Source organism: Centropristis striata, chromosome 23 (genome assembly GCF_030273125.1).
Source record: "Centropristis striata isolate RG_2023a ecotype Rhode Island chromosome 23, C.striata_1.0, whole genome shotgun sequence".
NCBI classification, from domain to species: Eukaryota; Metazoa; Chordata; class Actinopteri; order Perciformes; family Serranidae; genus Centropristis; species Centropristis striata.
The window spans coordinates 13,452,391-13,514,515 of NC_081539.1; the positions used below are offsets into that span (position 1 = coordinate 13,452,391).

Here is a 62,125-nt window from a genome sequence, read left to right on the forward strand (position 1 = left end):
GCAGCTGACTCCATGGAACCATGTAAGTAATGGATTCTTGATTCATAACACTGGCTCTGTGTGTCTCACAAAACCCAACCCCACGTCCCAGTCGTGTGAGATGGAAACAGGTAATGCTGGCCAATGGGGCACTGGTGAAGCCTAGTGGGCTAATCCTTCACCAGGTGGATGAATTGGATTACAGAAACACAGGCAACTACACAAGTTGTCTGCAGCCTATGCTCCATATAGGAGTATAAAAGGCACAGAGATTACTGTTCCGTGTAATTCCTTCTTGTGTGTCGGGACAAAAGAATATTGTGAAAAAAAAAGAAAAAAAAAGGAATGAACATTTAAGAAGTTAAAGGGACACTCAGTGAAGAATGGGCGAATGAGTGGACTTATACTAAGCTAAAATAATCAACTTTGTGGTGACAAATTGACTGCACTTATATTCAGTGTCTAGTATACAAAAGAGTATACTAAAAGGTGCATTGTTTGGAACTAACGTGTCATGCAAACCACCTGGCTGAAGTGTATTACCCAAAGTGAGTGTGTGTGTGTGTATGTGTGTGTACATCTGATCATAGCGTGTGTGGAATGATCAGATGAATCCTCAGGTGCTGCATTGCTGGAGCCCCTGGATGATGGTGGGTTCCTTCCAGAGTGTGTGCTGATATCTCCAGCGATGGTCACTGTGAGGAAAGGAACAGTGCATGTGCCATTGGTCAATAAAGGCGAGGCAGATGTCCTTTTACACCCTTGCCTTGCACAGGGATTTTGAGTCAAGCTCAGGTCATAAGGTCTGCCAGAGGGGTTCACCACTGTACCGGAATTTTGAACTGGGAGGGACCAAAATTAAAATAACATTATACATAATAAATAAATAAAAAACATACAATCTATTCACCTAAAAGGGCTTTTATTTTACATTTAGACCACTTAAGGTAAGAGCAAATGTTTTTTTATGATTGTCAGACTACCTACTACTCAACATTACAAAACGATTATATGCCACATCTGGGGAATTCAACAGGCAACAGCTGAGGATAGCCTACTTACATTGTTTGTTTTTGGAAAAAACGCTGTGATTGTTTTTTGTTTCTTCATTTTTTATCAGTCATAGTCGGTCTGACTCTGATCACTGAAACAGTAAGGTACCCAGCAGCACATATACTAACATGAAATGCTTTGTGCCCTTTCAGCAGCCAGATTTTGTAGTGTGCATCAGCCCTTGCAGACAATAGACTGCCTGAACCTGTCTGACCTGCTGCTTGCTATTTTGGATTTAAAGTTCTTTGCCCGCCCAGTGTCTGAAAAACACACAAAAAATATGTTACATAGAATTAATGTACAAGCAGTAATAAAAAAAATGCCCTCAGTACATGAGGGTGTGACACAACAGTCAAAGGCTGAGATTGACAATTAACTCCCTCAAAAGGATTTTGCTTATTGATTTGTCTAGCTGGGCTGTTGGATGTCAGAAAAGGAATAGTAAAAAAACAACTGTCCTCTCCCTTTGAAGCAAGATGGAGACATTTATGGTGTATGCAAGCCATTAAAAGAACAGACTGGAACACTAAAATCTAAATTTAAATTTATACCAAAATTTGAGCCGGCTCACTGAGCTTCTCTGAGAAGTCAGAAATAAATCAAGCATAACATTTAACCACTAAAACTATTTTTTCTGTTATGGAATTTAAGTAAATAACTATAATTTAAATTTAAATTTGATATCTTAATCAAGAAATAATAATGTGTTTCAATATTTTTTACAGTTTTTTGTAAAACCGTAAATTAAAAAATTCATGGATAACAATAATTATATTTTTTTCAATTTATTTTTGAAAATTTTCAACAAACGATAATGCCCTACAAAACCGAACTGCAGTATATACACAAAGAGTAAAACTGAGAAAAACTGCTTTAAAGCATTTTAATGTTTGAAAAAGCATATTATAGGATGTTCAAAATTTAGGGGAAAAAAAGGTTGTACTATAGTTTTTGTCAAAAATTGTAATTTTTTTTAAAAATGCCTTAAAGGACTTAAAAATGATGTATTATAGTCTGTTGATACATATTGGAGCATAATAAATGCAGAAATTACATTAAAAAACATATTACGGGATGTCCAAAATTTGGAGGAAAAAAAAAAAGTCATACTATAGTATGTAGTTTTTTGTCAGAAATGGTCAAATTTTAAAATGCCTAAAAGTGTTTAAAATGGCCCAATTATAGTCTGTTGTTACATATTAGAGCACAATATGACGAGAAATCACAGAAAAACACCATATTATAGGATGTCCAAAATGTAGGAAAAAGTCATAGTATAGTATGTTGTTTTTGTCAAAAATTGTTAATTTTTAAAAATGACTTGTTTAGTGTAAACTTGTAAAGTGTAAAGTAAAGTAAAATTATGTATTATAATCTGATGATACACAGTAGAGCGTAATTTATGCAGAAATGACATTAAAACCATATTATAGGATGTCCAAAATTAGGAGGGGAATACATACTATATAGTATGTTGATTTTTGACAAAAATTGTCAATTTTTTTAAATGTTTAAAAAGGCCCAATTATAGACTGTTGTAGAAGAGGTTACAATTAGCCAAAGAACACATCAACTGGCCTAAAGAGAAATGGAGGAACATTTTGTGGACTGATGAGAGTAAAATTGTTCTTTTTGGGTCCAAGGGCCGCAGACTACCCCCAAGCTCTGGATTCAAGCCACAGTACACAGTGAAGACAGTGAAGCATGGTGGTGCAGCATCATGATATGGGCATGTTTCTCCTACTATGGTGTTGGGCCTATTTATCACATACCAGGGATCATGGATCAGTTTGCATATGTCAAAATACTTCAAGAGGTCATGTTGCCTTATGCTGAAGAGGACATGCCCTTGAAATGGGTGTTTCAACAAGACAATGACTCCAAACACACTAGTAAACCAGCAAAATCTTGGTTCCAAACCAACAACATTGATGTTATGGAGTGGCTAGCCCAATCCCCGGACCTTAATCCAATTGAGAACTTGTGGGGTGACATCGAAAATGCTGTTTCTGAAGTTGGTTGACTCCATGCCACACAGATGTGAAGCAGTTATAGAAAACTGTGGTCATACAAATAAATATTAGTTTAGTGATTCACAGGATTGCTAAATCCTAGAAACAAAAAGTTTGTACAAAATAGTTTTGAGTTTGTAAAGTCAACGGCAGGCTATTATTTTGAACACTGCTGTACATATTATCACAGAAATCACAGAAAACAAAAAATAAGTCATAGTATAGTATGTTGATTTTTGTCAAAAATGGTCAAATTTAGATGTTTTCTCAACAACAAAAAGTCACACTATACTTTGGCGTTTTTTGTTCATCCTATAATATGTTTTTCTGTCATTTTTGAACATACAGGTGCATCTCAATAAATTAGAATATCATGGAAAAGTCAATTTCAAGTAGTTCAAGTCAAATAGCCCCAACCAAGTATTGAGTGCATATAGATAGACATACTTTTCAGAGGCCAACATTTCCATATTAGACATCTTCTTTTAGTTTTCATTTGTCTTTTATTACTTTTTTCTTTTTGAGACACTGAATTTTAGGTCTGTGTAATGGATCTATATATAATGCGTTATTTCCACTTATTAAATTGAATTACTGACAAACTTTTCTATATTCGAATTCACTGAGATGCACCTGTACTATGCAATAACCATGATCACTGTACTATTCTAAGAGTTTTTAGGCATTTCTGGACAAGCAACACTATGACCGTTATTTAACTTTTTCATCGTACTCTACCATCTAATCTTGGACATACAATAGTTTTGTTTGTTTTTTAACTAAATTTTTATCCCACGATTTTTGTAACCCATTTTTTATTTCATCACATCTAATTTATTGAGATGCACCTGTATGTCCAAAAATGACAGAAAAACATATTATAGGATGAACAAAAAACGCCAAAGTATAGTGTGACTTTTTGTTGTTGAGAAAACTAAAATCAACATACTGTGACTTATTTTTTGTTTTCTGCAAATTTTGGACATTTATACTATGGTGTTCTTATGTAATTTCAGGACAAATTGTCCTACGACATGATCCTGGGCGGAGATTCCCCGGTGGGACGTAGCGCCCATTGATTGTTTTGTTTTTAAATAGCATACTATCATTTTGTTAATTTTCTATGGTAGTTTCACAGTTGAGGTTAGAGTTATTTTATTGCCCGTGAACCACGTTGCAGTTTAACCAAACTGTGTGCATTTGAATGTATGATTAAAACTGAAACATTTGTTCTGTGATCTGTCTCCGCTTAAGACTTTTAGTTTGGCTTGCTTTATCAGGATAAAATTTTGGCAGTCGCAGTGCAAGTTAGATCAACTTTTTTTATCTGATTGAGTCCTCAGTTGTCTTGTCATTTAAAAAAATCTGATAAAGTTACTCCTTTTAAGATAAATGGTTTTAAGGTGGGCGCTCCCATCATCACTTGGGTCGATGAGTATCTGACGAGCAGGCCGCAGTTTGTGAGATCCGACCAACCGATTCATTATCATTACCATGTTTTTTTAATCTTTTTATCTATGTTATTTACTTCATACTGCAAACAAAATCTACCTCTGGGTACAAATAGAGTCCTCATACACACACACAAAAGAGGCACATATCACACATCATTCAACTTAAGACAGTGGGAGTTAAGAAATGGCAAGTTGAATAAAAAAAAAAAAAAATTATTAAAAGTTCTCAGAGGTCCAGACTATACTTAGATATTGATGTGAACTAAAATACGAATAGCAAAAAAAAAAAGAAGACAGAAAAATAAACAAAATAAAACACCAAAATAAAATAAAACTTGTTTTGGCTGTAAAAAACGTAGATAAAGGTTAAAATATATATATAGAAATAATAAATACATACATAAAAGCAACAATAAATAAACACCTGTGCAAAGCACAGCAGGGACAAAACTGTTTTTGTGTCTTTTTGTTCTACACCTAGGGATTGTAAACCTACGCCCAGAGGGGAGGAGCTGAAATTCTGTGTGCAATGGATGGGAACTGTCATTTAAAATTGAACCAGTAATGCACTGTAATTGTTTTGTGTACAAGGTCTCCACGTTGAGCTGTGGCTCACCAATCAGTCTGCTAGACCACTTTACTATTTGGTTGACTGAGTTTTTATTTTTCAATGAGAGGTTGCCGTCGGGGTGTGTGCGTTACAGGGGCCAGTCTATACCACCCCTATGAATTTCATTGCCTTAAGTGTTATAGTGTGGTCACGGCAGGGCCGGTTATTCCTACAGGCCACCAAGGCGGCTGCCTAGGGCGCCAAATTGGCAGGGGGCGCCACAAGCATACATCTTTGTTTTAACAACATTCATTAACGAAACATTTTTTAAAAAGCATGGGCAATTTAAATTTCATTTTTGTGTTTATTTTTATTGCATTTGTATGTCTACATTTTATTTATTTTCAGTCTTTGCCATTCTTAATTTGATGAAGATCTGTGTTTTTTTTATTTATTCGTATTTTCAATTCAGTTGTTGTTGGTAAAGTTCCAAAGTTTCGAAAAATAAAAAATGTTCTGAGACCATTACCTTGCTTGTAGTTCATGTATCGAATATTAGTGTACAGCATAATACATATAACATAGTGTACCTATATCAGAATGAATACATGGAATGGATGTGGTTCGGGGGGGGCGCAAAATCTCAATATCGCCTAGGGCAGCCAATGGGCTAGAACCGGCCCTGGGTCACGGTACCAAATATGAAATTAGACTGCCACCACAGTGCCACCTCGGCCCGATCAATAAAACCTTAAAGGGTTATCCTCAGGAGGACATTGACAATAATTGTACCAAGTGTTAGAGAAATTGCATGAGGAAACCCTGAAAATTGAATAATCTGATTCCAAGAACAAAAAATCCTCACCAATTATTTCTGCGCAATCGTTGATGGGGAATGATGAGCAGCAGACGTCCAAGTTCTCAGTTTAACAAAAGTTTATTACAATACGTCAAGAAATGTGAAGTTACAGAGCTCTGGGTTCACTTTTTAACTGTCCCTGATACACACAGACTGGTTACAGGTCATGAAGTCTGAACCAGGTCTCTTCCCCTGGAAAAAAAAACCCAGTTCCAAAACTAACAATGTTTATTATATAATGAAGGTAGATTTCTTCCAGGAAGTGCCGCCTTCTTCATCCGCTGATTCGCCAGTCTTAATCAATACAGGGACACGTCAAGCCACCAGGCAACAATCTTGCTGCCTGGAACAAGGCCGTGCCCTGACCTGCTAGCAAACTTGATATGACAAACATTCTGTCTTGTTATGTTCTACAGAGATATAACAGGAGCCAAAAGATTCTTCAATGTCCACTTGTTATTTTAAAGTCTAAAAAATATAAAACAGACGATGATATTATTTGTGATTATAGAATCTTAATCAGTTTAAGCAAATGGAAATTATGTAATTAAAGTAATCACAGTTTCTAAATCAACATTAACACACAAACATAATCATTGTATCAAAATCATATCGCCTGATTAATATAAATGCATAGATAGATATTATCAAGGTTTAGTGAATTACGCATGCATAGTGACCTTTGATGACCGTGGAGACAAACAGCAAATACAAAAAGAGAGACACAGTAATCATTTCATTTTAAACAACGTAGAATATTCAAATTATTCTAACACAAGTTTTGTATAATAATGCACAAACTATCCCTTTAATCCTCATACAGTGTCTGAAGGAGGACTCTTAACTGATATGTATAAGTTAGAAGAGGCAGGTAGCAATGGTGGAAAGTAACTATGTACATTTACTCAAGTACTGGACTTAAAGTACAATTTTGAGGTACTTTTATGTACATTTTATGTAACTTTATACTTCTACTCCACTACATTTTGAGGCAAATATTGTACTTTTTACCCCTCTACATTTAGCTGACAGCTTTAATTACTTTTCAGGTCAAGATTTAAAATGAAAAACATGATACATTTAAAATGATTACCCATTTTTATCAATTAAACCACTTAAAAGTTTATTAGGTAGTTAAAATGAGCGGAGTGGAGTCATTTCACAGTGTGGTTTTAGTACTTTTTACTGAAGTAAATGATCTGAATACTTCTTCCACCACTGTCCTTTTTTACTTCTTTACTTTTTAATTTTTTATTTAATTTTTATTTTTAATAATTTTTTTTAAATAATTTTTTTATTTTATTGTATTTATTTTTTCATTTTATTTTTTTCCCTGCGCTTCTGCGCATGCGCGGCCCCGGTGCGCTACTGCGCATGTGCGGCCTCGGTGCGCTACTGCGCATGCGCGGCCCCGGTGCGCTACTGCGCATGTGCGGCCCCGTGGCGCTACTGCGCATGTGCGGCCCCGTGGCGCTACTGCGCATGTGCGGCCCCGTAGCGCTACTGCGCATGTGCGGCCCCGTTGCGCTACTGCGCATGTGCAGCCTCGATGTGCTACTGCGCATGCGCGGGCCCGGTTCGCTTCTGCGCATGTGCGAAAGCCGCGCATGCGCAGTAGCACATCGAGGCTGCACATGCGCAGTAGCGCAACGGGGCCGCACATGCGCAGTAGCGCCGCGGGGCCGCACATGCGCAGTAGCGCACCGGGGCCGCGCATGCGCAGAAGCGCAGGGAAAAAAAATAAAATGAAAAAATAAATACAATTAAAACAAAAAAAATATTTAAAAAAAAATTATTAAAAATAAAAATTAATTAAAAAATTAAAATATAAAAATATAAAAATATAAAAAAATAAAGAAAAAGCTGTCAGCTAAATGTAGAGGAGTAAAAAGTACAATATAAGTCTCAAAATGTAGTGGAGTAGAAGTATAAAGTTACATAAAATGTACATAGAAGGACATCAAAATTTCAAGTCCAGTACTTGAGTAAATGTACATAGTTACTTTCCACCATTGTTACCTGCCTCTTCTGACTTATACATATCAGTTAAGAGTCCTCCTTCAGACACTGTATGAGGATTAAAGGGATAGTTTGTGCATTATTATACAAAACTTGGTACAATTATTGTCAATGCCCTCCTGAGGATAACCCTTTAAGGTTTTATTGATCGGCCCCTAGGTGGAACTGTGGTGGCAGTCTAATTTCATATTTGGTACCGTGGCCACACTATAACACTTAAGGCAATGAAATTGGGGTGGTATAGAATGGCCCCTGTAAAAAAAAAAACACACCCCAACGGCAGCATGCCCCGACACGTGTATACTGCGAGGGCCCGTTCAGTACTGCTTGCAGTCCTAGTTACTATTATGATATATATATATTATATATACTGTTGCTGACATTACTATTATTACTATATACTGTTATTATAATTATTATTATTACTATTGTTATTATTACTATTATATTATACCGGCCTTATTTATTATTATTACTATTATATACATTTTATTTATTATTATTTTAATATTTTATTACATATTATATACTATATACTGTACTATTATTACAATTGTATACCGTCAAGTCACCATAGCATTGTTGCCATCATGCCACCATGTCCTTGTTCTATTCTGTTTTTTTTCTATTGTTGCATTTATTTATGCTACCTCAGTATCTTATTCTATTGTATTTTATTGTATTTGAATACCGGACTGCTGTGACAACCGAATTTCCCTTCGGGGATGAATAAAGTAATCTATCTATAAATGCATTATAATGGTATCTGGCCCATTTGTCGGTGCAGTTTGTGTTCACTTGCCCTTTTATAGAAAGAATTCAGCTGGAGCTTGTCAGCACACGTTGAATGAATGTAATCAGGAGGGAACGTTGACTTGTAAGGACATGACAAGCAGCAAAGGAATGAAAAATGGTGCACAACCATTTTTTGTTATGTCAAAGGAAAAATAAAGACAGAATAATTCACTTATTTCAGTTGTCATTTATGGAAGGGAAAACAGTCAGCAAAGTACAACTTGATAGAGGGCTTTATTTAAAAAGTTTATATTATAAAATGTAAAAATTCAGCTGAAACCGATCACATGATTTGCAAAGACTTATCCCTTAGAGTTTCCACGGTGCTGCCACTTCACATCTTTATATGACAAGAAAAAAAACATTTAACAAACCATTAGAATTTTCTCTTCTCATTAGAGATGTGTACACTTGGCAATACTGGAAGTTTATAACAAACAAGAGTGGATAGTTATTGCTTTGGTTTGTTTAACTGGGGTTATACTGGAGAGTTGAGACATGCAGCACGGTGATCTAGCTGACGGAAGAGGCGAAGAGGGTGGAAAGGGATCTGCTGGTATTGGCTCTTTAATCGTCCTTATCCTTGGCACCGTGCTTTAGGATGCGCGTGAACTCCACATAGTTGAAGTTGCTCTTCTTGTCAATGGGGGCCTCCCTGAAGAGCTCGTCTACCTCCTCATCTGTAAACCGGTCACCCATTGTTGTGAGCAGCTCTCTGAGGTAGTCTTCCTGGATGAAACCTTGAGGGGGAGAAAACAATCAAGTCAGATAAGAAGGCTAAGACAGCCTAAATAAACATCAGAATTATCTCCTGAGATTTCATTTTACTTGCAGTAAAAGCATTACCATCTATGAGAAACCGCTTGTCTTAACAAGTCTGATTTTTTTGGGCAAGGAAACCATTTGTAAGACATCTTTCAAACATAGCTGCAAAACAGTGTTTTATACAAGGTGAAGATAATTATGAAAAACAAAAATAAAGTTACCTTATTTTAAAGGCTCCTTTAATTTTTATGTAATCAGCAAAAGCTTCACAGTCAAAGTTGGATTTAAGCATTTTTCAAGTTCCTTTTTAAAATTTTCCAGCATCTTAAAGCATATTTTTGTAAAGTAAATATATTGTCTACACTGTAGTGATTATTTCACATTAAATCTTGTGCTATATGAGTGTATGCTTTGTTGTTTTTTTCCTTCATTTGTAATCCTTCTGTAGTATGCTGTGACAAAGTTTTATATTTTGAAATGTGTCACATGTTTACAAGTAGACTTGGAATTACATAAAATCTAAATTTCAAGAAGTTTCATGCATTTTTCAAACACTAAAAACAGTTCAGGTGTTTAAGGACTTTGCATCCATCAAAGTGAAGAAAAGCACAAATTTTGGAATTTACCTGTCCCCTCCTCATCGAAGCAAGCGAATGCATTTCTGATCACATCCTCAGGGTCTGTGCCATTGAGCTTCTCCCCAAACATGGTGAGGAACATGGTGAAGTTAATGGGTCCAGGAGCTTCCATCATCATGGCCTCCAGGTACTCATCAGTTGGATTTTTCCCTATTAAAAAAAGACATGTATAGTGCAATTAGTCTTAAAGGGTTTCACATACAGAGGTGGCTTAAGTACAAGTGACATTAACAACTAATGATTAAAATATCTGCTTGTAGAACTAGTTTTCAAATAGCCAACCGTATAGGTGCACACCCACATACGTCAAGCAGAAGTGCTTCCAAGCTTCTTACAGGCATCTCAGATCAGCTTGAAGTAAAAACAGACTAAAAAAATCTCCTACTCACCCAGTGAGGCCAGCATGTCGTGAAGGTCCTCTTTGTCCACAAACCCATCACGGTTCTGGTCAATCATGTTGAAAGCCTCCTTGAACTCCTGAATCTGAGACTGGTCAAACATGGCGAAGACATTGGAAGTTGCGCGCTGAGGGCGCTTCTTCGTGGTCTTTCCCTTTGCTCTTTTGCTAGACATGTTGACTGTTTTTCTTTTAACCTGTGGACATAAATGTATATATACGTTGTTGGATTACACATTCTGCACAATATGTCACTGGCAACAGCAGCCATTTTAGCCAAGATAAGATAGGAAAAAAGATGACACAGGGAGACAATCTAATCAAAAGGTAATGTGGATCATGCAGTTACTCAAAATAAGATTTCATCATCCCTGCCCACAACTCTGTAGCAGGGTATTTTAATTCTCTGGCAGTGAATCCCCAGTGTGATGTCCCTCACGGAGCTATAAATGGAAATGTTCCTCATCTTTCTAGGTTGATCAGATCACTGCCTTCACAGAGGCCAGGAAAATTACTGATGTGAGGACAGATGCCCTTATCAGGCAATGTCCTGAGTGAAGACTCCAGCTGTTCTACATTCACATCTTTATTTCGACATACGCATCATTTTTAGCCACTGAATGTTAATGAAAAATTTACTGTGTAGAGCGACCTTGTTTTCAGGCATATGGTGACATGGTAACATTAAAAAACATTTATAATAGTATATACAGTGCCCATTAAAAGTTCCAAAAGTAAATTCTCACATCTGTAAACGGCAAATAATTTGTAATGTCATTAACAAAGGACTTTGTTGGAGTTTAATTTGGTGTCGACCGAATTATCGACTGCTTTATCAATAACGATGACATTGCTATATATTTAGTACTTATTATAAATCTTAGTTTTAGATTAGTGGTATAGGTTTGGAGTAAAAATATAAAAATCTGGCTTGAAAGCCCCAATTAATAGTCTTAAAATGCCGTCAAAATATTGACGGAAGTAGTCCCAGTAAAAAAAAAAAAAAAAAAAAAAGAAAGAAAAAGGCTATTTTAATCAGTTTGTGTTGTGGACACTTTACCAACTAATTCTTACTTTGACTACAATAAACCTGTTTGTATGTTCAATTGTTTTAGGATCTGACCTAACCACAACTTCTAGCGCATTATTATGTACGTAACGTTGAGTTACACAGTCTTAATGGTTTGCGGCCTAGCTTCACCCACAATAAATAATTAGTGTGCGAACAGCTGTGAGTGTTAGCAACGAACAGAAGTTTCTCGGATTCCCGGGAAGCTTTTTTAAATCGATTGAACTACCAAATGACTATACAAGTAACACAAACCCCTCTCTGTGCCCTTAAGTTCGTAATCGAGCCCTTAGCTGCGCAGCTAACAGTTAGCCGTGTTTTCAGTGCAATGAACCCAACACGCAAAACGGCCCGATAGCATGTTTGTTAGAAATACGGCTTTAACATTACCACCAGCGGCGTGGCATCATGATAACAAAGTACTTAGAATGTAACTATCTTTCATATACAGAAACATTTCATTAAAACACAGTCTTACCTGACAACAACCCGAATCTTGCCAGCTAGCCCGACGCTGCTCTTTTCTCAACCACCGCCCTTCACTTCCTGATAACGATGTTGGGTTCCGTGCAGAACATTTGGACCAAACCAACTAAAGAAAATAGGGGGCGACTCATCAAGTGTTAAACCATTATGTTCTCTAGAAAAACAGTTTGTACGTTGTTTCTATACGAATACTAGAATTATGTATATCTCACTCATCTTAATTCAAAATGGGTCCTAACGTTTCATTTTTAGTGGTAATAAAATGTATAATGTATCTTTGCACCCCCCGGTGGGGTAAATGTAACTTCCAAAAACGCTCCCTTGCCTGCGTTGACATTCCTGGATATGCCCTTTTAAGGGAAGAAAGAATACCTCGTCCTTTGTGCAATTAAGGCAAAGAGAAAACTTGAATGATCCCCGTGGGAAAAAAAGGGGCGTTACCCTTAATAAGACACACATATCAGGAAATTAGTTTTATTTATTTGTTTTTGTTTTCTGTTATTGGATAAATTAATGCAAATAATGAGCGTCACTTCACTTTTTTCCCCATTGGAATGATACTGTTGATTCGACTCAAATACTTTTATAATCATATGCATGCATTGTATGCTTTTTTGTAGCATGCAGCAGTTGTCATAGCCTGTTTATGTTGTTTGCATTGTATTTATGGCTGTAAAATAAATATGTGTATGCTGTTTTCTGGGCCAGGTTTTGAGTTTGACCTCAATGGGACTTTTATCCATTTTATTTAGTCCATGCTTTAAAAATTCAAAATTACTTTGTTTATCATAGAGAACCTGCGGAAATCTATGATAATTTCCTTAACCAGATAAGGAAAGTGAAAGAACCAAAAAATAAAAGGCATATCCTATCCATTCATCCATTTCCATCCATTTATCCAGGGCTGGGTCGTGAGGGCAGCAGGTTTAGTAAAGTATTCTAGTCCCCAGTCACAACTTACACCTCCTCCTGGGGGACCCTGAGACATTCCCAGGCCAAATGAGACACATAGGCCCCTCCAGCATGTTCTGGGTCGCCTCTAATGGAAGGCGCCCCAGAGGCACTCTTATCAGATACCCAAACCACATCAGCTGGCTCCTTTCAACGCAAAGGAGAAGCAGCTATACTCAAAGCTCCCTCTGGAAGTTTGAGCTGCTGACCCTATATCTAAGGCTGAGCCCAGTCACCCTACACCCTACGCAATTTTATTCTTTTGGTCACTCAGTCGGAAACAAGACCGTGAGACACTTGAACTCCTTAGCTCTGTGGAGTAACTCACTCCCCACACAGAGGGGGCAGTGTACCATTTTCCTGCAGAGAACCATGGACTCGGACTTGGAGGTGCTGATATCATATACTAAAACCAAAACAATGAAGGGAAAAATGTTGATAGGATGGATAATAATAGATACTGACTGCCCAGCATGGGTCACACAACAGTTGGTACCCCCAGTCACTAGTGGAAAAAGAGGCTTAATGTTGCGGGGCTTCAAAAGCAAGATGCTGAACTGTTGACTCACAGGTTAAAACAAGCCACGTAGGTCTTTCTTTGTCCAGTTGTCATATCACTTTCAGAGTTGATAACAAAATGGTTGAACATGTGCCATGAGTCACTCATAGTTATGCTATATGTTGTATTCAAACAAGCCACCAGTCTAGAGCTGTATAGAGAATTATGACCAGTGTTAATGATGGTTAAAATAGGAGTTCAATGACTGCAAAAAATATTTAAATAATAGGCTACAGATCTCGATAATGGCTGTCTGGTATTTCAAATAAGTGGACACAAACTAAATACAGTGCATTTTTGTGTCTTACTTGTAATCACAGAAGCTGATTTAAATAAAAGTGTCCGTGACAGAACAGAAAAAAAAGTTTTTATCACTTAATTTGTGTGAAGTTGATTTCAAGCTATTCAAGTGAAATCAGGAAACAGTTTTCTTCCTCTTTGTATTCATCATGGAACGCTCTGCTGAATAATATTTACACTAAATAACTAAGTTTTGACAAGAGTTTAATTCAAGAGCTAATATCTAGATATTTTCTTGATAATGATTTTGGTTATTATCAAAAAAAACCATGCTATTGATATTTTTGTTGTTATCATTATATTTGTACGAACAAATGTACCTTTAGTTATACCAGACATTAAAATGAACAAGAAATTGAAGAAAACAAAGGGCTAATATTTTTTCCACCACTAGAGTGTGCTAGCATCACATAAAACCTAACCTCTGCTCTGCTCAGTGATATTGTAGCATGTATCTTGAAGTCATTAACAGTTTTTCTCAGCATGTTACCCAATGCTGTGTGAGAGCTCATTTAATTTGTTTATGTCTAGAACTGTTATCTTAGACATGTAAGTAGCTTCGATGTGTGGGAGCCATACTAAGCAGAGCATAAAAATACCCCTAATAGATCCCATGAGACTTCCATACAGTTGGAATTTTCTGGACAGCTGAACCCAGTGACATGGTGCTTACATGGATGTGATTCATTACAATCCTTCTCACTTGAAAAAAAAAACCCACTATTAGATATATGGTCTCAAAATGACCAGAGAGTTGAATTTACACCTTTAAGTGTCAAGAAAAGTGAATATTTTAGGCAGTAGTACAGCTGCAGGGCGAATTTATTGTATTGCATAAACCATTTCAGAGTTATAAGTTATATAAAATGAAGTTCTGACAATAGTTAAGCACACATTTATGTGACGTATGATGCTTTTTAAATACCATAGTGTACACTAGGATGAAGTCATTAATTGTCTGTGTCATCACGTTCCTGAGAAGATATTCACTTGACTGACTGGAGAGTTTCAAGGAGAAGATTCTTCTATACGAGCTGTGAGTGGCAGTAGTTTGGTAATTGGAGGTTAATATCAGTGGATTAGAGTAAAGCCCAGGATGTTTGTGATAAAATCTTCAGAGAGACTGTATGCTATTCTTTGATGTTCAGTCATATTCACTAATCCTGGAGGTTACTTCACATTTAGGTGTCCGACAGGGTAATAATCCACAGACTTTACGATATAAATACATCTAATTAACTGTCATGCACACAGTATACTGTAACATGCCCGGTGTCATTTTCACTTGCTACGGAAGATAATATTATCAACACAGGCGAGAAAAACAAATCAATTTAGAAAACCATTTATTGAAAGTACAACTATACAATGTATTTGTTTTAATGATCATTAATGCAAAAAAAAGAAGAGAACATTGATTCCACTTTCATGTCTGTATGCTAAATAGGAAGTCACAATAAGCAGATGTTAGCTTAGCTTAGCATAAAGACTGGAAGCAAGGAAGATAAACTTACCAGACTCTCCAAAGGTAACACTTTTTATTTTATTTTTCTTAAATTAGTGGTGTTGTTTAGTAGATTTTGGTCAGAGATTGGGTAGCTGTTCCACCCTGTTTCCATTCTTTATGCCTTGCTAAGCAAAGCTAACTAGCTTCCACCTAAATGCATGTTTACTCTATAAACATAACAGGCTAGCAGCCAGTAAGCTTAGCTTAGCATAAATACTGGAAAGCCAAGAAAAAGTATGGTACCCCTTCCATAAAATGCCAAATTATCTTAATTATGCTTTGGTTTCTGTACGGATTGAACAAATTTTATTGGCAGATTTTGTTACCTTAAAATGGAGCTGGGCTAGCTGTTTCCCCACGTTTCCGGTCTTTGTGCTAAGCTAAGCTAACCATCTCTTGATTGTAGCTTCAAATTGTACAGCCTCGTGTCAATCTTCTCATTTAAAGTCCACCATGAAAATGAATAAGCATATTAATATTCCTTTAGGTAAAATGTAGTTTAATTACAGCACTAAAGGTTTAAGAGTCATCTGGACCTTTCAGCAACTGATTGTAACACACTGTTCATATCACTGCTGCTTTTCTGATGATGAATTAACTGCATCTTAGTTAATTATAGTGTTTCACAGAAGGCATGTTGTCAAATGAGTTGGTGGCTGGTGACATGTTTTATTATACTTGTAGAATATGTCCAATATTCATTAGACAGCACATAGTGTCATGACCTTGCTAAATGTATTGTATTGTTCTCCTCAGTGTTGATCTCTTCAGATTGCTGCTGTAAGATTGTAGGTATGTTGCCATGCTGACTGCGGTACATTGGAGGGTGAGGGCAATGTTGGGGACGAATTTCAACACAAAAATCCTCAGAGGTGTTTACTGATGTGATATTTTTGCCATGGAAACCTGCTAGGTGTTGGAAAATGTCTAAACATCTGTGGCAACCAAATTAAATCTGCCTGCCAAACTTTATTTAAACAGTAAAATCATGTTTATGAGTCACACTGGCATCAGCGGTGTGTTTTTATCAACAGCCCTTGAGTCTTTGATGTATTTGTGGGATATTTGTATACTTTCACAGCTGAAAGTCAGACTGAAAGAGAGAGTGACAAAGAGACAGTAAATGGCATTTATTGCATGTGAAGCAAATAACAATAGTAGGCTGTGGCTAAAGTTAGAAACCATCACAGCTGAGACCGCTGTGGTAAAAAGTTAAGACAAAAGCTGCTGGAGATTAACCAGTGATGGCATACTGTGGGTTTAAAGCCAGCAAGCCCAAACCTCCAACAAGGCCAAATGTCCAATCTAAAAAATGTGTATCCACTCCGTGATTTGGATCCACTCCAAAGTTTAACAGGTTCTTCCTTGGCCCACGCTACATCCTTCCATGAAAATGGGGTCAGCAGTGTTTCCGTAATCCTGCTGACAAAGAAACAAAAGGAAAACAAAACATAACCTCCTAGGCACAGATAATTATAGGTATTGAATTAAATATAAGGTTGTAAAATTAAAATGGCCACTAAGATTCGGGAAGAGTTAGACTGTGAGATGCTTTTGTACTGTGACAATTGTCTTTAAAATAAAGCTTTGTCATTAATAACTGATCAACTAACTTTTTTTCTTCTGTAGAGTGTGACAAAATAACAATTGAACAAGTAAAAGTATAAAGAGAATGAAAAAATGTCCATATACTCAAAACATAGAACATACCATCCATAAAGACACTTACAATTGTATAAATTTTTTACACGTAAAAGCTGGATTAAGGAAGCAAAATTCATATTAAAAGACTGAAGAACTTGGAGAAAATGTATGGGTAAAAATACAAAAATAAGCCTGTGTTTACCTGCATATCAGGCAGTAATGCTCATCGCCAGAGACGTGCACCCATAAATGTGTTGCCCTGCGGGAGTTGACTTGTCCCCCACGTTCTGCTCTCAGCTATATTTATCTCCACCCTCACCATAAAAGGCTGTGACTGCTGCTGGGACACTCTGGCAGGGGCCAATATTATTTTTGTTGTGTAGACCACAGCCCTGTACGCACCTACCTGTAGGTTTGCTGGGATATCAAGCTTTAAGTGTGGAGTTGGACCATCTTTTCCATTAAAACTTGGAGTTTGAGGCTTTGTGTCCAGGGTAAGTGGCAACAGTTGTAAAGGACAAGGATGTGATGAACCAAGTTGTTGCATATGTCTATTCAAGCATGCTGAGAGACTGCCTGAGTGCCTGAATCCTATATCATGTCTGGCGAGCTGATGTTGCAGGTTTGAATTTACAGGTTTCATGATGGTTGGTCAGAATATTTTTGAACAGACTTTTTTTCTGCATCATGGGAATTACATAATTTCTTGATAATATTATTAAAAGTAAAGTTGATTTTTTCCATCTTGAAATCTAGATTAATTGTCCATGTTCATCTATAAAGAACATGTTGAAGTAAATGAAAGCATGGCCATCGTGTAAATGCTGCCAATGACTGATTCAACAAGTCTACAATTAGGTGATTGTCATGATGAATCTACAGTATATTATAATCATGAATACACCTGCTCTTGAACATTAACAAACCACACAGACAAACAGATAGGCAGCAAGAAACTTAGAGACTCTGGGCTCGAACCAGCAGCGGCCTGCAGCATGTCTGGATCTATACCGTTCTACCAGAAGCACCACCGCCACTATGACCGCGGCTACAGAAGCAAGGAGATGAGGTCCAAACTGAGCCAGTACCAGTCCAGCAGCAGGTATTCTGCTGGCAGCAGCACCTCCGCCACCAGCTGCAGTAGCAGGGGGTAAGGAGGAGGAAGAGGATATACCTTCATCAATCCACCTCTTTGTCACAGGGAAGCTTAACACCATCATCCAAACCTAACTGATTACCTCCATCACCCTTGTTGGATCACTTCCCTGTCACAGCTTTTGGATCATCTTTCCTGCTTTGCTGCCATATTGACACCAAAGTAACCACCCTTCCCTTCTCTGAGTTCTCTTTGATCAACCTTCACACACACCTGAGGACTCCTTTTAGTGGTTAAAAACAGCTCTGAATCCTGCACGAAGCTCCTGCATGTCCTCTGCTTGCTTTTGTGCATGCTGACAATCTCTTACCTGTAACACGCCTATTCATAAATAACTAAAATGACTATAGGAAATAACTTTCACAGCGAACCTTTTGTTAGATAAGCTGTAAGGAAATGCAGTGTTATGTAATGGCTGAGTTATGGTATATGGCATAGACTTAAATAGAATCTTGACCTGCACATACCATGTAGGAGGGAAAGTAACAAGTGACAGTCTGTCACTCTGTCACTCTATCTTTAAAACCTGGTTTCTTTAATATGTATTATCATTTTTTAGAAACCTAGTTGCTTTTCTTTATTTCTAACACGGACACACGGAGGGTTGTTGTTCATTAGTGGTTGTTTTTGCTGCAAAGATGTGTGCGTCCACTGTTGAATGAATTGGTCATCTGATATAAAGAATATTAATAGGACAAATTGTGGTTTTGTTGGTGTATTTCCTTCTTACTGCTCATATTTACGTTTATTGTTGGGGAGCAACCTCTAGGGGTCAAAGTAATTATGATGAGAGTAAGGTAAGATGGTATAAAGAGCAACAAAGTCCGCAGGGGGTGGTCACTTTGGTTGATGGATGGGTCAAACAAACAAAGGACGTTCACAAAGAAATAACTCTGTCGCATGCATAGTTATATCATTACTTAGGTATGGAAGTGACATAATGTATAATGTACTTTTTTAACCAGGCCCCCAGAAACAGTCCTGGACCTTTGAGACAACTTGACATTGTATTTTTACAGCATCCTCCTCTCAGTAAGAACACTCAAAGTAAAGCTAATACGCTTACTCTATGGGCCCACAGAAGCTGAAGGTTCAGGAAATTTTGGGGAGTTAGGATTCTTCTTTTGAATTTCTTTGACTGAGCAACTTTCATACGAATGAATGAGGCCCCACCTCCAATGCTGTATCCATTTCTCTTTATACATCCATGACTTTTTACCTTCCACAGCAGGTGAAATCACACAATATCACAAGATAGTAAGGCTTCAAGTGATGCATTTTTGTCCGAACAGAAAAATGTGTGATAAATTAGCTTGCTGTGAGGAGTTACTGGCAGGTATAGGCATAGTTTGGGTGATGTTCAAAGCAACAATGGCAACAATGACAGTGATTGACAGATGGTTCATCCATTCATATTCCAAGTATATTCCAAAGTGCCCGCCCTTTTCCAAACAGTTTCCAAAGACGGCCTCTCATAATTTTCTGTGTAACAAACTATAGGGACCAAGTTGATCTCCTGCTACCGGAAGGGGCACTCATTTAGGAACCGCCCCTTGTGGGTCATATTAGAGGGTAGGAACAAGTTACCTACGTGGTTGAAAGGGATGGGCGGCTTCTGGAGTTAAATGTTTGAGTAACATTAATGAAGAAGCTTGCAAGGAAAGAGTAGGAATAACAAAACACTCAGTTTGTGGTGATCCTAGCTTTTACAGATCTTTAAATACACTGGCCTGGAGAGTGTGAACAGGTCAGAGGGCTTAGGTTTTACTAACACCATCTGATCTTTGCCTTTACACTCATGTAGCTGAGCAGCCAAACAGCCACCAAATCTGGGCTGACGAGAGGACGGTTATGATGTGATGATGATTTAACAGTCTATGTGGTAGCAATAATGTTGTTAAGGCAAAGATGAACATTGGATTTGTTATATGAAATCATCGCTATTGGGTTTCAGTAGCGAAACCGAAGCTCTCCATGTTATAATCCATTTTGATCCTGAGAGTGTAAATGTTCAGAGCTGAAGGGACAGTGACCCAGATAGATACAGGAAAAATGAGGGCAGTTGCCCTGTCACCCTTCGTGCCCCCACCTCCTTATCAGGTTCCTGTTATCTCATACCCTGAGCTCCCACCCCCAACTCTCAGAGTGCTGCAGATAGTGTCGCCAAAGACAAACTCTGTGGGCCCGACCTAAAATCAAAATATTTCCTCTTCCATTGCTTCACTTTGAGATAATTGTAGTACGATGGAATCTAATGTTTAAGGATTTGCAATTGATAAGTGAGTAGTTAGGGCAATAATATCTGGTGTACATTAAGATTTGTGGCTGTGGTATGTGTTACCATCATATTAGATTGCAGTGAAAGTGTTGGATGGTCTTAAAGGAACAGCTGACCACTAAATCAAAAATACATATTTGTCCTTTTCCCTGTAGTTTAAAAAAAATAAATTAATCTGGCTTGTTTTGGCGTGAGTTACCAAGTGTTGGAGATTAAATGTCTACATGTCATGTAGAAATGTCTTTGATGCCTTTTCTCGAAAATAGTATAGATGACCACTGAGCTTGTAGTGCCAAAAAATACATTAGAAAAATTCAATAGCAACATCTCTTTCCAGAATCATGACCGAGTTACTCAGGATAATCCACAGACCTTGTTGTGGGCAGTTTATTGTGGGAACTATTTCCACCCACCAACCTTGTCACCCTTTAGAATAATAGTTCTGATAGGTGTCTCGTCCAACAGTAGACGAATGCTGCCTTCTGTGCAGTGATGCGGTTGGCGAGTGAAGTTGGTTGGATAAAATGGTTTCCAATGAAACTGCTCAAAAGTCTGTTAAAATTAAATAATAACCGGTTCATGCTTTCTAGAAAGAGACATTGCTGGGTTTTTTTTTACATTTGAGCACCACAAGCCATTTAGTGCCATTATATTTAAGGTAGACGTCTCTTCAGTCAATACCTCCAATACTCAACTCTAAATAATCCAGACTGTTAAATAAAAAAACAGTTAAGAGGGAAAATATGTATTTTTGATTTTGGTGGTGAATTACAAGTACATCACCTGTGTTGATATTGTATTGGATGGCCTGTGTAGATTGTGGAAAAGTTATTATTGTGGTATAAATGCCAATTAATCCACACTTAACCACCTAGACTACTTTCCCACTGAACCTTCATCTACATCTCATCTACCCTGATCTTGGCTTCACCCCCACATGTTGATGTTATTAGTTGCACTGTCTGGCTGGTTGCCAGGCTGATGGTGTGCTACTGTATTATGTCCCAGACTTAACGTGTCTTCACATTCTGGGCTGGAGGCGAGCAGACTGAGCCCTGTACCCAAGAGAGCCAAGCCTACTTACTTAGCTGTGGATAAAGAGAACCAAATCATTGGCTACGTAGTGCCGATCTTCAGGGGCAGGTAATAAACTCTAATAAATTCCAAGAATGTTTTTGCAGCAAAAGTTATTTCAGTTTTAATGATGTGCCTTACTCCCCACATCCACCCCTGGCTCCGCTCTCGACAAACTCCTAGTGAAGAGTTTGCCACAGGATTTTCAGATACAGAGCAAAGAAGGGTGAGGGACACTTCTGCATACATGGCCCGCAGGGATTTGTTCACCAGTGGCCTGGAGATGGAGAGGTCAGAGCTGATCTCCAGGAGGGAGGCCATGCGCGACACAGCCGACCGCATCTCTCTGAGCAAAAGGGTCAGTGGGGGAAATCTTCACTGTTTTGAGGTCACACAGGAAGCCAAAGATGCACTAGCTAATTACAATAGACCACCCTCTTTCGATAACATAACAAAACAGTGAGAAAAACAATTATTATCTGCATATAAAATGACAGAGCATAATTATTCGCAGTAAGGAACACCAAGTGCCTGTGGTTAAGTGGTTGTTATTGCTACTTCTTTCACAAGGAAGTTATTAATGTCTCTGGGTGATTATGTGAAGTACTACCCGACCATTCACTGAGCATCATAAAAGCCCCCTCACTGTATTTATCTGTCTCCACTCTGCCAGATAGTCTTACTACCGGGCGACAGATTCCTCAGGAGATCGTGTTTCTGGAGACACAGGGAGCCAGTGTCCCAGTTGTGTTGTCATTTAATGTGTTGAGTTACTGGAGGCACAACGAGACAGGGCCTCAAGAAGCCCAGCTATTCATAGGACATAAAGAACAACACACACTCAAACACGTGTCTCGTATAAAAGTACTTAGCCTACATCTTGCATGTGTAAAATTAATAAAAATATGTTGGGATCTTGCACAGTTTGTGTATGAAAATGCTTTGTGTTTGCTTCAATCATGCATTGTGAATTCATGTTAAAATTAAGGGGATTTTTTTCTTGGAAATTGTCCTGTTTTTTCCTTAAGCCCTGTCCTGTTTGTAGATCCATGAACACGGGGAACACTTTAAGCGTATGAACGAAGACAGCCTGATGCACGCCCCGGAGTTTGTGATTAAACCACGCTCCCACACCGTGTGGGAGAAGCAGTGTGTGCGGCTGCACTGCACTGTCAGTGGCTGGCCCGACCCACGGGTCATCTGGTAGGTCACACTTATAACCACAAATCTGCCCTTCCTGTCCTCTCAGAATCCTGCTTTTCCTTTTCCTTTTCCTCTTGATTCTGTTTGATCCTTTTCAAGTTCTTACTTTCTCTTCCCTCTGCTCTGTCTTCTGTTGTGTTTTCTGATTTCCACCACAAGGTACAAAAACAATGTGCCCATTGACCCTCTTGCCAATGCTGGCAAGTATAAACTTGACAGCAGATACAGCGTGCACTCCCTGGAGATTAACAGGTAGGTCCACTGTTCTAAAAAAAAAAAGCCACTGAAACATCTTGTGCAATAGTTCAACATTCATAACATGCTGCATTGTCACTGCTGCATTGAATTTTATGAATCATGAGTAAAACATTGCAGAAAGTCCTGGAATTTGCATACAACATAGTTTGGGTGGATATATTTTTCTTACAACATGCTACTAGCTAGCTAGTAGTTTTATCTTTTTTACAGGCATTTTGCCAAATAAATTGCAGTTCTTTGGCTCTTTTAATTGAGTTTAATGTAGACAATAATATCGTTTGCCTTGATAACAGAAAGTAGTGTCAGTGAGGCCGCCCATTGTGTTTCTGGAGGGATACATTTAAATTTTGATGTAGGGTAACTGCTTTCTGCCATTTTTAGCATGTAGCTTAGCCAGCCACTTGGGTATCATTGCCGAGGTAAGCTAGTTAAAATTTTTATTTTAAGCACAGTCTTCCAAAATATGTCTATGTTTTACAAGAAAACAAAAGAGAGAGCCTTTAATATAAAATAAAATACCCAAAATGACTTTTAACACATGCATGGTTAATTTTTCTTAACAACAATAGGGGATTTCCTTGTTTCGTTCTTAAAGAAAAAAAACCTGTTAGCACCATACTTAAGCTTGGTTGTACCCAGTGGTGGAAAAGGTCCTTTACTTCAGTAAAAATACTAAAGACCACACTGCAAAATTACTCCACTATAAGTAAAAGTCCTGCATTAAAAAAATTAGTTAATAAAAGTACAAAATGTATCAAAAGTACAAATAGTCTTTATGAAGAATGGCCCCACTCAGATTGTAATATATATTGAAAATATATTATAAAAATATTTGTATTGATTAATTTACATAAGCAGTGTTTTATTTAAATTGTAAAGATAAAAGCTAATTTTACCTACTTAATATACTGTTATAAGATAGATTTAATTAGGTGTTAAATCTCGACCTGAAAAATAACTAAAGCTGTCAGTTAAATGTAGTGGAGCAAAATGTACAAAATTTGTCTCTAAAATTTAAACTTAAGTACAAGAACCTCAAGATTGTACTAAGTTCAGTACTTGAGTAAATTTACTTTGTTACACTCCACCATTGGTTGTACCCATTTGGAAGAAAAAAAGCTTCAGTCTTTATGTGTGTCATGTTAATGTTGATTTTATGCCATTGTTGCTGCCTAACTTGTCCAATCAGACTGACAGTGTTGGATTGTGAGCCAGAGGAAAGCCACACAATTTTCCAGGCTGCCTCTGATAACAAAGAGCATGTCTAAACATAGCTAAGACCTTCTGACCGTTTCAACAAGCAGCCAAGACTCACAAGGAGCAACATATGAGATTATCTCTCTCACATTTTGGTGAAACACGTCGGCTGTAGATACTTTCATCTACAGCGACCCACAACACCTGGTGCACATGACATCACCAGTGGTGTCTATTTATTGCCAGAGTATTCCTGGCCAGGAGTTATGGAACGCTTTACAGTCGGGGCTCACATAGTTGGTATTATTTACATGGTTGAGAGGGCTGAGGTTGAGGTGGGGGAAGGGCTCTGTACTCATGAGTCCTTAAGAGAGAGAATGTGCATATCATGGACATTGATCACCTGATGCTCTCCTCTTTCAGATGTGATTTTGATGACACGGCGCAGTATCGCGTCTCTGCCATGAACTCCCAGGGAGAGCTGTCTGCATTTGCCTCCGTGGTTGTAAAGAGTAAGTTTCACCAAGTCTTAAAACCATCAACACAAAGAAGAAAAATTAAAAACTGTTTTCACATGATCATAAAATGATTTTAAATCACAAGAACAAAAGCTGTAATTATAGCTCCCCATTAATCAAAAACAGTGTGTAAAGTTTCCAAATGTAGCTGTAGCTGTCCCGCCATATTGGGTCTCAAGAGTAGGAACCAGATGTAACTTAAAGATGCTGTACTTGAGATTCACGACAAAATTCAGTCTGAGCGGTTTGATCGAAATTTAGAATTAAGATTGGCTGGGTTCTTTCCGGGTACTCCGGCTTCCTCCCACAGTCCAGAAACATGCTATTAGGTTTGATTGGTGACTCTAAATTGTCCATAGGTGTGTATGACAGCACGATTTTCTGTCTGTATGTGTCAGCCTGATAGTGATAGTCTGGTGACCTGGCCAGGGTGTGCCCCACCTCTCGCATGTTGATAAACGGTTAGAGATAATGAATGAATAAATGCACCTGGCTCTCTGACATGACAAGCTAACTTAGAGTTGGTTGAGTGGCAGCTAGAAGATCTAGCCATGCTAACGGTGCTAACAACACATAAAGGACAGAAACAGCTACAGGCTGATAATGCCATATTGCCAACATCAGAATCTGAATAGTTTTTATTGTCATTGCACAGAAGTACAGCAAAATAAAATTAAAAAACATGGGGCTAGAATGTGTATTGACAGTGCAGTCAGAGCTAATAATGGTACAAGGTGTTAGTTCACACTCATTAGGTCCAACCTGGCTGATAACGGCAGGTAGTCTAACAGAGTTAAGCTCACACTTACCGACCCACATTGGTGGAACAGCGTTGTCATGAAACCTCTGTCATTTACAACTGAGATATAAAGACTGTTCAGTGTAGAGCCGCGGTCATGAGCTAGCCGGTGACATGAACACAAAGCGATTGATGTTAACGGACACATGCACACGCAGCCAGACTGGCTACAAAACAAAGTTACAGAGAAGCTCAGATTGCAACAAATTCTCTTAATTTCTGCTCAGGACGCCATTTCTCCGTTATAAACCATGGCAGATATTTGTATCCTGTTATATTAAAAACTTTAAATTGCAAGTGTCATAACGAATGGAGACTCACTACTTGAAAGGTAGCACCTGTAAAGTCATATGTGATTTCTCATATGATTTTGACATCTTATATCTTGTATAGTACTCTTTGTGTGTGTGTGTGTGTGTGTGTGTGTGCTGTATTTATTAATAACGGCTGCTCTTTTCTGTAGGGTTCAAAGGTGAAGTTGATGAGTTCCTGCCATCGGCCAGACGTAAGTGTGAATTCACTGTGTATTTGTTTTTATTTTTGACTGTATTGTGGGATTAAAGCTGCATTTATTCATTCATGGCCAGAAGAACAAGCTGAAAGACACGGCCTGGACACATTTTGTCTTGTTAAGTTGTTATGGCTAAAGTTTTAGCAAAGGTGCATTTTTACACCTGATGAATAGAAGTTGTGCATTTACTCTTATAACTCGCTTTGATCTCCACCAACTCTTGAGAAATTTGTGTCTTAGATGCTTGCTAGATGTGCATTCTCTTCACCAGCTAGTTGCCAACTTTATCAGTCTGCTGTTGTGCATGCCTCCTACAGCCGCTTTATTGGAGACTATTTGCTGAAAACATCTGCACTCTGCTGCTGGAGGAAGAGTTATGTTCCTACCAAACAAGGCACTGCCTTTTTTGCTGGAAAAAAATTGTTGTTTTCAAATTATTGTAAGGCAACCACCTGTCCCTTCAGTCCATCTGATTGGACAATGGGGGAAAAATGCGAAAGACATTGGGCACTATTCTCTCCAAGTTGAAAGTGTTCAGGGCGCTGAAAAAGCTGAAAAATGTGAGGTGCTCAGCAACGCAAAAGCAGCCAGCAAAAATCTTCACTGTTGTTGAAAACAGTCACAAAAAGCCACCTCTAATTCCAGGAAGTGGCTGAAGATGGTCAAGGTAAAAAATGTGTTATAATAAAAATAATAGTAGAAGTAAAAAAAAAAGGGGGTGGGGGGGTGGGAAGATTTCACACTACATGTGGTCGTTTGATTGAACATTGATATAATGCCGATTTAACTGTAACACGCAGGCCGAAAACGAGATTAATGCAGAGAGGTGACAGAGCCTTTGGCGTGTGGCCCCCAAACTCTGGAATGAGCTCTCCCTATAGATCAACCTGGCCCCTACACTGCCTGTTTTTAAATCTCTTTTAAAAACTCATCAGTTCTCCCTGGCCTTCGAAGTCTCTGTCTGATAGAGGATTGGTCCAAATTCTTGTGTCTTTGATCTGTCTTAAGTATCTGTATTCTGTATTTCAATGCTTATTGTTGTGCAGTGATTTGGTCAACGCTGTTGTTTTTAAATGCGGTTTATAAATACATTTGCATTTGCATTGTATTGTATTGTAACATGATGCTTTTATTGGTCATTCTAAAATAATAGAATAGATAGAATTAACATTACTCATACTGGGTACCTTATGGTTAACTGCTAAAAATGACTGACCTGCAGTGATGGGTGGGATGTGGTGGGTTGGGGGCTGTGAAGGCAGGTGGGTGCTTCTGCACTAACAATTTCTCTGTTTCCTTGATGCTGTGGTGATGCAGGGGCCAGTACTGAAGGTAACAGGGAGTTTGGTTTGAAAACGTTTTGGTGAACTTGATGTTTTCACTGATTACGTGTCCATGCATGACCACTGTTGTCTGTGTTGTGTGTTATTTAGAGTTCATAATATTCGGCTGAAGTAGCTCCTGTTGAAAAATCTACAGATTTTTTGGCATTTCTTTTTTTCGGTTTGAAAACAGTATTGCAAGTGTGCCACCTTGTAAGTTTATGTGCTCATTAGGGAGAAGCTGTGAGAATATGCATTAAATGAGAGTACATGACATTTGATAGTGTCTACATTTAGTGAATATAGCTGTGTTAAAGTACAATGTATCAGTAAAAAATGTTTTAATGATCAAAATAATCATATTTTGAACTAGAGTCACTGATTATTGCGTGTTTTTTAATTTTTCAGGATTTTCACGTGTCTGCACTGTTTAATGCATGAAAACAAGTTGCCATATTTCCCCTTATTTCTTTTTTTGAGCACTGTAATATGATTTTAGAGTCACTTTTGGTCTTATTTGTTGTTCTTCTGTGTGTTCTCTTTTCCCACGTTCTTCTGCCTGGCTGAAAAGTTTTGATCCGGCTTACTGTTTTTTTTTCTGTGGGTGTGTTAATGCTCTGTCTTTTTCACAGTGCAGTGTTTTGTTCTTCCACAAAAGTCTTTCCACTCTTAGTGAATCTGCAACAGTCCGAGCTCTGACTCTGCCGTCTCATGCTTTGTCTGTAGATGGCCCAGTGTCTGAGTACGGCATCACATTCAAGACTCACATTGTCGATAAATTTGGTGTGTCGTTTGGAAGAGAGGGTGAGACCATGAGTCTGGGATGTACGGTCATCATCTACCCAACCCTGAACCGCTACCAGCCAGAGGTCCAGTGGTACAGAGGCGGTAAGCAGATGACTCCATGCTGTGGATTATTGAGGATTAAGTTGCTCCAGACCTAATGCCTGTATGAATATCACTGGGGTGAAATTTCAACAGTGTAGCAATACCACAGTGTAGAGATACTAGTCCTGAACACAAAATTTGACTTGAGTACAACAGCACTGGCATCAAAATAAACTTATACAGTCATGAAAAAAAAAAATAAGACCATTGTTTTCTTCAATTTCTTGTTCATTTTAATGTCTGGTACAACTAAAGGTACATTTGTTTGGACATATTTGGATATAATGATACCATCAGAAATAGTTCATAAGAGTTTAATTTAAGAGCTGATTTCTAGCCATTTTCCATGGTTTTCTTGATAATAATCAAAATCATTGTTATTATTGTCCAAACAAATGTACCTTTAGTTGTACCAGGCATTGAAATGAACAAGAAATTGAAGAAAACCAGGGTGGTCTAATATTTCTTTCCATGACTATAGTACCAAAATAAAAGTACTCTTTATGAAGAATAATATATTCTGTTATTAGAGGTAGGATATTTCAATTCAATTCATGCATTAATGTATATCACTTTAGTACTATAGCTGGTAAAGGTGGCTAATTTTAATTATTTATATATTTAGTGGTTTGCTTGTGAATTATTTCTGTTTTGGAAATACATCACTGGCAAAATTACCATTTCAATATCAATAACATACCTTTAATTCTTGAAAAAAAATCTATATTTTCTTGGATGCCTCCATGGTGATCCAAGAACTGAGGAAATCTTTGATGACTTGAAGTAAACTGGTGCCAAAGCATGCAAGAAAAACAAAGGTTTCTTCAAGAATTCAAGGTAACAAGCGGTTACTAAATTATATACAAGTGGTCATTGAGCAGGCTCATTGATATTGCCTTTAAGCAATTATAATACATGGCAATTTTTATTGATTAGAATTTATATGATTCATCTGAAACTGCAAAGTAACTAAAGCTATTAAATGAATGTAGGGCAGTACAAATTACAATATTTGCCTCCAAACAGGAGTGAAGTAGAAGTATAAAATAGTGGTAACTAAGTAATGCAAGTACTCAAACAAAGTGCTTCAAAATAGTACTTCAGTACAGTACTTGAGTAAATATACTCCTCTAAATTTAGAATTAAAATGAATAATGTATCTGATCTGAATGTATCACATGCTTTGTTTAGGTTAGCAATACTGCATTACTAAAACATAGGTAATTGTCATATTTATTATTTTGTGTAAATGAAGATTTTCTGTGCTTTCTGCTTGGTATATAATTATAATTTTAATTGGATGTTACTCAGCCACCCTCCATCTCTTTCTTCCCAGATGTTCTGCTGTCTCCTTCTAAATGGTACCAGATGCACTGGAGTGGGGATCGAGCCACGCTGACCCTCACACACCTCAACAAAGAGGACGAGGGGCTCTACACCCTGCGTGTCACCACCAAGTCTGGATATGAAACCTACTCAGCCTACGTCTTCGTCAGAGGTCTGTGCACCTTCTCAAACTTTTTCCTCAAATGTTAGATAACTATTCTAGTTTCAACCTCCCTACATTTCACACACATCCAATCACTCACTTTGTTTAACTGAGTACATTTTATGCTTTACATATATTCGAACAGCTCAGTATGCCCCAAGGTTAGCTGTTACTTAGCTAAATAACATGTCCAGATCTTGCTCCAGTGTTGCCTTTGAGCCTGACAGTCAAAGCTTGGAACTTTAACTCATGCTGATCACTATTTAAAACATAAAAATGCCATGTTTCCATTCATATGTGTATGCAAATTTTGAAGAATTACGTTAGAAAAGTTGTACTAAAAAGGCAAAATTTACTAATACTTCCTTAAATTGCATATAAAAGCTGATGTGCTAAAAATATGGAAAGCCTTTATGGAAATATGATATATATAATATATGGAAAGCCTTTGCCAAAAAAGTTCTAGCGTAGCAAACACATAACTCACATGACTCATTCTGCTGTCTACTTCCTCCCAGATATTATATTAACTTTATAGTATACTGTCTGGCATGAAGGAGCAATTAAAACTTGACCAGTTGAACCACATTCCTGCAAACTTCTCTCCATTTTACCTCGTGCATGGCATGGATGGCCAAAGCTAGCTGTTTTGTTTCTGGTTTACTACTTCTGCTTCTTTTTCTACTGTTTACTGGCAGATTAAAGCCATATATAGCCTATAGAGCCAACTTCTGACAAAATTATTCTGTAGTCTAGTTTATTCTCTCCAAACCACTAGATGGAAATGCACCTTAATTCATTTTTTTTGCAACATTTTAAAGGTTTCTTCCCAATGAAAACACAGCTAAAGCTTGTTCTAAAAGCTCCTGAAGACTTTAATTCTATAAAATGTTATGCATCTGAGATGTTTCCCCGCAGATATTATCACCATCATTCCAGTCAACACAAGCTAAATGTAACCTGAGTCCCCCACCGCTTTGTTTTGGTCGAGTATGTCATCAAATCAAGGTCAAAGTCACAACAGCACGTCCTCTGGCACCTGATGACAACACCACATCTAATAGTAAAAGTGTTCGAGTGAGCGGTTTTAAATAGGATATCTCTAATAGAGACACAGCCGTGTGGCAACTCTCTGGCATCTGTTTGGAGACAGTGGAAAGTTGTGGTCAGTGAAGCTTAACTCTGCTGCCTTCAGAGACAATCTGACCTTTATAGGTGCAGCTTCTTCACATGTTGAGTAGGAACATGCGACCGAATAGATTGTGTTGTTGACTTTGCTGCAGCTCAGTGTCGCCCAGTCAAGATAGTCAGGCAGCTTAGAACCAGATTTGAGAAGAATGGGGACAAGTTGGACAAAAACACCACATTTTTTCTACATGCTCTCCCATAGGTTTCAACTTCATCAAGATGGCAGATCGGAGATGGCAGCCATATAAAGTATATGAGAACCAATATATCTTCCAAGCCACTTAGAAGGTCAATCTTTGTGTCAAAATACACACTTTCTGGGAATCATTCAAGGAATCATTTAAAGCTATTGAGAATATCACCAGATGATTATCTGATCAAATAGATATATTCATTTTGGCCATGAATTTATGTAATTTCCATCTTAGTTCCTAAGCAGTTGAACATATATATAACTAAATGAACATATCTATTTGATCAAATAATCATCTAGTGATATTCTCAATAGCTTTAATGGATTCCTTGACCCAGAAAATGTATATTTTGACACCAAGATTGACCTTCTAAGTGGCTTGGAAGATATATTGGCTCTCATAGATTTTATATGGCTGCCATCTCCGATCCGCAATCTTGATGAAGTGGCTCCCATCAAAAATTGAAATTTCTGGATATGGAGAGCATGTGGAAAAAAATGTGGTGCTTTTGTCCAACGTGTCCCCTTTATTTTGCTAAGCTACCTGAGGAGGCCAGGTACAGTCACTAGAACAAAACACTAAATGAGTCAGACTGCAGACGGGCTATTCTCAGAGAGCTCAGCTGTGGAATGAGTCTGGCTGTGAGCGCAGATAAATACTGTAAATATCTGCTTCAAGGAGAAACAATAGGCTGCCCAGTTTCCTTACTGCTCTTTGAGACCCTCCACTCGATCTGTCAGTATGGTGTTATAATTGGCCAGCTGTGATAAGCTGCTGTATTATGTAATCTTTAGTATTATTTGAGAGTGAGTCAGACTTATTTAGTGCCAGCCATAACTCCAATAACACCAAGACACCATAACTCCTGAGATAATTATGTTTCCCTCAAGTTGGCTACAATTATGCACATTTTACAGTATGATCCTAAGATCTGAAGCTGGCATTTCTCTCCTTCTCTGACAAAGACACTGTGAGACATACTGATAGATTTACCAGGAGCGGATTTCGTAGTGACCATAAAAAGAAGAGAAACCACACTGATATGTTTTTTCCGTCTATTGAACTTCACTTTGTTTCAGAACCACACCTACACACACTTAACACCAACTAGGAACTTTTTGGCCCTAAACTAAAGAGAAGAAGTTTCATAGGCTTAGTCAAATGAAACTGCAGCCTGTTTTGGTGCCTAAACCTAAAGAACAGGAGAGTAAAATTTAACTAAAAAGTGACTGGCCATTTCTGTCCAAAGAAGGCATGGCAGGCCTCTACTTGCCCATGCTTATGGGATGATAAGCGCAGCGCTGATAAACACCCATTACATGGTGTGAAGATCGGTTATATTTCCAGATCGGGTCAAAAATCCTTCATCAATTCTAGAATTCCTTCCTTTTAACTGGCTAATGTACTACTCACTGCCAAACTTTGTCTGGGAAAATGTAAATGAAGTCTTTTCCAGCCTATGGGCTGTAAATTGCTTCAACTGACTTCAGTTGTTATTTTAGAGCCAGTTATAAACTCCTTGTAGCTCTTTGAATATTAAGCAGTAAATGAAGAGCAGCTAAATAAATCACTACTTATTTGAATCTTTCCTCGTCAACACACATAGTATAGTTCTGTAGCTTCGATACATGCTCTCACTTAATGATGCAACCTTCAGTTGGCCTGGCTTCACCCTCAGTGTTTCTTTAAGAGTCACCTCTCTTATCCCCTTTCACTCTGGCGCGGGCTGCAGCTAATTCTGTCCTCCTGCCGCTGATTGCTCTCGGCTTGTGTTTGACTTGAGGACCACAGACATTCCTGGCTTCAGGCCCTGCAGCCACAGAGCTCAGAACAGGGCACAGCTCCCTTAAAACACCCAGCTACAGTCCAATCAACTCATTATAAATAAATCTATAAGTGAAAGGTAAATAAATGTGCAAAACAAGGCAAAAGAAGGTGTGCATACCAAGGTTATTATAGTTAACGAAAACTAACGAAATAAGAGAAATGAAAAAACATTTTGGTTAAAAATGAAGTAAAAATAAAAACGAGATTTTTTATAAAAACGATAACTAACTGATACTGTATTGTGTGGTAACAAAAACTAAAACGAACTAAAATTATAGTGAAAATGAAAATTTTAGCTTCGACCAAATAGTAGCTGGTTTGTGAACATGCAAGAACACATTGGTGAATCAGTTTATTGAAACTGGGATGTCTACACGACTATGTGAATTGATTGCCTTCAAAAAGTTCAGCACTACACTTTAACCAAAAACTTAAAACACCCAGAGTGGGGAGAGTTAATAACCTTATTGATGCTAAAATGGATAAGGGAAAGCAAATAAAGGCAAAATGTATTGTGACCTTTTTGAATCTTGTGCCCAACAAATACCCCAATACAAAAAAACCCTAAAACTAATAAAAACTAAACTAAAACTAAGCATTTTTCACACAAAAAAAACTAAACTAAAACTAGCAAACTCAACTCACTCTAAAAACGAATTAAACTAACTGAATTTAACTGAATTTGAAAACAAAAACTCACAATGAAGTTCAAAAGAACTTCTACTTTTAGTGAACAAGTTCACTAAAAGTAATCAAAATCCAAAATTATTATAACCATGGTCCATCACCACACCCCTTCCTGCAGCCTCTGTTTCTCTGAAGTCAATCTCCTGTCCCCTCCCATCAGGACCAAGCACTGAATCTGGGACAACAGACCTTTTTCAATAGCCGCCCCCTCCCTCGGGAACTCTCTCCATAAAAATATTACGCAGATTACGCAGATCCATCCACCTTCCAAAAACTTGTCAAAACTTACCTCTTCAGAACTGCTTTTAATCTATGATCAATGCTGTTGATTGTTTTTATTTGTAACTGCAATTTCACTGTGTTTTAACTGTAAAGCGTCTTTGGGTACCATGTAAAGCGCTCTGTAAATTAAATGTATTATTATTTATTATATTATTATCGGTTGCGTACTCACAGTGCTGATGGTGCTGTTTGTTGCTGTTTGTGCCAGATGCTGATGCTGAGGTTGAAGGAGCTCCTGGCGCCCCTCTTGATGTTCGCTGCCTGGATGCCAACAAGGATTACATCATCGTCACCTGGAAGCAGCCAGCTGTTGACGGTGGCGACTCCATCCTGGGTTACTTTGTGGACAGGTCAGTCAATGTTAAAATTAAACTGCAGCACTAAATCCTCTGCACATATTCTTGTCCCACATGTAATTTCTTAGAATACTTTAGTAGAAACCTAAGTGTAATAACTGACAACAACACTGTAACATGTGTCCAGGTGTGAGGTTGGAACCAGCCACTGGGTCCAGTGCAACGACACTCCGGTGAAGTTTGCCCGTTTCCCCGTCACCGGCCTGGTGGAGGGTCGCTCCTACATGTTCCGTGTGCGAGCCGTCAACAAGAGCGGCATGAGCCGCCCGTCCAGAGTCTCTGAGCCGGTGGCGGCCATGGACCCAGCCGACCGCGCCCGCATGAGAGGTACTGCAGCCTTCACAGCACGTCTGCTCAAACCTGCTCATATATCAGCAGACAACAGCTCAATAAAGTGAAGACATTTTATTTACAGATTTTTCTTAATTGTTCAGAAATGTTATTCAAAAGTGTTTTGTTCTTGTGATGGGTCATTTAAAAAAATGTTTTAAAGGTTTTTTCAAGTTTAAAACAAGATAAAATCTGCTTAGAAAATCAGTTCATGATTTGAAAATGGACCAACTGAAAAATTGCTGAAAAATATATAAATGTAAAGTAAAAAAAAGAAATCCTGATGAAAATCAGTTTATTAACTTTTCCTCTACTTGCTGTCAGGTACCTCTGCTCCCTGGACCGGCCAAATCATCGTCACAGAGGAGGAGCCTGCAGGTAAAATATAATTTCTAACAAGACTTTTTCCTGCTGCACAGCTTTTGTGATCAGGAACCTCATTCTTTGTCTTTTGACCATCAGAGGGCGTTGTTCCCGGCAGACCTCTGGAGCTGCAGGTGACGGAGGCCACCAAGAACTACGTGGTGCTGAGCTGGAAGCCGCCCGGAGAGAAAGGCCTGGAAGGGGTCATGTACTACGTGGAGAAGGTAAATCATTTAACATCTTACATTTAGTTCAGTTTATGTTGGCTGTTTCCAACCTAAATACACAGAAAATAATAAATAAGCAATAATAAGTCCTTACTTTTGATGCAGTAACAAACCAAAGCTAGTTTATCTATAATACTGTATATACCACAAAGGTCCCAAACAAAAATTCATATTCATTAATTTACTCAATTTACCTCAGTTTTAATTGTTAATTATCTTATTTTTATTCATTTATTTATTCTAAAAAACATAAATTATCATTAGTTCTTCGGTCCTTGAACGAATAATGTGTGGCGAACAAATTTCATTCAGCAAAATCAACTAAATGTAAACTTAAAATAGTGTTATTTCATCAAAGTCACTTTATTCTACATGTCTCAATTGAAATGTTACTAAAAATAAATTGTTTAGAAGAATCAGGTCCTGTAAAAACATTACATTCTGGGAAGCTATGAATGATTCTGCAGAGATCAACAGTCATGTGACAAAAATTCAAAGTACAAGAGAGGTTGTATGAATGTGAAAAGTTTGATATGTATGGTGAGTTCACGGGTACGTAATATAAAAGAACATGTTACCTGTAAGATGAAGCCTGGACACTCACACCTTGTGTCCCTGCTCCTCAGTGTGTCTCTGGCACAGACAGCTGGCAGCGCGTGAACACAGAGATCCCAGTCAAGTCTCCTCGCTTTGCACTGTTTGATCTCGCCGAGGGGAAATCCTACAGCTTCCGTGTCCGCTGCTGCAACTCTGCTGGTGTTGGCGAGCCGTCTGACCCGACGGAGGCCACCACTGTTGGAGACAAGCTCGGTCAGAAAACAGACAAACAAACATAAAGGCATGCACCGTTACTGCATCAATGTCACATTCTCACTTTATGACCCAAAAACAATGATTCTGGTCCACAGATATCCCATCTGCCCCGAGCAAAGTCGTCCCAACCAGGAACACAGACACTTCAGTCGTCGTGTCTTGGGAGAAGTCCAGTGACGCCAAAGAGCTGGTGGGATACTACATCGAGGCGAGCATCGTGGACAGCAACGTGTGGGAGCCGTGCAACAACAAGCCTGTAAATGCTACCAGGTAAAAATCACTCCTTCTTCACTTTAAGAAGTTTATATTAGAGCCAAACTGGTATGGGATATTTGAGACTGATGCTGATTTTAGAGGGAGAATTTTAATTGATAAGCCAATATACACGGCACATAAAGTTGGAATAACATATTTTTAACGTCTTTTAAACAGATTTTACATGTTAATGTAAAATTTCTCAACAATGTTAACATTTATGGCTGAAAATAACATTTAATATATTAACATTATTTGTTTTTTTACCTAGAGAGTTATCTTCTCAAAGATTAAGTTGTTTTAAATCATATTTAACATTATTATACATTGTGCAATCAATGACTTACGTTGTCAGCCAATTCTATAAATGATAGCTGAGAAAATAAAGAATAAATAGGAATAAATTAAATAGCTAAATAAACATAATTACTGTTTGGTTTCAGTTAATTGCTGACTATGCAAAAATAAATAAAATCAAGCAACGTTTTGCTGCATTATATATTGTGTAATAACATTTTCATAACAGCACATATTTGCTTATAATATCTGTCAGCGGATATGTATATCCATCAGATTCTTGTTTATATAGTACAGTTGTTTCATATTGAAGCATTTCATCTGCAGGTTCATCTGCCACGGTCTGATAACAGAAGAGATGTACGTGTTCAGGGTGAGGGCAGTGAACGCAGCAGGGCTCAGCCAGTTCTCCCCGCAGTCTGAGCCTGTGAAGGTGAAGGCAGCTATAGGTGAGTAAAACTGAGGCTTCACATCTAAACACAAGAAGCTAACGCAGGCAGAGGATACTGAGAATTATAGATTATTCTACTGTTTCAATAGTCAGATGTGTGATTTAAAGGAAAACTCCACTGTTAAATTTAAAATAAAAATAAAAAAAATAATAGTGTTGAAAAATCATCTGGTGTTGTAGTTGCATTTCTGATTTCATTTTGCTGTTAAAGTATATTTTTTAATTTACATGGATTAGCACAGAATATTCTGAAAAGATATATAATGTTAGGACATTCCTATGACATTCAGTCTCCTAAAAAGCATTTACGTTGTCTGTGTAAAGGTAGTTTTACTGGAAATAAAATTTTAAAAAAGTTGAAGGATTTTCTTCTAGACTATTTTAGAACAACTTTTAAAAATCCGAATTGAAGCATATACTATGCATTCTTTATAATCCCTTGAACATTAGATTATTCAGAATGCAAGGCAGTGCACACAAATATATGTTCAAAAAATACAATCTGTTTTACGAGAATAAAGTCAAAAATATTTAATTAATTACAAGAATAAAGTCGTAAATAATTGGTAGGCTGTTCACGGCCCTCATTTTAACAACTCTCCTCTAATTTATTAAATATTTACGACTTTATTCTCATAATTAATTACATTTTTTCAACTTTATTTTCATAATTTATTAAATATTTACAACTTTATTCTCGTGTTTAATTAAATATTTTCGACTTTTTTCTGAAAATTAATTAAATATTTTCGACTTTTTGCACATATAAAAGACACCAATGTTCACAAGGCATTCTGGGAAATGTAGGAAACCAGAGCATGAAACCTGAGATAGAGTCAGGTGATACATGGCACTCCCTAAAAACTTCACCTGGATGGTTTTGCAGGACATAGCAGTGTGCGCTTCAGTTTTTGGGGACAAAAAGAGGTCATGTAACCACAAGATGATTCCTGAAATGTCCTGAACACCAAAGAATGAAAATTGATTTAAACATTGGCTGTAAGGGTGGACTCTTCCTTTAAAGTATGTTTTAAAAAATAAAATAAAAGTTATGAAAGACGTGCAAAATTGTTTTTTTTTACCATCATGTTGTCTTTTGAGACATGTCCAGTTTTTTGTATCATCTACACTCCCACACGTTCTCCACCATGGTTCCACCTGTCACCCTGTCACGTTATTGTGCACTTTTATGTGCCCCACCTTCCCACCACATGCACCCTCCCTCTTCCTCCTCCTGCTCCTCTTCCTCCTCCTCCTCCTCCCTGCACAGCCTGAGGCGGGGTCAGGGTCAGGACTTGTAGACTTCCTCTATTTTGGGTCAGTGTGATCCAATTCAGTGGTTGTTACAAACCAGCCCAGTGTCACACACCACCAGCACTACCCCCCATTCCCCCACCTTTCCTGGGCACGAAGCGTGTCGGCAACCCCACACGGTGCTGAAGGTACCGACACACACCTCTCCCACCGTGACGGTACCCTTAAACTGCACCGAGGTTCTCGTCTAACGTCTCTCCGAGCAGCTAACCTGCAGTGGAATTGTTCTGTTCGATAGTTAATTGAATTTTAAAGACTAGACTCTTAATATAATAATTTATTATTTATATAGTCCCATGACATTGCATGTACTACTAAAAATATAATAATTCAAATTTTAATTAAATCTATTTAAATCTATTGATTTAAATCACAATATAGCAAAAGTCTGCAAAAACACACTCTGAGTGGGTCCATTCTGTATAACGAGTACTTTCATTTTTGATACTTTAAGTACATTTTGATGCTGATACTTTGGTACTCTTACTTCATTAAGGTTTTGAATACAGACTTTTTCTTGTAGTGGGGTAATTCTGCAGTGTGTTATTAGTGCTTTTACTTCTGTAAGGGATCTGAATACTTCTTCCACCACTAACATAACCAAACTTTATTTTTGTCTTTACACCAGAAAAAAAGCTATTTACACATATAAAAAAATAAATATAAAATCACTAGTTTAGATAACATCATTTTGTAAAACAATAACTCACAAAATTGCGATATGATTCCACTGAAAGTCAATAAATAATATTGAATTGAGACACATAGGCTACAGTGTAAAAACAGAACAATTCGCTGCTGTGATAATTGTTTTACTGATCTCATGCACGCGTTCCTTAAAGTCTCTCTGCATTATAACCAAAATAACTTTCAGCATTTGGATGGCACTCATTCACTGGTCAGCTTTGTTCTGAGCAGCATGCTCTGTTTTCCCTCATGAAACACACTCACTTTGTACGCAAATAGTAAAGAATGCCAATGTGTTTCTCTGCAGGTAGACGTATTGATAATGTTTTGAGAAAAACTGTAACTTTTAGACAAGGATTGAATGGGTCATACTACTACTTTACTTCTAATAAACTTAATTTAATTTATTTCAATACGTTTTTTTTTACAACAATAGCTACAGTTCAGAGTTCTTTCAGCACCAACAAGTAACTTTTATTTAGTGTTGATTCTGGCACCCCCTGTGGACAAAAGTTCCAAGTGATCCCGGCTCTGTACCGCCTTCGGAGGTAGTAACAATGGTGTTAAATTGGCGGGACTGTTCGAAGCAGGATCAATGTGAAGCGGCGGAGCCGGCAAGATGTAAATACATGATGTTAGTTATTTGTGCGTCCAACACTCGAGAAATAAGAAAGGAAGTGGAGCGTATCATCAGAAACACGGACAATCTTCTCAATAATGATCACTTTTGCTTATGTAGCTCATATAGAGGCATCAGTACAAAACTGAGACTGTTTTATAACCAGTTATTAAAAACTCCTTGTGGCTGCTTTAATATTGAGGAAAAACAGTTGGGACAGCTAAAAATAAAACCACTTACGCTACTTATATGAATTAGATCATTTCATCTCAACGCACCAATCATTTCGTCTTTTTTCTGTTGGAAAATTAGGAAGTGGTGGAATCCATTGGCATTGTTACTAAAGTATCGTGTTTTTTCATAGCGGGTTGGTGCAAAGCCTGCACAGCCACACTCATTGCCTGTCCTACTTCACACGCCTGCATGCTCTCATAATCCCAGATGAAGTCTCCTCACACGGATGTCACTTGTTGGCCATCTTGTCTTCATTTCCACTCCCAGTCAGATGAAGACATTTAGTGTATTTGATAGACTGATGTACTGTTTCTGTTTCTGCTTGTCTTCTCTGGATGTTGTGTGACTGAGAGAACGGATCTTATGCCTGTTTTTCTTCTTTTTTTAAAAAGCCTCTTTTGCTCTTCTCTGCTAACTCCTGTAGGGGGCGGCATCCCTCATGGTGTGTTGCCGGAGATGGGGCCGGGGGGTAACGCGGGCCGACTAACCGAGCACAGGCCACGCTGGACGGGCACGCATGAAACTGTCCAGTCCCTCCCTGACACTATGCAAAAGCGCAGTAAAGCTCAGGCTGACACTGAAGCCAGGCAGGGGGCCGGGGCGGCGAACTCGACCCTCGCACAGCCCGAGCCTGTGGAGGCTAAACGCAAAGGGGGCAAGAGAGGCAGCGTGTCCTGGGCCCCTGACCTGGCAAAAGACCTGGTCTCAGAGTCCGTGTCAGACTCAGTTTCTGACTCACTAACTGACATAGCCACAGCTGCACACTTAGACCCGGTCACTGCTGTAGAGACAGTCAATAAGCCTGAGGCCCAACAGGCACGTAAGTTCTCTCTAGATGCTTCTGCTAATCGGGAGACAGCGAGGCCCAGGAGAGAGTCGGCAGGTGAGCACCGGTCACAGATGGAAATCTTTTTGTCAACTCCAACAAAAAACAACAACAAAAAATACATTTTCCCCCATTTAGGGTCTATATAAAAACTCTTCCCTGACTTTATTAAGTAGTAAAAGAAAATCCCTTGTAAAAAACGAGATTTTTAAGGGGGGTTGTAAGAGGTTCTTATTTATAGACAATATTAATCAATCAATATCAGTTTAAGCATGGGCTGTGTCTAGAAAATTTTAACAGATTTACTTTCCCATCAGAGAGTCCGGTTTCAGTTAATATCGGGGGACTGGAGCTGTTAGCTATGCTCTTTTCAAAAAACCCAGACTCCATTGACAAAGACAATAATTTTACCTTGCAGGACATTGCAGTTGTTGGCCTGCTGCTGCCTCAGTTACTTTATTTTATTTTATTTAGTTTGTTTGTGTTAGGGGTGACTTTGGTGTTTTGAAGCATTAGTTCGGATTCACCAAAGTCATACAGTCATACAACATGTCCTACTAGGTAAAATTGCTGTTTTTGTCAATGGAGTCTGGTGGCTTTGGCGAGAGCATCACCCCTTCCTTAAAATGATACCATACAATTAAACTCCTCTATATAAGTGCCTCATACAATCCCACTTTTTAAAAAAGTCAGAACTATCCCTTTAAATAATTTGTGCAAGGTTCTACTTTTACATTCACATGTTTTTGACATTTAATGACCAGTTAACAGTTGGTGAATTGTTCTTCTGGTATTCTTCTCTTTAAGGTAAGTCACTGTAAAACACCACCAAACTTTAACTCAACACAATCACGCTTGTCAATAGTTTTATCTGGCCATCACTTTCCCACAACCTCCTCACTGGGTGGCTCGAACTCAAGTCACCTGGCTCCTCAGGACCTGCCATCACATTCAGTACCCAGAGTTCTTTAACACACACACACACACACACACACACACCACCAACAAGTATGTCATGGCAGGAGCCGGCTAATCACACCCTGCACCTAATAAAGTGGGTCATCCAAACCAACACAAGAGCAGGACTCTTGTGACCTGAGACCTTTTTGGTGGCGCAGCGTGTTCTCCTTCAGACACTTTGACCAACTTCTCACCCCTAAATAGGGGGAGAGTATCAAGTTCACGTGACTATTTGTGTACAACAGGTCAATTTATTATCACCCTGTTACATGATCCTGCTGTTGGAGGGACCTTTTCCTCACAGTTACTTCGTCAACCAAGTCCCAGGAATCACTGTGTCCTTTGTTGTGTCATTTATTACCACACATTTCTACACAATACATAACTATTTTTAAATTATCTTAAACTTAACAAAACTGATCTGCTTTCTTGTGGAGAGTTAGATGAGAGGACACTATTCTTGTGTTTGACCCTGAAAGGGGTCATCCCTATGTTCTACAGTTCTATAGAGAACATAATTCCCAAAGAACCCTGGGAAATATGATCTTGGGAATTTGGAAACATAGGAATCTCTGAACATAGGACCCTGGGAAGATAGGATTCTGGAAAATAGGACCTTGGGACCATTGGAACAAGGAAATAGGACCCTGGGGACATAGGACATTGGGGAAATTGTACTTTGGGAACATAGGACCTTGAGAACTTGAATCCCTGGAACGTAGGACCCTGGGAACATAGGACCATGGGAAAACTGGACTTTGGGAACATAGGACCCTGGGAAATAAGACCTTGAGAACATGGGTCCCTGAAAAGTAGGACCTTGAGAAAATGGGTCCCTGGGAAATAGGATCTTGAGAACTTGGGAACTTGGGAACATAGGAATGTCTGAACATAGGACCCTGGGAAGATAGATTCTGGAAAATAAGACCTTGGGAAATACAACCTTGGGGCCATTGGAACTGGCAAATAGGACCCTGGGAATATAGGACATTGGGAAAATTGGACTTTGGGAACATGAGAACTTGTGAACGTAGGGCCGTGGAAATTGGACTTTGGGAACAGAGGACCCTGGGAAAGAGGACCTTGGGAACATGGATATGCATAGATATGTTGATATGCTAAGCTAGGCTGGTTGTAGCTTCACATTTAGCTCACACATCTGAGAGTGACATCAATCTTTTCATCTAACTCTCAGCAGGAAAGTGGCAAACATATTCCTAAAATCTCAAACTGTTCCTTAAAGCAAATAATAAAACAAAAGCCTGATATAATAGGTTACAGGTGTCAATTGTGTTGTGGGTTTGATGATTCTATTACAGCAGGTATTCGCCTCACATTGTCTTTAAACCTCTCCACAATCACATGGAGACTTCAGTGATGTTTCGGCCATGGAAGAAAGTTAATTGAAATGCAGCCAATATCTGCTGTAGATGGAAAAGTCTTGAGTAATGGAAGGCTGAAGCTCAACAGCATCAACAAAGCTTCAGTTAAGCATTTTTACAAGCTCAAAGATTATAAATGAATTAGAGCAGCTGTCCGGATGTGTAAAAATAATTTGGGGAATTAAAAGTATCACCTCATTGTAGAGCCTCAGCTTCCCATTACATCATCCTTTTCCCTGCTGAGGAATTAGGGTGTTAATTTGAGTTTTCTGTCATCTCAGCCTCCCCTACTCCACCCTATGGCATCAGTGTCCTGGAGTGTGTGCGCGACTCCATGGTGCTGGGCTGGAAACAGCCAACCTTCATCGGCGGAGCTGACATCACCGGATACTTCGTGGATTACCGTGAGGTCATTGATGGCGTGCCGGGGAAGTGGCACGAGGCCAACATCAAGGCTATCAGCGAGAGGGCCTACAGGGTGAGTTATTGAAGTCAACAAGTTAAATACAGGGTTCAAATTTAAGGTTTTGGGCTGTTTTTTTCCCCCCACAACATGGCTTCTTTTAGAATATTGGAATGACATTTAGGTGTATATTTTACTATATTTTGTAGATTTCTCCTAAATTCACTAAAAGTCTATTGCAGCTTGTAGTACCATGAACGTAATCTAAACCTCGTCATTACAGGCATTGTTAGAAAGCTCCCACTCTCCTGCACAATATTATGTGTCTTACATGTTTTGTATTGTTTTGGCTATGAATTAGATTCAATATTTTGTCTTCAAATAGTAATTTCAATTGAGAATGTATGAAATATTTGAGACTATTTTCTCTAAATTATTTTTTTTTTCATAAATCTCAACCTCAGCTACACTTACAGACACCAAACTTACCAGTTTTATCTCTAACTATATTCTGAAGGTTTGTACCGAGGGGTGTGTCTATATTCATACCCTGATTAATAGCGTTTTAATAGAGCATTTTGTTTCCTAAAAACATGAAGAAAATAGATGTATTATTTTTTATGGCTTTTGACAGTATTTTCTCATTTCTGACATCATAAAAGGAGATATCCCAATTTCTTTCTGTAAAAACCTTAGAATCTAATGAATCAACTAAATAAAATAATAACATTTTCCTTATCTAATGTTCAGATTTATGTCCTGGAAATATATAAGTCCACATTTCATTTGCATATCTGAACATAACATTTCAGAAAATTTGTAATGCAGAAAATTTTTGTCTCATTGTAAATAGCATACTGGAGAAGTTTCATGGAGATATCTATAAGTAAAAAAAATTACCCTATTCACCTGTAGTGTCTCCCCTTAAGTAAGGGTTTGTCTTCATGTCCCTTCATCTCCAGGTGTCTGACCTGAAGGAGAACATGAAGTACCAGTTCCAGGTGCGGGCAGCCAACATGGCAGGTGTCGGCATCCCATCGCTGCCCAGTGACACCTTCCTGTGCGAGGAGTGGACCATCGCAGTGCCAGGTCGGTTAAACCTCCTATTAAACTGAATGAGGGGACGATTTAATGAACAGCATACTCCTTTTAGAACATTAAAGAACAACCTGTTGCTACAAAAATATCTTCATTTCCTCACCTTCCTAAAAATATGTGGAGCTGTCATCTATGCTCTTTTCAAAGCCACCAGACTCAATTGACAAAAACAATAGTATTACCTTGGTAGTTGCTGGTCTACTGCTACCTCAATTGTTTAGTGTGTTTGTGTTATTGGGTGACTTTGGTGTTTTGAAGAATTAGTCCGGTTTAATTTAAGTCATGCAATAACACAAATAAACTATCAGATTGAGGCAATGATAGACCAGCAACTTCCATGTCCTACTAGGTAAAATTGCTGTTTGTGTCAATGGAGTCTGGTGGCTTTGACGAGAGCATCACCCCTTCCTCAAAGGATACCATACAATTAAACTCCTCTGCTGTAGGTGATATACTGACTATGGATAAGTACCTCGTACAATCCCACAAAAAAAAGTGCTGAAAAAAAAGTGTGTTTAGCTTGTTTGTGTTATTGGGTGACTTTGGTGTTTTGAAGAATTAGTTCGGATTCACTAAAGTCATACAATAACACTAACAAAGTAGCTGGTTGAGGCAGCAGTAGACCAACAATTCCCATAAAATTACTGTCAATAGAGCCTAGTTTTTCTTCACTTGTGTGTATTTCTTACTGTCTGTTCTGGCCCACAGGACCTCCTCATGACCTGCAGATAAGAGAAGTGCGGAGCGACTCTCTGGTGATGCTTTGGAAAGCACCTGTGTACCAGGGCCGCGATCCGGTCAACGGCTTCTACATCGACATCAAGGAAGCGGACGCACCGTTGGAGGCGTGGAGAGGAGTCAACACTAAGGCTACGGAGAAGACGTACTTCAAGGTCACCATCGTCCTGCTGAGTAGTTCTCTTCATTTACATGTGTGACAGAAGCTTCAGTGTAATCTGATCATTTTATGTCATTTTGCAGATTGAGAATCTGAAGGAAGGAGAGTCGTATGTGTTCCGTGTGCGTGCTCAGAATAAAGCCGGTGTCGGAAAAACCTCAGATGAGACAGAGCCGGTCCCAGCTGTCACCAAACCAGGTAGGACAAAGACAGAGCTGGACCCAAAGATTAAGGGATATAAGACATTTCTAAAGGGGCCCCTAGAAAAGTTTTTTTTGAATTGAACATGAAACAATCACAAAATAAAAATTAAACTTAGAAAAACTTCCAAAAACTGATGACATTTCATGCCATTTTCCCAACAAGTGACAAAACAAAAGCTCAGAGACAAGTAAAATAGGCCATAAGGTGAACTATGAAAAAGTGGCTAAAATGTGATTTTTGTTCCCACATTTGGGCACTACTTTTTAATGCATTTTTGCAAAAACAACACCATTTGGACTTTGGGTTAGAAGTTCTTCCGCAAAATATCTTGCAGTATTTTTTTGTAAAAAGCCATAAATGATTTAAAGTGAATTTTAAAAAAAAAATAAAAATTGCTTTTGAATTTATTTATTTATTTATGGATAACTAAAAATGTTAAGGATAGCTTACAGAAAAAAAAAGTCATGCTTTAAGCAGGGTAACATCGCTGAACTGCAAATGGCAAAAAAGGATCTAAAAGTAGAAATTCTCAAAGCAAAACGAGACTATAAAAATAAACTGGAGACCAAGATGGCAACAAACAACCTGGGATCAGCCTGGGACAGTATGAAAACCATAGCAGGCCTCCAGAATCTTAAGAGCAGCTGCCCAATAGGCGCGTTTCCATTAGGTACTTTTTCCTCTAGTGAGCCTATGGGTGTGGCTTGGGCGAGAGGATCTGCCCAAGATCCGTCCAACTTCACCGGTTAGCGGCTCAGGTAGCGGTTCAGAAAGTACCTGTCATATGACGTGAGTAGAATTCGACACAACCACAACATAACAGCGCCATTTTTAAAGGAAATAAGCAGAGCAGACTGAGACGAGATAATCGAGAATAAGAAACCAAAGAAGAGAGGATGATGGACAAAGGAAAAAGAAAGACCGTTGACTGTTAGGACTTGCCATGTTGGTCTGTTGTCAGCGTTCACTGACGTCACAGTCCAAATTGTCGCTGAATAATCACGAAAGTGGCCGAAACAGAGGCCGAGGGGAAGTAACTAGTGGGCTTAGCCAAAACACTCAGCCGCTTTCCAAAAAGTACTCAGTAGAAACACGACAAATTACTTTATATGTAAAAGAGGCCAAACTGGCGGTGACAAGCTTGTTATTTCAAGCTGTAACTCTTTGGGTTTCAGGCACTAAGGAGATCGTGGTGGATGTCGATGATGACGGCATCATCTCCCTGAACTTCGAATGCGGTGACATGACCCCCGACTCCAAATTTGTGTGGTCCAAGAACTACGAGGACATCACAGACTCATCCCGGCTGACAGTAGAGGGCAAGGGAAACAAGTGAGAGGACTTTTTGAGACTTTTTGATCGCTGGCCATCCCTCAGTAATATTACTTATTATTACCATGTTTCCCCTGTAGATCCAAAGCTGTTTTCAACTCTCCCGGAGAGGAGGACATTGGCATTTACTCGTGTCTCGTCACCCACACTGATGGCGCTTCATCCAGCTACACTCTGGATGAAGCAGGTGGTTACAAACTCACTTGTTTCAAGAAGTTAATAAAATAAAATAATTCTAGTTTTCTCCTCTATTTATGGCTCTTTTTCTCGTATCTTTGTCAGAGTTGAAGAGGCTGCTGGAGGTCAGCCATGACCACAAATTCCCCAGTGAGTTTATCAACACGTAATCACAGCTAATTTTTTAAAAGTATGTCATGGATTGGACTGTTTCTCTGAGCTGGCTCTCACTCTTTCCTTGAACCAGTTATTCCCCTGAAGTCAGAGTTGGCTGTGGAGCTGCTGGAGAAGGGAAGAGTTCGCTTCTGGCTGCAGGCGGAAAAGATTTCAGCTAACGGCAAAGTCGATTACGTCTTCAACGATAACTCTCTCTCTCACGGGGAGGTCAGGAAGCAGTTTGCATTTGTAATATATCTGGGAGTTATATGTTTGTGTTTTGTCTCTGTGGGTGAGTTGGCTTTTTGTTTTGCAGAAATACAAGATGAACTTCGATAAGAACACCGGTGTGATCGAGATGATCATGGAGTCTCTGACTCGGGCCGATGAGGGCACCTTCACCTTCCAGCTGCAGGACGGGAAAGCTACCAACCAGTCCAGCTTGGTGCTGATCGGAGACGGTACGCTCAGTTACATAACAACAAATACAGAAGATGATCTTATTCACAAACTATATTAACCCATTGAGGCCTAAAACGCCTGTAAAACCTCTGGGCGATTTTAAAATAAGCCCCTAAAACCTGAAGTTTTTCTGGAAATTCAACAAGTGTCAACACTTCTACTAAATAATAGATTTTTCAGCCTCTGTAGCAGATAGAAATGAAATTCAAAAAGTATTTGAGAGCTTATAGTGGGGCGGATTAGCTCAATATTTTACAACAATCGTTCACTTTGTGATAAAAGCATGAAATTTGGTAGATGTGTTGGTGAATATGTTTCAAACAAATCTGGATATTGGGCCACCTCAAAAGCGCCCCCTAGTGGCCGTGGCAGGCATTTGTTATACGAATAAATCAATGATGAATAAAAACTGCCCTTTTAATAATACCAACTGGTGATGAATTGTATATTTTTGGAAAGCCTGATTAGTTACCTTTACAACGAGGTACAGCTTGTAAGGATCGTGCATTCATGGAATGAGCAACGGGGCTAAACGTGTGGGTAGCACCCCCCAAAAATGTGCATCCCCTGTGGGGCGGATTAGCTCAATAAATCACAAGAATTGTTTATTTTGTGATAGAAGCACACAATTTGGTGGATGTGTTGGTGGATTTGTTTCAAACCAATCTGTATATTAGGCCATCCCAAATTCCAAGATGGCGGCCATTTTTCAAGATGGAGTTTTCAAGTAACTGTGCGTTGCTTATTGTCAAGTGACATTTTTATGCTTGTATCGGCCATCTTGAAAAATGGCCGCTATCTTGGAATTTCAAGTAACTGTGCGTTGCTTATTGTCAAGTGACAATTTTTATGCTTGTATCACCAAATAAACCATTATATAATTGAATTGCGCCACTTAGGTGTCGGCCATCTTGAAAAATGGCCGCCATCTTACAATTTCAAATGTCTCGGACAATTTTTTTGTTAAGTGACCCATGGAGACTGCTCATGCCAATTTTTATGCTTGTGTCACCAAATAAACCATTATATCATTCAATTGCTCCACTAAAGTGTCGGCCATCTTGAAAAATGGCCGCCATCTTGGAATTTCAAGTAACTGTGGGTGGGTTATTGTCAAGTGACCAACAGAGACTGCTCATGCCAATTTGTATGCTTGTATCACACAAATAAACCATTATATCACTTAACCGCTCCACTTGGGTGTCGGCCATCTTGAAAAATGGCCGCCATCTTAAAATTTTAAATGTCTCAGACAATTTTCTTGTCAAGTGACCCATGGAGAGTGTTCATGCCAATTTTCACGCTTGTATCATAAACTGAAAGATTATATCACTTAGCCGCTCCACTAACAGAAGAATACAAGCCAAAGAGGAGGCCGTAGCCTGTGAATGGGAATATCAAGACCTAATAAAATGTTATACAAAGTTAATGTTCTTTTCTATTAGACTGTAATAAAGCTTTTGTCACTTTAACATGTCTCTAAATTATATTTGTGGTGCTGAAAACATGAAACAGCAGCTGTAGGGTAGGCAAAGCATTCCACGCCAGTAACCACCGGCGGCCATTTTTAAAAATGGCCGCCACAGCCATCAGAATTTTTTTTTGCGATGGCCCAATATCCAGATTCATTAAACATGTATTCAGCAATGAGTGTACCAAATTTGATGCTTTTATCACAAAATGAACGATTGTTCAGCTAATCCGCCCCACTATTATACAAATACTACAAAACGACGTATCCGCTTTCCAGGCTTCAATGGGCCAAACTTCACTGACAGTTTTGTTTAGTATAGATACAATGTCAGAGGCTAAAACCTCTGGAGTGAATGGATATTTACATTTAACTACAAAATATAAGCTTCTTTTCAGTGGAGTGAAACGTTTAACATTTAATGTAACATTATTTAAAAGGCCTGAATTTTACACAGTCGCCCATAAAGTCTGAATCATTTTTCAGAAACAATCCTCTGTTAATTGTGGTTTCATTTTCATTGTGATATGTTTGGAAGAGATTGATTAATAAAGTTTTGATATGATATACACTTTATCTGTCAAGAATAAATCACACTATAACAATCATTTCATGGAAAGAGGTATAAAAATATATATTTTATTCCAACTTTATGGGCCACCGTGTAGTATACATTTTTCTTTATTATAACCAGTTGTTGAGTTTATTTAGTTACATTGATAAAACAAGACAGGACACTGTAAGACAGATTATTTTTCTATATATATATATATATATATATATATATATATACGTACATATACATTTTAACATTTTTATATATAGACACATCTGAACAGACAAGTCTTATTTGTTAACATAATACAACTACCTGATTTAAAGTTTATTTTAATAGTTTATTTTTGTCTTTTTTTTGTTTGTCGAAATTAATTTTTCGAGCACAGTTTAATAGTTTCACTTGTTCTACCCTTTAGATGATTTATTTCTAAATTTATTTTATATAATCTTTCAATTGTGTGCTTGTATTTTTCTTTTCTTGAGTTTTCTTTTTATATTTGTCATTTTTTGTCCCCAAATGGGGACATCTGGCAATACTGATTCGAAACTAAATCAACAGCAACCAAACAAACATATTGAATGTTATTTTCAGCCATACATGTTCGTTCATAACATTTAAACATGTAAAATCTTTTTAATTTTCAGTGTTCAAGGAGCTGCAGAAGGAATCAGAGTTCCAGATGAAAGAATGGGTCAGAAAGCAAGGTACAGGACACTGTGGACCTAAATACTCATGAATTCATATTAACGTTATCAGTTGATCTGCTGATGATTGTCTTGAATAAACCATTAGTTTTGTTGCCTATAACATATCACAAAACAACAACAAATGAGAAGTTGGAAGCAGCAAATGTTTGGTATTATAGCTTGAAATGGACTCAAATTATTTACTAATTTCAAAAGTAGTTGCAGATAAATTTCCTGTCGATCAAATAGTCAAATAATCAGCTAACTATTTTGTGTCCTAGGTCCTCACTTTATCGAGTATTTGGGTTACGAGGTGACTCCAGAGTGCTGCGTGATACTGAAATGCAAGGTGAGACTGAACTTTAAAGCCTTTTAATGCTGCTCTCTTTTTAAAAAGTGAGTGTTTTCATTCATGGTTTTACATCCGTCTGTCTTGGTGCAATCAGGTTGGCAACATGAAGAAGGAAACCTCGGCGCTGTGGTTCAAAGACGGACACCAGATCAAAGCAGACGAGAATCTGGGCTTCACCGAGGGAGTGCTGAAACTAGAAATTGCTCAGGTAAAAAATATGAGAAAGGAAACTTGTGTGAAGTGTGGATATATGTTTATATGTGTATATTTATGTAGTGCATAACTGTCACTGAATTAATTTGCATATATGAATGTTAAAGCTGGAAATTGGATCGTTTACTTTTTTAATGGAAATCTTTCACCTCAGTGTTCCACAAGAATCAGATCTTTGAGTAAGTGGGATTTTTTTTTTAAATATAAGAAAAGGAGTTGTTGTGAAAGAAGGTAGCCACGAACTTGTAGCCACAATGCAATAATAATAATAATTTACCTACATTTTGACATAACAATCACACATTTCTGACCTGCAGTAAGTGTGGTGGTTGATTTTGCTTGTTTTTGTTTAGAAGACAGGATTTATTTCTTAAATACCATTGTCCCTTAATGTCAATTTTGATTTAAATCCTGTGACTTTCTATAGAGCTTATCCTCTGTAGTTCAGATCTATCTTCATCCCTCACATTTGCTACTTCTTTGTTTTTTCTATAATATATTAATATGTTTTTTTTTTTTTTTTTTTTTTTTTTTGCTACATTAGTTTTTTTCAGTTTTTTCCTACTACACTTCTAACATGTTTATTCTAAATCTATTTTTGAGATATTATATGTATCCCTTAAGGTGTCCTGTTTAGAAATCCAGTTGAAGCAAGATCTGTTTTGGTGTTTTCTTCCTTTAAATAAATACATGCTATGTCTCCCCAAACATTATAGAGTATCTCTTGACCTTTTCTTTGCAATTTCTGACCTGCGGTACATAGGCATTGTGCAGGTTGATTTTGGTTGTTTTTGTTTAGAAGACAGGATTTTTTTTATTTATTTCCTAAATACTCTTGTGCCTAAATGTTAATTTTGATTTAAATCCCTTTCTTTGACTTATGAATAGAGTTTATCCTCTGTAGTTCAGATCTATCTCCATCCCTCACCTTTTCAACTTCTTTGTATTTGCTGTAATAGAATTTATATGTTAATGTTTATTTTTTATTTTGCATTTATTTATTTTTTGTCTATTTTTTCCTACCACATCCCTAACATGTTTATTTCTAAATCTGAATGTGTCCTGTTAAGAAATCCAGTTGACGCAAGAGTTGTTTTTGGTGTTTTCTTCCTTTAAATTAATACATGCTAATCCCAGATATATCGGCTAACATTACATGTCTTGATACGTCTGTATTTTAAAACCCTAAATGCACAAAAACGGAGGGTTTCACACCCTTCAGAGAAGGTGATTATGGGTTTGTTCAGACAGATAGTTTGAGAGAAATACTGTCTTTTTTGGTTGTTAAAGCATGTTAACTTGTTCTAGTAAAAACCCAGAATACGTACAATAAGTATGAACCTGAAAATAAGCATAATATGTCTCCATTAATATCTGTTGAGCTATTTTGTCCTCTAATACCCTGAAGAAAACTGTTATGTCAAAACATTGATAAATTATTTAAAAATATATTTTGCTTTGTGGCTCGAGTGTGTGGCTATCCTTCAAAACGGTACGTTAATCCTAGTCAGCACCGCTCCAACACTGCTGTGTTCCTCCTCTCTCTCATCCCAAAATCATTGGGTTTTTTTCAACTAATTAGACTAAAATATTATGTTAGAAATAACCAGCAATAATTGTCTTTAACCCTCCTGTTATGTTCGTTTCCAGGAACAACAATAATGTTAGTGGGTCAATCTGACCCAGGGCATGTTTAATTATCCAAAAGTGTCAGAAACCAAAAAATCCTAATAAACATTGTTTATATTTCATTAATAACTCCATTACTAACCATCCCATTCCATATTTAGTGCAATGGTGTTCTTTACCTTTCACAGATCATGGTTCAATGAGGATAATACACTTGTTTTTAATTTTTTTAATGTACACTGGAAATACCTAAATATAAAATACAATGGTTTTACATGACATTGAGTTTTTGAAAATTTTATTTTACATTTTTTTATTTTATGGAGTGTTGTTGATAAAGTAACACGAATCACCTCAGTATCTCTGTAATATAAACATGCAAATATGTGAAATGAACCATATTCATTTTATATGTTGATTACACTTATTAAGCCAAGCAGAAGAAGTTTCATCCCGAAAAAATACTTTTAACTTTTTTAGATTTTTAAACTTTGAAATGGGTCAATTTGACCTGCATCATAACAGGAGGGTTAAGATATAATATAATCATAATTTAAGTCCTAACAATCCCATTGATCTCACTTTCTTTCTCTCACTCTTCTGTCTTCTTCTCATGAAAGTCTCGTCTCCATTCTGCGTCTCATCCTCATCCCACTGTATCGTCTTTGAACGTCTGTCCGAGTGTCCTCAGTGACATGACGTCCTTCTACATAGTCTAACATGTAAACATGATGTCACATGTGTCCTATTTCAGCGCGGCTCTCCTGCAGACGGGGACCTAATCTGGAGAAGACTAAAAGTTGGGAACAGTTATCTGTTATCATCATGGGCCAACGGCCACTTCTGGTTTTGCCGTTCTGCCTGAGAATGCTTTATATATTTATTTATCCATGTCTGTTTGTTTGTTTGTTGGCTTTTTTGCCTTTGTGTCATATATGTGTTTTCTGCAGCATCCTTAGCAGAAGAGAAAAGCTTGCCCTTTCAGATGAATGCAAATCATTTTCCTTGTTCAGTGTTGTTTCTACGACTGAGCTTAACGTTCATGTTTCCTCCATCAGGTTTCCAAGAAGGACTCTGGTGTGTATGAGGTCGTTCTGAAGGACGACAGAGGAAAAGACACTTCAACTCTGAATTTGACAGATCAAGGTAAACTGAGAGTCACATGCTGAGATAACCAGTCATGACTGAAGCAAATAAATCACTCAGGATGATTAAATCTTCTTCTCTTTAAGGTTTCAAAGACTTGATGAATGAAGTTTTCAGTTACATCGGTAAGAAGATAAACATTTTAAGCATACTTTAGACATTTTGGAGCCTTAATTTGAATAAACATTTGAATGCTATTTGATTGTTATTGCAGCAAATTCCTCCACTCCACTGAAGATCACAAGCACAGATCAGGGCATCCGACTCTACACCTTCGTCAGCTACTACAACGATTTACTCCAAGTGACATGGCACTACAAGTACGATCTGCATCTCTGTTTGTGCAACAATGTGCTCATTTGATATTAAAACTTTTTTCTTTTTCTTTTTTTTTTTTTTTTTACAGCTATTCGACTACTCCAATTTAGCTAGTTTATTTAATTGTGATGCTCCCTCGAAAACATGTGAATTTCTTATTACATGTAGGGTTGCAAAATTCTGGGAAATTTTAAAGTTGGAAATTTTCCATGGGGATTTATGGGAATAACTGGAATTTATGGGAATGACTGGAATTCATGGGGATTAACGTGAATGTATGGGAATGACTGGAATTTATGGGAATTATCAGAAATGTATGGGAATTAATGGGAGTTAACAGGGATTAATGGGAATTAACTGGAATTTATGCGACTTTATGGAATTTATGGGAATTAACAGGAATTTATGGGAATTAACAGGAATTTTTGGGAATTAACAGGAATTTATGGGAATTAACAGGAATTTGTGGAAATTTGAGAAAAAATGGGAATAAACAGGGAATTTACAAACTTGAATTAATTTTGCTTAATTTTTTAATGGGGGGGTTGGGCAGATGAGTAATATTTAACTCAACGTTCATGTTTTTGTTGTTCAGTAAAAGAACTGATTGTTCAATAAAATAATTAAAACTTAATAAAGTTCTACTTACAAATAAATCTGTTAAAATATGTTTTCTTTCTTATTTGGGACATTTCCCCCAAAGATCCCCAGTTTAATTTCCCATGGAAAGTTTCAGGAATTTTACCGGACATTTCCCAACCCTTTGCAACGCTAATTATACCCGATAGTAAATTGGTTATTTTTCAGTAATTTTGTGCCATTTTTCCAACAGTAAAAAATATTCAGGCCCTTGTCCTCCTGCAGTCTCCTCATGTTTCTGTGTCGTCTCTCTGTCAGGGATTCGGCCATCGCCTTCTCTGACCGTATAAAGAGCGGCGTGGTGGGAGAGCAGCTGTGGCTGCAGATCACAGAGCCCACAGAGAAAGACATGGGCAAATACGCCATTGAGTTCAACGATGGAAAAGGCGGCCTGCGGAGGACCGTCGAGCTGTCTGGTCAAGGTGAGACCATCGGCGTCTCTGAATCTTCTTTCTAAGCCACATTGATTAGACGTAACTCTAATATACTTCTTTTTATAATACACATCTGTTCTTCTTTGTTCAGTTAGTGCATCCTACACAAGTTTGTTTGGATAACTTAATTTTCCTTTAACCTTTTGCTTTGTTTTGCAGCATTTGACGATGCTTTTGCAGAATTCCAGAGACTCAAGTAAGTAACTCACTCCCCGATTATTAAAGTCTTATGTAGCTGCAATCACAACATGCATCAAAATATTTTGTAAATTTAAGCCTGCAGTGATTTGAGGAAATGGTTGGAGAAGTATGCATGCAGATTAAGGCTTTATTTTCACTTCTGACTGTCAGCACCTTTGGTCTAATTTGTTGTTCCTTCTTTCTTTTTTTTTTTAACTCATCAGAGCTGCTGCTATTGCTGAGAGAAGTAAGTGTATTACTTGTATATCTAAAGTGGCATTGTGTTTTTGGATTTTATAATCTGGATGAAGTAGACCTTCATGTATTTATGATCCATACGGTTCGAAACGTTGTTCGCATCTACACCTGCTCACCTTCACATGAATGAACACAAATGATCCCAGTATGATCCAGTGGTCGAACTCACACGAGTAATGGAACGCAGAAATTTACATTTGGTGTGAAAACTTCTAATACTTACAGACTGCTGTAAAATATATATTTTTTGTTCCACTGAGAACATTTAAAGAAACAAATGATCCAGACTGTATATACACCTCTGTGGAATCAGCACAATCATGTATTTTGTGCAGAATAACACAGTTATAATGACATTTTAAAAAAAGGGGGGAAAGCAAGTTGAATTTATGTGATAAATAATTTTTAAAAATTAAAGAAAAAACACTTTTCCAAGTGCCCACAAGTGTCACAAATATTGGAAAAATAAAATGAGTCTCCACATGTAATACATATTGAAGTAGTTACATTTTTACAACCTCTCCTGTCCTCTCCTCTCAGCTCTGTGTAAACAGATTTTCAGTGAATATCTGTCACGTGACCTTTCATCTCAGCAGAATCAATCATGGCTTCACAGTGTCGCTGAGGAATGAAGAATTAAATGTTTTTTTAACAGAATCTAGTTATTCCAAACGGTTTATTTTTTAAAATGAGACATAAATTATTTTTAAAAAGTGATTTTAGCAGAAATATCACATTTTTAAGCTTTGTTTGGTTATTTTTTTCTCATGGAAATGTTCATAACTGATGATCTGTTCAATCATCTGTTTTTACAGTATCTTTCTACAATAAACTATAATGTCCAACATGGTAGTTTGTTTTTATTTAACATTGCTTTTTTTCTTTTTCAGGTCGTGCTCGAGTAGCAGGAGGCCTGCCTGATGTGGTCACTATACAGGAGGGCAAGGTAAACTGTTTCATCTGATTCTGTTATTACGTGGCCACTGCTTTAGTGATCACAATTACCCTTTTTCGAACAGAGATGGTTCCGGGCCGGTTCCTGACCGGTGCCCAATTGAGAAACAGTTCTTTGGTTTTCCACCGCCAAAGAGCCGGCTCCAGACCAGGAAAAATGGTTCCACAGCGGCACCAACTCTTTGCTGGTCTTGAACCGTGAACCGTTACGTCAGGGACTGGTGGCGGGGTTATCTGACCAACAAGACCAACTCAGTGCAGTTGAGAGGGACCCACTAAAATGTGTATCATTCATTTATTTGATGTGTTTAACTGCAAATTGATTGATACGGGATAGTGCTAGTGTGCTAACGTTAGCGGGCGATCGATAGCGTGCTAACGTTAGCTGGCTAGCAAGACCAAGACCAACACGGTGCCGTTGAGAGAGACTGAGAATTCAATTGTTTGATTTGTTTAACTGCAATGTAATTGATACGGGCGAGCTAGCGTTCTAAGTTAGTGGGCTAGAGTTAGCTTACAAAAAAAGTCCAACATTAACTTCTTACGTTCAGTGTTAATAAGAATGTTTTCAGCGGAGACATATCGACTTTAGCAGTGATGCTATGACGAGGCGCTAGAGCCTGTGGAAAAGCAAACAGGTTCAGAGCTGGTTCGTAAGTTGAACCAACTGCAAACCAGCACAAGCACCGGCCGGGAACCAGCTCTGGTCCAAAAAGTGTACAGGACACTTAAACTATCCTTAAAGAAGACGCTCAACCTCAGTTTTCTTCCTCATATCCCGGGTGTGTGCTGCATGTTTTCCCCTCACCAGGCCCTCAATCTCACCTGCAACATCTCAGGCGACCCCGTGCCGGAGGTCACCTGGCTGAAGAACGACAGGGAGATCACGTCCGACGACCACTGCATCCTCAAGTTTGCGTCAGGCAAGTTCGCCAGCTTCACCATCACCGGCGTGAACACGTCGGACACCGGCAAGTACAGCATCCTGGTGAAGAACAAGTACGGCACAGAGAGCGGGGACTTCACCGTAAGTGTCTTCATCCCTGAAGAGGCGGGCGGCAAGAAAAAATAAAAGCGGTCCAAATCTTGTCGTAAATATGTATAAATGAAAAAAACACTGAAAACAGTTGAAGGAAAGAAACAGGCTTCGGGATGTGTTCGATGTTTTTGTGTAGAATATAAAATTAACTCTAGAGGTGCTGAATCTCAATGTGAATTTCAGAGAGAAATCCAGAGTGTAGTAAGGAGTTATGACTTTAAAATCATAAAAAAAAAACATGTACTCATTAGGTCCAATAACAACAAACCTAACATTACGTCCACTCAAAAATGTTACTGGTGCAATTTTAGTTTTTGTTTGTGTAAAATTGTGGCATGCAGAGAAGCAAATGTCGACATTTACTGTTTGCTTTAGAATGAAAATGAAACTTTACTTGACAAAAGAAAGCCAAAGATAGTTTAAGATGTGTTGTGTTAATAGTCAAGAGAGTCAAAGAAAAGACATCATGAAGTCAGTGTTGAATGTCTGTTAAAAAGCCAAATGTTTTTTTTTTTCATGTTTTAGCCCATTTGCTGCAAAGTATGCATACTTTACTGCCAAGCAACAGTTTTTATTTTAGTTTGTTATGAAAATGTAGAAAGCATTTTGCAGAGACTTGAAACATGCCCAGAGATACAGAAAGTCATGAGTCATGGTTGCATGCAAGTCTTCAGGTTGGTGCATTCAAGTGCTGTTGGGAATCTAGAACATCAGTTTTTAGATTCTGCTGTCGAGCTTTGTGCTTTAATAATGGAGGCAGATTTAAGGATATGTTTGGCAAATGTAATGTTGTCTCAGCTAATGTTACCTATCGCTTGTTATGGAGCTAAAAGTGTAAAAACACTACAGAGTGGATATTCTAGGTGTGAACTTTATTTATTTATTTATTTTGGAAACATAACCTGGAGCCCAAAAAGTAGCTGTGATAATTATACTAACAGCATTGCCAGATGTTGTACCAGAGGCTTAAAATTACCGTATTTTGAAGAAAAATTATCGCACAATGAGTCACAACTACAAGTGCATAAAAAGGCATAATGTATAATTTTACAAAACACTGATTTAAACAACGTTTTTACATGCCTTTAAATGTACCACATGGTATTTGTTTGTTTGTTTGTTTAAAGCTTGCTGATGTAGTTGCAAATCAGCTTACATATTTTTCTATCCTGATTTGGATTTGAATTTCTGTCGGGATAAATAAAGTATCTATCTATCTATCTATCTATCTATCTATCTATCTATCTATCTATCTATCTATCTATCTATCTATCTATCTATCTACCTATCTATCTATCTATCTATCTATCTATCTATTAATTTAAATAAGACAGTGAAGATATAACAAAAGGGACAAATTATCGTATATTATGGCTGTTTTTGGCATTTTTAAAATCATATAGTGTACAGAGAGAGTAATTATCATACAAATACAATATTTATCCTAATTTTGAAATTGGCGATTGCAGCTTCTGTTACAGCAGACAAACAATGTTTAATGTATGGTATGCTTTGTAATTTAAAGCAGTTGAAGTATACAAAATTAGCTGCAAATGGGCTCCAACATGCATCTTTTAATTTCAGTCCTGTTTTATTTACAGTCATCTGAATGTTGTGATCATGACATCACTGTCCACCTGTCTGTAGTGAACACTGTTTGTTTGCACACTGTCGTTATTGTTATTCACGTGTTCCATCATTGTTAAGAGCTCCCCTTCACATTAATGACTATGATGCCTCCTTTATTATGATGATAACGATGCCACTGTGACATTCGATCACTGTTCATTAATAGTGGTTATTGCATCACTTCCTCTTCCCCTGTTTCCTCGATGAGACTAATAAAAACAAGCATGTACTCCCCCACTTCCTCCTCCTCCTCTTCCTCCTTGAGTTGTGTCACTTGAAGCCTGCACCCTTCACCGCTCACTCTGTTGTTTCAGTTTCACCTTTTTCACTCCCGGTCACGATTTCTGTAGCCTCGGACTGCTGAAGATCCACCAGCACCAGCATGAAGAGACAACCACTCTCTCTCCCTCTCCACTGTAACCATCGTGTGCTTCATTGATGAAACTGAACAAAAAATGAACAAAAACAATCACTTTTAGATGAGCAGAGCAGACAGAATCACCTGAATGTAACAGTGAGAAAACTAATGTTTCCTCTTGTTGTCTGGTCACCATTAGAGACATAACCAAACATTTTCCAATAAATACTCCAGCAGACAACTGCCTATAAATTAGGTTTTGGTTCAGATTAAAGGCATACTATGCAGAAATCTTCACTTACAGTTTGTAAACACAACATTCAACAAAAGGCTCGATGAAAATGAAAGCAAACCCCAGTTTATTTTGGTTGATCCGTCTTGTTTCGAGAGTCAGGCCCGAGGACTTAGATTCGTTAAGGTAAAAATATCAGGGTAAGCCAATCAGACATGGAGTAAGCTAAGTCGCTAAAAATACGACAAAAATGTGATGACAGAAGACAGATGTTTAGGACAAGCTTTGTTCTTTTGGTGCTTCGCCTCACTATATTTGTTTTTATATTGCTGTTTTTTGAAACTGTCTGCCATTTCTGTAGCTTTGTGGCCAAAGGGTGATACCCAGAAATGTCCCCTTCATTCCTTCATCATCCTTAACCGATTATCAGATGGCTGGAGCTGATCCCAGCTGACACTGGGCGAGAGGCAGGTACACCCTAGACAGGTCGCCTGTACTATCGCAGGGCTGACACATAGAGACAGACAATAACGCTCTCATTCATGCTACAGGCCAACAAGTTCTCCACCATAATATACGTGGTTCACCTAACTTAAGTTAAAACACGGGACACATACTCTGCTCTCCTGGGTGAAAGTCCGCTGTTTGTTCATCCCACCCACCACTCCAGCTTCCAACTATATGCAGAAATCCATCATTTTAAATTCGCTTTGCCATCAATCGGTACTACATCAGCAAGATGGTGTCAGACGCATTACATACAGTGCTTGGTGAAATACGTCAATATCGCTCGTTTTCCGCTGCCTGTACACATGACCTATATTGACGTTTTTAACGGGAGAACAGGCTGTACAGGCAATTTAAGTTCACAAATTGTTGAACCTAAGCTGCATCTCTTTGGACTGTGCAAACTCCACACATTCAAACCCTCGTGCTGTGAGGTGAAAGTGCTAACTGCTACACCTCCATCTAACCCCAGAAATGTCCCAAACATAGAAAAATGAAATGAAAACAGAAAATACAAGCAGAGGAAAGGGGCTCTGCAGATACAGTCACCACCACACACTTGTAGTGGGTCATAAGGGATTACTTTTGTATGAGGCCATGCATTAGTTGTTGTTGTTTTTTTATGAAAATCCAGCCTAGTGAATCTTTAAACAAACAATATATTAAGTGTTAATTGGGGAGTTTTTTAGGTGCTGGTAGGCAAATTCTTGACAGAGTAAAGCTTCTCCTGGCTGTAGCTTCATGTTGAACAGACGTTAGCGATTTCAATCTTTTCCTGGCTGTGGACAGCTGTTTATGTGATCTGATACAATAGCTCTGCCATTAATGCTGCCTTTTAAAAAAAAAACCTTGGGTTTTAAATTACACTGTCAGGGAGGTATGAATATAAATAAATGTTCATTATTGGAGTTGTAGATTGAAGTGGTGTTGAACTTGACTGCATTATACTGAGAGTGTTTTTCTAAGATTTGGCTACTTCATTTACACACGAGAGGGACAGAATATTAGAAACATTTAATATAATGCACTCCAGCACAACACCACTACCCAGTGCAACCTCAATAATAAACACGAAACACAACTCCAATTCACAAAAACATTGAGATGATTTGGAAAAACAGAAAGCAATGATTTGCAATTGGATACATTAGAATTAGAATATCATTTATGCTCAAACTGGGACACTTTTGTTGTAAATACACAATCTGAACCTTGAACTATGTTTTATAAAGTAGTATGTATTATTGCCTTTTTGATGGTGCTTTTCTATTTTAGTAAAAAGGCAATATAGCATAACATGAAGCAATATCCTTTATATTTCAGATAGAAATCATTTTAATGATATTGATATGATGCAAAAGAGGCACCCCTTTGAAATTAAATGGGTTGTAAAATGTATAAAGTCATTTAGATACTGGTTACGTTAAGTTTTTGGCGATTATTTTGGCAGTTAGTGTTTTTTCTGACCCCACTGAACTTCCTGGGTAAGTATTAGACATCATTCTTTGGCTGCTGTGATGTTTTTTATTCTGTTTTTTACCTTGTTTTTCTCCTCTCAGCTGGAGATCATAGATGAAACACCTGACATGGGGGTGACATCGTACTGGACGGATCCAGAGGGAAACGTGGTGTTCGGCCCAAACACCCCTAAGGAAAAAATGAAAACTCCGGTCACTGGAACGAAAACACAGAAGAGAAAAGGTGAAAGGGCTGGAATTAAAAATATCTGATGCTTGAGACATTCCTACGACGGTATATTAGGGCCAAGT

General features: G+C 38.1%; 2 protein-coding genes across 2 annotated transcripts; one reads left to right on the plus strand and one right to left on the minus strand.

Moving 5' to 3' along the window:
• Nucleotides 1–8,893: 8,893 nt before the first annotated feature.
• On the minus strand, nt 8,894–12,175 carry myl12.1 (myosin, light chain 12, genome duplicate 1). The gene is made up of 4 exons (XM_059327212.1): nt 12,069–12,175; nt 10,514–10,718; nt 10,113–10,274; nt 8,894–9,461 (listed from the first exon to the last, which is right to left on the minus strand). The coding sequence occupies exons 2-4, from the start codon at nt 10,695–10,697 to the stop codon at nt 9,289–9,291; spliced, it is 519 nt and encodes a 172-aa protein (XP_059183195.1). The 5' UTR covers nt 10,698–10,718; nt 12,069–12,175; the 3' UTR covers nt 8,894–9,288.
• Nucleotides 12,176–17,964: 5,789 nt separating this feature from the next.
• myom1b (myomesin 1b) lies at nt 17,965–57,663 on the plus strand. Its single transcript, XM_059327344.1, has 37 exons — nt 17,965–18,187; nt 21,480–21,614; nt 21,729–21,903; nt 22,591–22,748; nt 22,908–23,000; nt 24,627–24,715; nt 25,984–26,025; nt 28,080–28,241; nt 29,578–29,739; nt 34,117–34,258; nt 34,392–34,591; nt 34,919–34,972; nt 35,057–35,181; nt 35,811–35,994; nt 36,093–36,267; nt 36,877–36,998; nt 43,304–43,500; nt 44,388–44,514; nt 45,232–45,416; nt 45,505–45,619; nt 46,801–46,957; nt 47,038–47,144; nt 47,240–47,284; nt 47,382–47,518; nt 47,607–47,751; nt 50,427–50,486; nt 50,750–50,817; nt 50,915–51,028; nt 53,417–53,461; nt 53,721–53,808; nt 53,895–53,933; nt 54,023–54,128; nt 55,024–55,187; nt 55,359–55,395; nt 55,604–55,626; nt 56,528–56,583; nt 57,403–57,663. Exons 1-37 carry the CDS (start codon nt 18,033–18,035, stop codon nt 57,661–57,663), a joined length of 4,449 nt encoding a protein of 1,482 aa, XP_059183327.1. The 5' UTR covers nt 17,965–18,032.
• The last annotated feature ends 4,462 nt before the right edge of the window (nt 57,664–62,125 follow it).

What these genes read in the sequence shown, in the direction of transcription:
- myl12.1 (XM_059327212.1), bottom strand. Translation starts at nt 10,697, where the DNA reads ATGTCTAGCAAAAGAGCAAAGGGAAAGACCACGAAGAAGCGCCCTCAG. An exon ending in CGACATGCTGGCCTCACTGG is followed by an intron (nt 10,275 to 10,513) that starts GTGAGTAGGAGA and finishes TTTTTTTAATAG; the next exon opens with GGAAAAATCCAACTGATGAG. An exon ending in CTTCGATGAGGAGGGGACAG is followed by an intron (nt 9,462 to 10,112) that starts GTAAATTCCAAA and finishes CTCCCCCTCAAG; the next exon opens with GTTTCATCCAGGAAGACTAC.
- myom1b (XM_059327344.1), top strand. Translation starts at nt 18,033, where the DNA reads ATGTCTGGATCTATACCGTTCTACCAGAAGCACCACCGCCACTATGAC. An exon ending in CCCAGCTGTCACCAAACCAG is followed by an intron (nt 45,620 to 46,800) that starts GTAGGACAAAGA and finishes TTTGGGTTTCAG; the next exon opens with GCACTAAGGAGATCGTGGTG. An exon ending in CTTGGTGCTGATCGGAGACG is followed by an intron (nt 47,752 to 50,426) that starts GTACGCTCAGTT and finishes TTTAATTTTCAG; the next exon opens with TGTTCAAGGAGCTGCAGAAG.